Genomic DNA, 72,089 nt, shown 5'->3' on the forward strand with positions numbered 1-72,089 from the left:
GCACAAGGAAGCAACGTCGGAAGGACACAGATGAGACAGGGCAGAGTTTTTGCTCTAGTGCCAGGAGACACCCAGAATGCTGAAACGGTAGTATCAGGTACACTCTCAATTTGCTCTCAAGTTGCATACGTCTTGATTGATTCGGGCTCTACACATTCATTTGTATCTGTTAAATTTGCCGAGAAGTTGAACAGACCGTTAGAACCCCTTGATTATGTGCTATCTGTATCTACTCCATCTAGGGGAACTATAATTATTGCATCCATATATAGGGCGTGTGTTGTGGTGATTGAGGATGTAGAATTATTAGCTGATTTGATGCCATTAAGCATGACTCACTTCGACATCATATTGGGAATGGATTGGTTAGTAGCGCATCATGCATCCATTAATTGCATTACTAAGAGCGCTACATTGAAGACCCCAAACAAAGCCGAGGTCTTTTTCCAGGGTAAGGGAGTAGTATGCCCACCCTGCTTAATCTCATCCATGAAAGCATATAAGTTAATCCAAAAGGGGTGTCAAGGTTATTTGTGCAGCATATTAAGTGATTTGAATGCAAGTGTTGAGTTAGCCGGCATACCAGTTGTTAAGGAATTTCCCGACGTCTTTCCAAATGAGCTGCCTGGCCACCTAGTCGATAGAGAAATAGAGTTTACTGTGGACCTCGTGTCGGGAACGCAACCTATCTCCAAAACACCCTATAGGATGGCCCCTGCTGAACTTACAGAACTGAAACTACAGTTACAAGAATTGTTGGATAAGGGATTCATTAGGCCGAGCACTTCACCGTGGGGAGCACCCGTTTTATTTGTTAAGAAAAAGGATGGTACACTTCGCCTCTACATTGATTACAGAGAACTTAATAAGGTAACCATCAAGAACAAGTACCCATTGCCTAGGATGGACGATTTGCTTGATCAGTTACAAGGGGCACGAGTCTTTTCCAAGATTGACCTTAGGTCGGGCTACCATCAGCTGAAGGTTAAAGTCGAGGACATTGAGAAGACTGCTTTTCGGACAAGGTAAGGCCACTACGAATTTTTGGTAATGCCTTTCGGAGTGACCAATGCTCTTGCAGCGTTCATGGACTTGATGAACAGAGTCTTTAAGCCGTATCTAGATGAGTTCGTTGTTGTTTTTATTGACGACATACTGATCTATTCCAAGAGTACAATTGAGCACGAGAACCATCTGAGGCTTGCCCTGCAAATTTAGAGAGACAAGAAGCTGTACACCAAGTTGAGTAAGTGCGACTTTTGGCTTTCCAGCATCTCATTTTTGGGGCATGTGATTAATGAAGAGGGTATATCAGTTGATTCGAGCAAGATTGAGGCCATTGTGAATTGGCCGGCGCTGACCAACGTGTCTGAGGTTCATAGTTTTCTGGGCTTGGCAGGTTATTACAGAAAGTTTGTGAAGGACTTCTCAAGGATAGCAGTACCATTAACACAACTAACTAAGAAGGGAACTGCATATGAATGGACCAATGATAGAGAATCGGCTTTCCAAGAGTTGAAGACGAGGTTAGTTACGGCACCAGTCCTTGTACTCCCGTCAGGTAATGAGGAATTTCAGATTTTCAGTGATGCTTCACATAAGGGTTTGGGTTGTGTATTAATGCAAGGGGGCAGAGTCATAGCATATGCATCTCGTCAGTTGAAACTTCATGAAAAGAACTATCCAACCCATGATCTTGGGCTAGCAGCTGTGGTGTTTGCTTTGAAGATTTGGCGCCACTACTTGTATGGAGCCTCTTGCCAAGTTTTTACGGATCACAAGAGTTTGAAGTACTTATTCACCCAAAAGGAACTGAATTTGAGGCAGAGGAGATGGCTTGAATTATTGAAAGATTACGACATGCAGATTCAGTATCACCCAGGTAAAGCAAACTCGGTAGCCGACGCGTTGAGTAGAAAGTCAGTGGGAAATTTGGCATGCCTAGCAGTGATTTCAATGGAGCCGACTACTATTGGGGAGGTCAAGACAAGGCAAATGGAGGATGGATTCCTAAAGAAAGTAGCCGACGAGATTACCACCAAGCCGAAGTCGGGTTACACCTTTGAGAATGGAGTGCTTAAGTTTGAAGGAAGATAGTGCGTGGTCGATGTCCCAGAATTGAAAAGAAGGATTTTGCAAGACTCTCATGGATCCAGATTTGCAGTTTATCCAGGGAACACCAAGATGTAAAACAGACCTTTTGGTGGCCGAATATGAAAGGAGAGATAGCCGAGTTCGTGTCTTAGTGTTTATATTGTCAACAAGTGAAAGCGGAACATCAGAGGCCGGCAGGACTTCTCCAACCTTTGCCGATTCCTGAGTGGAAATGGGAAGACATCTCCATGGACTTCGTGACTGGGTTGCTGAAGACACAGAAAGGAATGGATTCGATTTGGGTTATAATCGACAGGTTAACTAAGTCAGTGCATTTCTTGCCGATTCGGACTTTGTTCAGTGCCGATCGACTTGCTGTGTTGTATATGAATGAGATCGTTAGACTTCATGGTGTGCCGATGTCCATTGTGTCAGACCGAGATCCAAAATTTGTTTCTAGATTTTGGCAGAGTTTACAAAGGGCTTTGGGGACCGAATTGAGGTTTAGTACAGCTTTTCATCCGCAGACCGATGGCCAAACAGAGAGAACAATTCAAACACTTGAAGATATGCTTAGACTGTGTGTATTGGACTTCAAGGGGAGGTGGGAAGTGCATTTGTCATTAGTAGAATTCACTTACAACAACAGCTACCATGCTAGCATTGGCATGGCGCTGTATGAAGCCTTGTATGGGAGAAAGTGCAAGTCGCCGATATGTTGGACCGAAGTAGGAGATAAAGCTTTGATCGGCCCAGATTTAGTTCAAAGAACAACCGAAAAGATTAAGCTTATCCAATAGAGAATCAGAACCGCTCAGAGCAGACGAAGGAGTTACGTCGACCAGAGAAGGAAGGAGTTAGAATTCGAAGTAGGGGATCATGTGTTCCTGAAAACCTCGCCGATGAAAAGAGTTTCAAGATTTGGGAAGAAGGGTAAATTGGCACCCCGTTACATTGGACCGTTTGAAATCCTTGAGAAAGTTAACCCGGTTGCCTACAGACTTGCTTTACCACCGAGATTAAGTCAAGTTCATAATGTGTTTCATATCTCGATGTTGAGAAAGTATATACGGGATCCACTACAGTGATCGATCATTTCGGGATTGTGGTTGATGAAGGCCTAAGCTATGAAGAAGAGCCGATACGCATCATCGATAGACAAGTGAGATGATTGAGAAATAAGGCAATACCGATGGTGAAGATTGAGTGGAAAGAGCATTATGGCAAGGATGCTACGTGGGAAATGGAAGAGGAAATGAAAGTCCGATACCCGGAGTTATTCTCGAACCAAGGTAACTCAAGTTTGGGGACCAAACTTCTTGAAGGGGGGTAGGATGTAATAACCCTCACGCTATCCTAACCATACTCATATGCATTCATGTGATTATGTCTTGTAAACTTGCATTTCGAGTCTTGTCCTTGTTTGTTTAAGAGTTACAGCATGTTTTGTACCCTGCTTGGTGTGAGTTTAGCCGAGGGCGTCTTTAGTCTAGAACTTCCTTGGAACCACTTTGTTTGACCTCTACCTTCGCCTTGACATACTGGCCGAGATGTCGTTATCTAGGCCGAGGTGTTCATCACCAAGGCTGAGGTGTGAATTATCTAGGCCGAGATGTTACCTTTGCACCTAAGTGATCTTGTCTCGGAGAGGTATGACCTAGACCGAGGTGTGGCATATCTTGGCCAAGGTGTGGCACAGCTTAGTCAAGCGTTGTCTTTCCTAGCCGAGGTCATTATTCCCTACTTGCCGATGTCTTGTTCTTAGTCGAGATCATTACTCGCCAGAGTGCCCATACCGTCTTGCTTGTTGAACACACTGTCATAGTTTTGTCTTGTCACTCAGCCACCTTTCTATGTAGCACCAACCAACCGCTGCCACGTGCCTCTGTAGAAGGTTAAGTCAGCCAGTAGACTTAGAAATGTATCATTTTGTTATATGTCTTTCTTGTGTGGAGAGAGAAGCTCTAGAAGAAGAAGAAGAAGTTTAGAGTGAGAGAGTGGGCTTTCGAGGTTGATTCCTAGAGATCAAACCGTTAGATTCACGTATTAAGGTTAGATTCTTGATTTACTCTTGTCATTCTTATTGATCATCTAGCTGCATTGCATGATCAAACCCATTTTGCATGTCATGCATCGATTTAAAGTTGGTTATAGAAAGAGGAAATGGTGTTCATGTGTTCTTGAAAGAAAGGTCTTGTTTGATCTGAAAGTTTGCAGTAAGTTTCATGTTTTTGTGTTTGTTCTCACTAGATCCTTGAATATGGATACCCGGGTCCATGTTTTTGAACTCATAGCATGAAATCTCAGATTTTGTAATAGAAAATCACGATCTTTGCATTCATCTCCCTCATGTTCATGTTCTTCATGTTCATCATGTTGTTCAAAAAAAGGAAACCCAGATTTTTCCCGACTTCATTCCGTTGAATGTGGCCATCGAGGTAACACCTCGGCAAGGAGGTGCGGGACCTCGGCCTAGACCTGGCAGTTGCCCAGCATGATTTCCCCGAGATGAAGAACTGTGTTTGTTTTGATTTGACTTAGTCTTGAGGGATGCCGAGATCATTTCCATTCATACGAAACTTGTTTGAAAGTGCATTCAACAGACTTTGCCATGTGTTTGTAGGGTTTGGACTTGCCTTGACCCCGACGTTTGAAGAACTAAGTGAGTGGTATTTTTAATAAAGCTATGTTATAATGCTTTGATAAAGTCTTGTTTTGCTTCGTTTTGGAAAGTATTTGTAAGCATGAATGGTTATTCCTGATCGGAAAATATATATATATATATATATCTTGTTTTGATGACATTCTTGGAAAGTCCGTACGTGCTAAGGGACTATAAGCATTTGTAGCTCAAAGTTTGGAAGTCCGTACATGCTAAGGGACTATAAGCATTTGTAGCACAAAGTTTGGAAGTCCGTACGTGCTAGGGGACTCTAAGCATTAGCAGCACAAGTCCTTAGTGTCCGGGGACTATAATGCAACGACACCATTGAATTGAGATATCTCCCTTGTCTTGCCTTGTCTTGTCTTGTTTGCCACTGACGGTATACCGAGTGGGTTTTGTTTGCCGAGATGTCATCACTTGTATTATAATGATGTTAGTAAGCATCCTTTGAAACTTGACAGATTTGGAAGATGGACTTGATTCATCCCTTGACTTGTACCAACTATGTTATGTATTGTTTGATAAAGATCTTGAATACCAGTCATGCAAACCCCTTTATTTCTTATACCATTCACTGAGTATCCAAGCTCACCCTCTCTCTATATATATATGTAGGTGATGAGCAGGAAGGCGGTGACGCCTAGGTGTGACTCGCAAGCTTGTTTTGGGTTTTTGGTTATGTCTGCCTAACTTGTATTCATGTCGGCAGTCTTGAAAATTATGCTTCTCGGCTTATAATGCTTGTAATTTACACATGTCGGCTGGAGAAGCCTTTTGATCAAGATGTAAAATGTGTTTTTGTACTTTATTGTATTTGTATCCAAGTGGTATTATTATGTAAAGTTGTATGCCATTCCATATAACTTACGCACTGCTCTTATGGACCACTTGTATTTTAAGATTATTGCTTCCGCACTTGTGAGCCCCATATATAATTATACACTGTTTGCGTGTGAATTTTGAAAGTTGGCCTTCAGTAATCTCAGATTACTGGCCATCACGGCACTAAACTACTAGGGGTGGTTTGGGGTCGTGACACATAACAAAGAAAAAAACATGAAATCCCTCACCGAAATGGTAGCGAGAGAGCAGCTTCTGAAGTGGTTGGTGGAGGAGATCAATCCGTAGAAGTAAATACCCATAATAATCATGTTAAGACCCAACCAAAACCATTTGACCATGCCCTATTACCAATGTTAACTTACCATATACTAAAAGTGAACATCAAGCAAATTTGCTCTGCTATACTAGCAACAATGAGTCATGAATGTGAGGGGGAAAAAAATGCCATATAAAATAATAAATTTTAATATTTGAAACAAGCTAATTATAGTAAAAAAATTATTTAACATATGACAGTTTTTTCCAATCAAACATGATGGCAGGCAAAGCACCTATACAAATAAATTTTTTTTTTATTTTACAAATTAATATTTCATCGAGTTATTCCAATCATTTAACTCTATCAGATTTGATTTTAAATTTAAATTTGATTTTGTAAGAAAAAAGTTTCCTTGTATGAGACCCTTTGTGCCAACCATACATCAGCTTGGCTTCCCAAAATCTCAATCTGACGACTGACACTTCCTCCAAGCGAGGGCCTAAAAAGTCTTGTTTGGGATAGATTTTTTTGATGTTTTAAAATTTCTTGATCATTTCTTAATAGCTCAATAAATAATTTTGTCCCTCAATCGTTGATTTTTGTACTTATGTGAAGTTTCCTTTGTCATGCAGACAAGAAATGCAACAGGTTTAGTTGCTCCAGCTATTGCCGTTGGTTTAGGTGCCTTAACACATACATTGGGCACCCTCATCCTTGTGATAGGAGGAAGTGGATTTGATACAGCTGCAGCTACAGCTGCAACGGCTATAGGAACTATTGTCGGTAGTTTTAGATAATCTCTTAATAGTTGTCAATATGTTTAGAAAGTTAGATACGCATAGTTTTGGATGGTTTAAACTTTTTGTACAGTTTAGAACTTAAGGATATAGTTTTCGAATGTTTGGAATGTATAGACAATTGTTGAATGTTTATAATTTATGGATATAGTTTCTTTTTGATGTTTCAAACAATATTTTGGTGGTTGATTGATGTTTTGTGATGCTTGTTTGTAATATTTGTTAGATTGTACAAAATTTGTCAAATAGAACCTGCTAAATTTAAAAATAAAAACTAAAAAACTACATTTTCTACGGCAGACATAATAAGTCGTATTATTACATATTTTATGGCGCGCAATTAGCGTCGAGATTGGTCTCACCAATTAACGGCGTGCAAAAGTAGTAGTAGAAAACGTAACAACGACACACAAAATTTGCTGTTAAATAGTTTTTAACGGCGTACTATAGCATGTCGTAGAAAAAGCAACAATGGCGCACAAAATCTACCGTTAAATAGTTTCAAACGGTGTACGAACCATGTCGTTGAAAGTAAATGACTTTTCATGATTGGTCATAATATGATGTGTGCTGCACGTCGTATAAGGGTTTTGTTGTGAATAGGCCAAACACTAAAAATAATTTCACTTTTAAAAATTACTTGTCCATTAACTATTTCAGTTTTAGATCAACAGTGATAACAAATCATATAAATATAATGCTATAAATAGAACAAAGTGATTTACTATGAAAATCTGATGAAATAGAACATTTTGAAAAATTTAATATGAAAATAGAACAAAGTGATTTAATATGAAACTCTATTGCAAAAAGATTACAATCAGTGCATTATGGAAAATATAGTGTCCTACAAAACATTTTTGGAAAAATTATAAAAGAAAATTTTCAAGGTTTTACTCTTGTAAAAAAATAAATACAAAAATTTTAATTTTATTAATTTAAATCTTAATCTTTTACGGTAGTTTATTTTTAGTCTAAATCGGTTACTTATTCTTGTTAAGTGAAACTGGCGAAAAAGTAATATTTTAGTTATTAAACTTAATAAAAAAAAGTATTTTATACATTTTATTTACACTTACATTAATTTAATAAATATTTTTTTTCAACTCTTGTGCAGCACACGTGCCCTGCTAGTATTAATAAATAAAAATTACTTTTGAAAGAGAATCAATTTCATATCCAGCATCTACCGATGGGAACATTCAAAGGAACAAAAACTGCAAATCAACTAGAATTTTAATTTGCCATCTAAAAATTATGATAGCAACCAAAGACACTAAAAAAGAAACGCAAATCCATTATATTAAATTTTGAATTTTCGTAATTTCATACCTATATCAAAAGATGGAGGGTTTGATGGGAATTGAAGCAACAAAAATTTTGCATCGCTCTCACAATAAATAAGCTAATGTCCCACTCATTTTGTGCATAATTTCATAATCTCATTGCTAAGACAATAATGGCTTCAACAAAGCTTTAATTGGCTTCTATTCTCATTCTCTCTCTTGTCCTCTTCGCTCAATCCATTTGTAACACCTCTCTCTCTCTCTCTCTCTCTCTCTCTCTCTCTCTCATTTCTAGTTTTATTATCAAAAGAGTAATATTAGACATCATGAAAAAAAAATCATGAAAAATTTTATGAAAATTCTCAACCTTTTAGATACCATGCACTGATGAAATGATTGAAATTTTTCATGAAATATTTCTAGAAATATTTTTCATGATACTTAATATTATTTCTATTATAAGAGTAAAGTTCTCACAAGTTTAAAGATCACACAATACGATTGTGAGAGCTTATGTGGTTCTGGGTTGATTTGTAATTTTTAGTTACTAGTATTTTAGGTTTCTAATGAGTTGTTACATTTTTTTTTCATTTTGGGTGTTGGAAACTATAGATGGACAGAGCAGTGATTGTGGTTTTGCCGAAAGCAGTTGCAAGACGAATGTGGACTGTGTCAAACCATGCCGTAATCTAATCCCGTGTCTCCAGTTGACTCTCTGTGTGTCTCTAATACACATGGTGGGACTCATTGTTGCTATATTGGTGCTCATTCAAGTGTATACTAAATGTAACCAAAAACCCCATATGAAATGAGAGTGTACTGCATTTTGGTTCTTTTTTGAATAATTTATGAGCAATGATAGAATCGCTAGTCAAGATTTGGTGTAATTAATTACTTGTTTGGTTTTGATTTTCAGAAAATATTTTTTAGAAAATTCTATTTTTCTTTTATTCTTTGAAATTTTTTTTCTATTCAATGAAATTTTTTTAATATTTTAAGCAATTTGTTTTTAATTTTTCGACACACCTAACATAAATACACTTAAAAAGTATAATATTTGTGAAAAAATCGTTAAACAATTCATTTAATACTAAAAATACTAAAAAAACAAAAAATATGAAAACTCAATGAATTTTTCGTGTTTTTGTGTACTTATTAATTTTTTAGAATATTTTTTGACAAATATTTTTACTATTTACATACATCTCAATAAGGTGCATCTGAAAAAATATATAAATTGTTTAAAATTTTAAAAATATTCATTAAAAACAAATAAATACAAAAAAATTAATTTTTAATAAACTGAATTTAAAAAACTAAAATAAATTATGGTGATTATTATTATGATTTCTTTTTGGGAAAGTTTACAATGTGCACCTTCTAAAAGAGCATATGATATGCACTTATTGTATGGTCCATATCGTGCCACATCATAAAAAATGACCTGCTAAACCGGTCATCTAATAGGTTATATGAAAGAATCATAACTTTTTTGAAATATCATAACAATATTACAATAAATCATAACAATGTCATAATATACACTACGATATCATAACAAAGACACTATCAATCGTAACAATATGGCAACGACTCATAACAACTGTAGTTATTTTTAACAAATTATCATAACATTTGAATCGTAACATTTTTTATTATAATTCACCATGACAAATCATAACTTTTGGTAGTACAAATCATAACTTTTACTAATGAATCATAATCATAACACCTTCTTTTTTTTTTCTTTTTCTTTTTTTATCAGAGAAAATTAGAAAAACAAAAGAGGCAAACATGACTATGTCAAGATACTGATCAAACCCAATTATAATCCTCCATCGAGGTACGTGCTTCGGAATAGATTCAAGGCTTGGAAATCAAGTGGTGTGGTATGAGACATCTTGGCTTTTGCTTATTCAAGGTCAGAGATGGTCCATGATGCTCTCTTTGTTATTGCCAAGATGAAGACATGAAAATCCAAGCTTCAAACTTGACCTACAACAGTTTGTTGTACAACTTAAGGCACACTAGTATCATGTGGGATGTATATGATGAAATCAAAGCTAGTGGGACTCCTCTGAGTGAACACACCAATTCAATTCTAATAGATGGTCTATGCAGACAATCATTGCTACAAGAAGCAGTAGCCTTCCTGCAAGAGAATGAAGGGAAGCATTTTGGGCTCTGTGTTGCTTCATTCAATACTCTCATGTCAAGGTTCTGTAAAATGGGTTACGTAGATGTTGCAAAATCTTTCTTTTGTATGATGTTTAAGTATGGACTACTTCATGATGCATACAATTACAATATTCTTATTCATGGGTTATGCAAAAATTTTCAGATGCAGAGAATATAGATGGAACAATCAGTAAAACAGGGGCAAAACAGATCGCTGGAGTTGCACTTCATGGGATGGTCTTCTAGGGTGAAGAAGATCGCCGGAGTTTTGTCTGAAAGAATGAAGGTTTCGGACCAAAACAACGTGAGGCTTTGTGGGATGAGAACAAGCAGTAAAGAAAAAAGAAAAACCAGTTCAACAGGTATTCAATTTTTCTAATAAAATTATTTAATGGTTCAGATTAATTTATATATATCTAATGGTTTAAAAGTCAGGCGTATATGATGTGCACAATTTAATCACGTGCACATTCTAACAGCTCCCTTTCTTTTTATGTCAGTTTTTATTCACTCTATCCCATCATGATACGTGATTATTATTGCATGTCAGTTTTATTGCATCCCACTTCCCTGTTCCTCAGTGCCTGCTTTTGCTTCACTACAAGAAGCAATAACACTAGATAAGATTAGATCAAAACCAAAGACGTGGGGTGTAGTTTGGGTAATATGACTAGAAAAGATTTTATTAATTCCAAATCCCACCAAATCAAATTCCATTTTCAAATGCCAATTCCATCTAATCCCACTATTCCAAATATGTTACCATCACGTTTGTTTTGGTTTATTTTTTTTCCCTAAAATATTATATCATATTGTAAATTAATAACAACCACAATTCCAATAACAAAATTTCAATCAAACAAGCTCAAGAAACTCTAACCTTGTGCAAAGATTGTTGCCAGTAACTAATTAAAGTGCAAGTGTGTGTTAATTTAATAGTGAATTTGTAACGCCCTCAAAATAATAACATTAAACCCAACTAATAAGACATACATTTACATTTAAACTAACCGCATTCCTTTCATTCATTAGAATTCCATTACATAAGTATTACATGTTAACCTCATAACAAAATGCCCTACGGGCTTACAGCTTTCCAAGTTAACACTTGGTTACAACAAAGAGTTCTAACTCGTTTATACATTAAGCCCTTGGCTTGAAATTACACGTAATACATCAAAAGTAAAACGACAAAACTATGCCCGCCACTAGCCTCCCTGCTAAGTCCTTGGAGGTGGCATGCTTCCTGTACCTGAAAATGATATTCCCATATAGGGTGAGCCACAGCCCAGTAGAAATACACTAAACCAACCATGGACAATGACTAAAACATTAGCAATTGATAGTTGGTCAACACTGATACAATCACATAAATTACATATTTATGTCAACGACTTACAAGTCCCAATTACTTTTCATTTTCCCTTTTCAATAGATAAGCATGCTAGCTCTATCATCATTTCCACATATATGTATAAAAACTACATCTCATATTCAGATAAGCATAAAAGCTATATCCACAATCTCAACAGATATGTATATCAACAATATCCACAGATAAGCATACAAGCTGTATCCACATTCTACAACAGATATGTATATCAACAATATCCACAGATAAGCATACAAGCTGTATCCACATTCTACAACAGATATGTATATCAACAATATCCACAGATAAGCATACAAGCTGTATCCACACTTCACAAAGATAAGCATATGAGCTCTATCTTCACTTCTCTAGACAAGCATATGAGCTCTGTCTACGGAGTACATCCCCTATCTCCTCCAAATACCTATCCGGTTTAGAGGTACATCCCCTATCTTCCCCTAAACCGCGGAGTACATCCCCTATCTCCTCCTCTACACATAACGTATATAAACACATTGGTTCTATATACAATCACACAATACATACAATTAATGTATTCAATTAACCGTCAAGTTCCATGACACATTTCATTGATTAGTTTCAGTTTACCTAATCATCATGCATTGTCTACAACAATCACGACTATCCTCCACCGATAGCCCAAAGCAGTTATTTCTAAACAGAAAATAAACGCACAATAGATATTCAATCAACATTTCATTCCTCATTCTTCTCAATTAATTATCCCAATTAATTAAACAATGTAATTAGGTCAATTCCCATAATTAACATTTCAACCCTTAGGTTCCATTTTCATCAATGATTCAACAATCATTCCATTTTTCTATGCCAAACATGCATCTAGGTTTATTATGAATAAAACCCCAACTTTTGTAAAATTGCACAAAAGCCCCAAACTTTCACAAAATTACCAAACCAAGCCCAACATCTCAAAATACCAAAATTTAAAGACAAAACCCATAGAGAGGAGTAGGATATCCCTACCTTGAAGTTTTAGCCCAAAAGGAAATGAAGACTCCAAGATCAACTTGCTCCAAATCCAAACTTTTTCAGATTAAATTGAAGCTCTCAACGCCCTCTATCTTTTTAACAAAGGCCCTAGGCTAGATTCACACCCTAGGGAGATCAAATCTTAGAGAGAGTGTAAGTTTAGAGTGAGAGAGGCTTGGATTTAGGTTTTGCTCAAAGAAAAGGGGTGAAAAAGTGATGTTTTAGACGCTGCTGTCCGCTGATATAAAACACCCTCGCTCGAGCGAAGGATTGGTCGCTCGAGCGACCGGACACAGAAAACTCTCGCTCGAGCCAAGAAGTTCTCGATCGAGCGAAGAAAAACCCAGACCGCTCGAGCCACGAAAAGCTCGCTCGAGCCAGAAACTACAACTCTCAGGTCCAGAACCGGGGCAACACTACTCTCGCTCGAGCGACAACTCCTCGCTCGAGCGAAGGACCAAAAATCTGGGCAGCAACACTAGGCTCCCAAGCACAACCAACCTGTAACAAACCTGCCCAACACATCCCATAACTCAAAATACAAAGTAAAGAGGATGCAAACTAGGAAATAAACAACTACCAACATTCACGGACACATGTCCGGATCATTGTACAACAAGGGTAAACCCGGGATCGCTATAACCTCCCCCCCTTAAAGAATTTCGTCCCCGAAATTAAGCACAAGTTTTCAAAAAAAAAAAAAAAAAAAAAAAAAAAAAAAAAAAAAAACAGGTTTTCCTCCATTTTGAACAATGTTACAATTTAACATTCAACAATTCGACCCATTACTGGTCATCCCATCCCTTTAACAAGAGACATATCACAATATGTAAACAACATATGTATTATTAACATGCATCAACATTATGCACTAACTTTCCAATGTCAACAATATACTAAACACCTATAATGTTACATTTAACTTCCATATGAGGCAAGTTCCAAACATACTTCCAATAACCAAAACATTTTCAATGTTTCACAACTTAAGACATATATAAAAGCTCTTAAGTTCAACAAAATGTAAAATTTAAATACAAAATTACATATCAATAAACAAGTCCGGATATTTCTCTCGGACTTCCAACTCACGTTCCCAAGTGGCTTCCTCCACTCCGTGATGTTTCCACGAGACTTTCACCAAAGGAATGGTCTTGCCACGCAGGACCTGATCCCGCCTATCCAAGACCCGAACCGGTCTCTCCTCATATGAGGCATCCTCATCTACCTCTAAATCGCTCCAATCCAGCACATGTGATGGATCTGGTTCATACTTCCGAAGCATACTCACATGAAATACGTCATGCACTCCGGACAACTGCGGTGGTAAGGCTAACCGATAAGCAACCTCACCTATCCTCTCAAGGATCTCAAAAGGACCAATAAACCGAGGGGATAACTTCCCACTCTTCCCAAACCTCATCAAGCCTCGCCTAGGTGATATCTTCAGAAAGACATGATCACCTACCTCAAACGCCAAAGGCCTCCTCCTACGGTCGGCATAACTCTTTTGTCGACTCTGGGCTGTAACAAGCCTCCTACGGATAAGCTCAACTTTCTCCGTCGTCTCCCTAACCAACTCCGGACCCAACAAAGGTGCATCACCCACCTCGGCCCAACAAACTGGAGACCTACACGGTCGGCCATACAAGGCCTCAAACGGTGCCATACCGATGCTAGACTGAAAACTGTTGTTGTAGGCAAACTCCACCAATGGCAAGTGCCTCTCCCACGTCCCACTGAAGTCCAGGACACAACCCCGAAGCATATCCTCGAGGATCTGAATAGTACGCTCGGACTGCCCGTCAGTCTGAGGATGATAAGCCGTACTAAAGGTCAACTTAGTGCCCAAGGCACTCTGCAAACTCTGCCACAACCTAGCAGTAAAACGAGGATCTCTATCTGAGACGATCGTCACTGGGACCCCGTGCAATCTCACTACGTCCCGAATATACAAATCGGCAAGATGATCTACCGAATCTCTCACGCGCATAGGAATAAAGTGCGCCGACTTAGTCAACCGGTCTACAACCACCCAAATAGCATCACTACCCCGCTGAGTCCTCGGAAGACCCACAACGAAGTCCATAGTGACATGCTCCCATTTCCACTCGGCAATAGGCAAGGGTTGCAACAAACCCGCTGGCCTCTGATGCTCGGCCTTCACTTGCTGGCAAGTAAGGCACTTCGATACGAAAACAGCCACATCTCTTTTCATACCCCGCCACCAAAACTGGCGACCCAAATCCTGATACATCTTAGTACCTCCCGGATGCACCGCAAGGCGCGAATGGTGAAACTCTCGAAGTACTTCCTCTCGGCAAGACTCCGGTACAAACAAACGGTCTCGGTATCTCACACTCAGATCGGGATACACCGTCAAACCCTTCTCAACTTTCCCACTGGAGATCTTCTCTCGGAGGGATTCTACCTCAAGGTCACCTCTCTGTGCCTCTAACACTCTAATCACAAGTGTAGGCTGCGCAACAACAGAAAACAAGGCCGCAGCCTCGACAGATTCGCCCAGTAGCAAATCAAACTCGCCAAGTGCTCCCAACATCTCCCATTCCCGGATGGCTATACAAGCTACATCACTAATGGTTTTCCTACTAAGGGCATCGGCCACAACATTGGCCTTTCCCGGATGATAATGCAACTCAAAATCATAATCCTCGATGAACTCCATCCATCTCCTCTGCCTCAAATTCAAGTCTCTCTGTGTAAACAGATACTTCAAACTCTTGTGGTCCGAGAATACCTCGAACCTCTCACCATAAAGGTAGTGCCTCCAGATTTTCAAGGCAAAGATCACAGCCGCTAACTCTAGGTCATGTGTGGGGTAATTCTTCTCATGTATTTTCAACTGACGTGAGCCATAAGCTACCACTTTCCCCTCTTGCATCAACACACAACCCAAACCCTCTCGTGAGGCATCACAATAAACCGCATAACCCAACCCTCTCTCCGGAATAATCAACACCGGAGCGGTGGTCAATCTAACTTTCAGCTTTTGGAACGACTTTTCACAAGTCTCACTCCACACAAACTTGACTCCCTTCCTAGTCAGTCTAGTCAATGGTGACGCTAACCTGGAGAAATCTTTCACAAACCGACGGTAATACCCAGCTAATCCCAGAAAACTGCGGATCTCAAACACACTCTTAGGCTGTGCCCAATCTTGCACTGCCTCAACCTTGGATGTATCAACAGACACCCCTTCCCCGGATACCACGTGGCCTAAGAATTTGACTTCCCCCAGCCAGAACTCACACTTCCCAAACTTGGCATACAGCCTATGGGCTCTAAGTAACTCAAGCACCACTCTCAAGTGTGCCTCGTGCTCCTCCTCAGTAGGCGAATAGATAAGAATGTCATCCACGAAGACAACCACAAATCGGTCTAAGAACTCCCGGAAAATCCGGTTCATCAAGTCCATAAAGACTGCCGGTGCATTGGTAAGCCCGAATGGCATCACCAAAAACTCATAATGGCCATACCGCGTACGGAATGCCGTCTTAGGAATATCTTCCTCCCTGACCCTCAACTGATGGTAACCCGATCTCAAGTCTATCTTAGAAAAACAACGGGAACCCTTCAACTGATCAAACAAATCATCTATACGGGGCATAGGATACTTATTCTTAACCGTAGCCCGATTCAACTTCCGGTAGTCTATACACAGTCTCAAGGCACCATCTTTCTTTTTAACAAAGAGGGCCGGTGCTCCCCACGGCGAAACACTAGGGCGAACAAAGCCCTTATCTAGCAATTCCTGGAGCTGAACTTTCAACTCAACCAACTCTGCTGGAGCAAAACGGTAAGGTGCCATAGAAATCGGCGCCGTACCAGGCACTAAATCAATAGAGAACTCTATCTCTCGGTGAGGTGGCAAACTAACAAGATCTTCGGGAAAGACATCCGAATACTCACAAACCACCCTTGGCAACACAACCTGGGTCTCAACACACTCGCTACTCTCAAGGCTAGCAAGTAAACCACTAAGCTCACTTCGCCCTCGCGAATCATACCCCGGTGGCAAAACACTACCAACTCGGTCTCCCAAGAAATGGAACCACTCCCCGCTCAAGGTACATAACGTGACCCTCTGGCGGTAGCAATCAATAACAGCCCGGTATGACGATAGCCAGTCCATACCCAAAATAACATCAAAACCCTTCATGGGCATGACAACAAACGGAAAAGGAAGCCTATAGTCGGCGACCTCTATATCACATCCTCTAACACCCTGTTTCAGGATCAACTCACCGCCCAAAGGCGATACCACACAAATAGGAGATGCTAACTGTGCTAACTCCAATTCCAAAACAGATGCAAATGCAGCAGATACAAAAGAATGAGATGCACCCGTGTCTATCAACACACTAGCAACTGAGTTGCAAAACAGAAAAGTACCTCTCACTACTGATGGAGCCGGTACTAAATCCTGCGCGGTAACAGCATACACGCGCCCCGTAGGCCCCTGGTCTACCTGCTCACCTCTCGGAGCAAAAGACTGCTGCACAGACTGGGATGACGAAACTCCCGGATTGGCCCTCGAGGCCTGCACAGACTGAGCTGGCTGAAAACCCTGCGTCTGCCTAGAACCAGACGCTCCCGAAGTGGCACACAACTGTGGGCAAAACCTCTTCATGTGCCCAGGTTGTCCACACTGATAACAAGTCAAGAGCTGCCCCCTGCCCAAACTCTGACTCTGCGGTCTAGCTGATGAAGAAGCAGCTTTCTGACCTCCACCCTTCTGCGGGCAAACAGATACCTTGTGACCCAGCTGGCCACACTTGTAACAAGTGAATTCACCCTGACCACCTCTCCCTGAGCCTACACTCGGCACTGGGAAGGTCGATCTAGCAACACCACCCTGCGACTGCTGAGGGTTAGAACCCCTCTGCCTCCTGCCATCACTCTGACTATCTTGGCTCCTCTTGGAGCCTCTCTGCCCCTCATCCTCTTCCTGCATCATAAGCTCCATATGAGCTGCAGCATCCACCAGGTGTCTATACTCTCGGATATAGGACCCACCAACTCTCAACTTGAGGCCCCGCCTCAACTTCCGCTCAAACTCATAGCAACGGCGTTCCTCAGACGCCACCAGTTCAGGTGCAAACCTAGACAGACTGGTAAAAGTAGCCTCAAACTCGGCCACTGACAAGCCCTGCTGATTAAGCCGGCTAAACTGATCTCTCAGCTTCTCCCTAGCTACTGCAGACAAAAACCTCTCCTGAAAAGCATTCACAAATGCCTCCCAAGTCCCACCAACACGAGCCTTCTCGTACTTCCACCATTGACCCGCATCTCCCTTCAGCTGGAAGGATGCCAAGGTCACTTTCAGCGCTCCGTCCTCGATGCCAAGCATCTCAAACGTCTTCGTTGTCTGTTCGAGCCATTCATCTGCCTTAAGCGGCTCTTTAGGATCCCCGATAAACTCGTCCGGATTACACCGAAAGAACTCCCTCTTCAAGAAGGAAGGCCCTGCCTCAGCTGCCTGATTCTCAGCCCTAAGAATACCCAAAGCTCCTGCTAACTCTCTGGCCAAGGCACCCATAGCCTGCTGACCCACTGGTTCGGCCACATTGGCCTGACCAACTCCCTCCTGCACTGCCGGAATCTCACCCTGTAACGGTGCTTCCTGCCTCGCAGGTCTACCTCGCCTAGCTCCTCTTCCTCGTCCTGACATCCTAATAAAGGTAACACAGAACGTTAGCACATTCATAGGTGTGCCGAAACTAAACACTCACGTCCTAATGCATGGACAAGTGTAATTCACTCCACATAAGCACATAAACACATAAGCACTTACGAATTTCATTTCCGGATAATGATAGTCCCAAGACGTTACTAGAGTTCCGGTTAGAAACAGCATTGATCAAGTGCTTTTCCAACAAGACTTCCAGAAACTCAAGGATCCAATCAACATCCCAGAAATTAAATCCCATACCCACATAGTCACATAAGCATGTTATCACTTAAGCACAAAGCATGTGATACTACATCTAAGTCTCGATCAAGCGAGACAAACCCATTGTGATACTAATCACTTCCCACGTACCCAAAGTATTCGAACCCGGTACGCTCTGATACCAAGTTGTAACGCCCTCAAAATAATAACATTAAACCCAACTAATAAGACATACATTTACATTTAAACTAACCGCATTCCTTTCATTCATTAGAATTCCATTACATAAGTATTACATGTTAACCTCATAACAAAATGCCCTACGGGCTTACAGCTTTCCAAGTTAACACTTGGTTACAACAAAGAGTTCTAACTCGTTTATACATTAAGCCCTTGGCTTGAAATTACACGTAATACATCAAAAGTAAAACGACAAAACTATGCCCGCCACTAGCCTCCCTGCTAAGTCCTTGGAGGTGGCATGCTTCCTGTACCTGAAAATGATATTCCCATATAGGGTGAGCCACAGCCCAGTAGAAATACACTAAACCAACCATGGACAATGACTAAAACATTAGCAATTGATAGTTGGTCAACACTGATACAATCACATAAATTACATATTTATGTCAACGACTTACAAGTCCCAATTACTTTTCATTTTCCCTTTTCAATAGATAAGCATGCTAGCTCTATCATCATTTCCACAGATATGTATAAAAACTACATCTCATATTCAGATAAGCATAAAAGCTATATCCACAATCTCAACAGATATGTATATCAACAATATCCACAGATAAGCATACAAGCTGTATCCACATTCTACAACAGATATGTATATCAACAATATCCACAGATAAGCATACAAGCTGTATCCACATTCTACAACAGATATGTATATCAACAATATCCACAGATAAGCATACAAGCTGTATCCACACTTCACAAAGATAAGCATATGAGCTCTATCTTCACTTCTCTAGACAAGCATATGAGCTCTGTCTACGGAGTACATCCCCTATCTCCTCCAAATACCTATCCGGTTTAGAGGTACATCCCCTATCTTCCCCTAAATCGCGGAGTACATCCCCTATCTCCTCCTCTACACATAACGTATATAAACACATTGGTTCTATATACAATCACACAATACATACAATTAATGTATTCAATTAACCGTCAAGTTCCATGACACATTTCATTGATTAGTTTCAGTTTACCTAATCATCATGCATTGTCTACAACAATCACGACTATCCTCCACCGATAGCCCAAAGCAGTTATTTCTAAACAGAAAATAAACGCACAATAGATATTCAATCAACATTTCATTCCTCATTCTTCTCAATTAATTATCCCAATTAATTAAACAATGTAATTAGGTCAATTCCCATAATTAACATTTCAACCCTTAGGTTCCATTTTCATCAATGATTCAACAATCATTCCATTTTTCTATGCCAAACATGCATCTAGGTTTATTATGAATAAAACCCCAACTTTTGTAAAATTGCACAAAAGCCCCAAACTTTCACAAAATTACCAAACCAAGCCCAACATCTCAAAATACCAAAATTTAAAGACAAAACCCATAGAGAGGAGTAGGATATCCCTACCTTGAAGTTTTAGCCCAAAAGGAGATGAAGACTCCAAGATCAACTTGCTCCAAATCCAAACTTTTTCAGATTAAATTGAAGCTCTCAACGCCCTCTATCTTTTTAACAAAGGCCCTAGGCTAGATTCACACCCTAGGGAGATCAAATCTTAGAGAGAGTGTAAGTTTAGAGTGAGAGAGGCTCGGATTTAGGTTTTGCTCAAAGAAAAGGGGTGAAAAAGTGATGTTTTAGACGCTGCTGTCCGCTGATATAAAACACCCTCGCTCGAGCGAAGGATTGGTCGCTCGAGCGACCGGACACAGAAAACTCTCGCTCGAGCCAAGAAGTTCTCGATCGAGCGAAGAAAAACCCAGACCGCTCGAGCCACGAAAAGCTCGCTCGAGCCAGAAACTACAACTCTCAGGTCCAGAACCGGGGCAACACTACTCTCGCTCGAGCGACAACTCCTCGCTCGAGCGAAGGACCAAAAATCTGGGCAGCAACACTAGGCTCCCAAGCACAACCAACCTGTAACAAACCTGCCCAACACATCCCATAACTCAAAATACAAAGTAAAGAGGATGCAAACTAGGAAATAAACAACTACCAACATTCACGGACACATGTCCGGATCATTGTACAACAAGGGTAAACCCGGGATCGCTATAGAATTTAAAAAAAAAAATCACAAAATTATACTTTTTATATGTATTTATGTTAACTCTGTCTAAAAATTTTAAAAATGACTTAAAATATTTAAAAAATTTAGTAAAAATAAAAAAATACAAAAAATAATAAAATAAAATTTTCTGAAAAATATTTTTGGAAAACCGAAACGACGCGGCGCATACATTCACTTATTGACTTTTGTTCCACAGTCAAATCAACCAAATTCTGACACATGGTTGTTAATCCTTTTCCACTTGGCTGATTATTTATTTGTACAAGTAATTACTTCTTTTTCTAATTATTATTATTTTAAACAAAAGGAAAAGAAATCATTTTCTATTTAATTCGATCACACGTTCCTCGCTAGCTATAAATTCTCTGAAGCTCTAATCTCGGCACCAGCTTGACATACATACACACATATATACATATATTATCCACTACTATACATTCACAAACATAAATAATTGCATATATATAGATTTTGAGATAAGAGGAGGGAGGGTGCAAGAGAGAGAGAGAGAGAGAGGCGTTGGAAAATAGAGATATTTCCGGCGAATAGCTCGCCAGAAACAGTGAAACGTTGGGGGATTTTCCAATGAAGATGAAACGGAGAGGCGAGAACAGCGCAAAGCTCGGTGGTAATGGCGAAGAGGAGAGAGCTAGCCGAGTTGACTAGGGCCAAAACATGAAGCAGGGATTCTAGAGGCGATTGGTGAAATACTAGAGCTTGCCTGAGTACTTGAAGGACAATGAGTTCATATTGGACTATTACTGGTGTAAATAGCCGTTGAAGGAGACGTTGTTCAGCGTCTTCACTTGGCACAACGAAACCCTAAACATCTGGACGCGAGTCATTCGTTGTTGTTCGAATTGAATCGACTCAATCTCATGAATGAATTGTAAATCAAAATTGAAATCAGTTTCTTTTTGAGTTTGAGTTTGAGTTTGAGTTTGAATTTGAATTTGAATTTTCGCAGGCACTTGGGGGGGTTTATTATATTTGTTGGGTTGACCGTGTTGAGCTCGTTGGAGAAGACCAATATCGAAAGCATGATCATGAGTTTCTTTAGGTATTGTAATGTTTTAATGTTTTATTTCGTCCATTGAAAAACCATTTCTTAAGCTTGTGTTGGGACATACACCTGACCTACGCTTCAAACACTGTGGATAATGATGATGATGGTCATTGAAAAATCTAGAAATCCCCCCTAGATATTGATTTGTGATTATGTAACAATTTTAAGCAGTATATAACAATCCCAATCAAACAATCAAGACAAATAACACAACGATTTTAACGTTAAAAAACCACAATTGGACACCTCCAATTGTGATTAAAAAATCACGGGCAACAGCCACAAAACAATCCACTAAGAAGATTTAAAGGAATTACACAGGTATACTCTCAATTACCTAGCGAATCCACGCCTAATTGAACCAACCTCTATGTGCCTCTTCCAACCCGTCTTCACCTCAGAATTGTCTTTACGATGAGCCACCCCGGAATCCACTAAAGCTTCAGGCTCGAATTCTTCAGAATCCACCGAAGAACAACTCTCTCTTTCGTAGAACAAACAAACCCTTTGATGTATACTCTTTAAAACATGAGTTGAATACTCAATCAAAACATCAAAGAAAACTCATAAAGTATCCCCAGATATAAACCTTAGAACCCAAAAAGAAGATCTGGAGTAGTAATCCTAAAATCTGACCCAACACGCGAATTTATAGAATCTGTCCCGCGATCTCCGCTCGAGCGCCCAACAGCCCGCTCGAGCGACTTCAGCAAAATGCGCGTGATATAACAGAGGTCCGCTCGAGCGCTAGAGAACCTGCTCAAGTGCGAAATCACACCTTCCAGTATTTTTACAGACCTGACAAACTTCTGAAACCCAGCATTCTCCGCTCGAGCGGGGTCATGTCCGCTCGAGTAGACAGGCAACTTGGAATGCATTTTTGCATTTTGCTTCGAGGGCGCTGCCCCTCGACCCCGCCGTGGCACTGCCCCAGACCCGCCAAGGGGCGCTGGCCCCTAGACCCCCGCGAGCTGACCAGGCAGCTCGATCCCGTCATAATCAGCGAAGTGGCAATCTTGAAAGCATTAGCATCACAAACTTCTCGAAAAGGCTTGATTCGCATTGGATTCGCATCTAAACACTCATAGCCTCACTGAAATAAAAGTGCGAAAATAAATACAACTGAAAGGAGTTTTGTCAAACGAGGTTGCCAAGAATAAAACCTAATAGTCATGACAATGAAGACAGGTGCCAATGCCTCAGATTCTTTTTTCTCGGTGAGTTTTCTTTCCTCCCTCCGTCCCTCCCTCCCCTCTTCCACACAATAAGACATGAAACGGGAAAATACATGGCAGTGTTTGCGCATAAATCAATAGATGTCAATTTAATTTTTTTTTCTCAAGATTATCAAATATTAATTTATTAATAAAATTAAATTACAACTTAAAGAGTTCGCCTTTCTATCAACTCGACTGCCTAACCTTTCGCTTAGTGGCAAAACATGAAAAATGGATAAACAGTCTGCATTCTCTTCCAAATCTGACTCGATGTGATTTAGCATTACGTGCAAATCAGAGTAGGTTGAGTTCTTGGAGTGAATAGCAACACTCACAAATATAAGACCACTCCATTGATTTAAGTCCCATTTGTTTTCCTCTATCACAGTCAATTTCACAATCTATTTCGGACTGTGAATGATGAACTGTGAAATGTCTCATGTTTGTTTTGGTTTTGGAGTTTCGGATTCCTAGTCTCCTTCGGACTACGATAGGCCTTGACGAGGGTACTGTTAGTTTGGGGGAGGAGGTGGTATTAGAAAATAGTCCGTTCGGCTTAGGGTGTTACAGGTCGTCCGCTCGGTCAACCAATAAACTATAATTTTTTTTGTTATTTTTTTTTTAATTTTTATTTTTTTACATGTAGGACAATTTTTTTTTTGAATATTAATGTTTAGATACCGTTTGGTAAAGTTTACATTTTTTGGTTTATGTTTATGAAAAAATTATAAACTAGTTTTTGTTTATTTTTGAAAAAATATATATATATTTACTCCCTCCGTCCCAAAATATGAGCCCATTATTCCATTTTTCATTGTCCCAAAATATTAGTCCCTCTTCAAAAATCAAGTACAAAAATAATATAAATTTCCTAATTTGTCATTCTTTTAAATTCATAAATAATATAAAAAGTATAATTATGACATTGATATTCCCAAAAAAAATGTACTATCAATGGGTAATTTTGGAAAATCAACTTTTTAAAAATGAATTAATTGTACTACCAAAAAAAGTTGAATTCCCCAAAAGAGACCATTATTTTGGGATGGGGGGAGTAAAAAAAATTAAAAACAAAAACTCAAAAACATGTTTGTTAATTTCAATGCATAAAATGTTTATTTTTCTTTTTTAATTATTTATGACAATGAAAATCATGCAAATAAAAAAATTATAATAAATATCAAAAATAATAATGTTATACATAAATACAAACCACAATTATATGCAGAGCAAATTGTTGACGATGGAGAGAGAGAGAGAGAGAGAGCTGTGCTTTTTTACCGTTGCGGAAGACGATTATTACGTGTTGAATATGTGGTACAAAAATGTGTCTCCCTAGTTTTGAACACTAAACCATCTCTTGAATCAATCTTCTTTTTTTTTTTTTTTTACTTTGTTTTTTTTCCTTCTATGTATTATACGTTGGATATTTGGATGTTTGGGTAGTTACTATTTTAGTAAGCTATTTTAGTTTTTGACTATTTTAGGAGTCTAAAATTTTTGTCTTTGGAAAGATAGTTGGATTTTTTTGTAATTGGATGTGATGTTTGTGAGAAAAAATTGAAATGATTATGGGTTTGATGTGCCATTTTGTCGTAACAATTAAAAAACACATTAAATCCTCACAAAATGATAGCGAGAGAACTGCTTTTGAAGTGGTCGGTAGAGGAGATCGATTCAAATCGCTGAGAGATGAGAATTTACAAAATGACAGATAGAGTTAAGAAGTATGAGAAATTATTTTCTACTACGAACAAGGCACATAACAAAGAAAAAAAACATGAAATCCCTCACCAAAATGGTAGTGAGAGAGCAGCTTCTGAAGTGGTTGGTGGAGGAGATCATTCCGTAGAAGTAAATACCCATAATAATCAAGTTAAGACCAAACCAAAGCCAGTTGACCATGCCCTATTACCAATGTTAACTTACCATATACTAAAAGTGAACATCAAGCATATTTGCTCTGCTATACTAGCAACAGCAAGTCATGAATGTGAGGGGGAAAAAAATGCCATATAAATTAATAAATTTTAATATTTGAAACAAGATAATTATAGTAAAAAATTATTTAATATATGACATTTTTTTCCTATCAAACATGATGGCAGGCAAAGCACCTATACAAATAAATTTATTTTTTATTTTACAATATGCCATTGAGTTATTCCAATAATTTAACTCTATCAGATTTGATTTTAAATTTAAATTTGATTTTGTAAGAATAAAGTTTCCTTGTATGAGACCCTTTGTGCCAGCCATACATCAGCTTGGCTTCCCAAAATCTTAGTCTGACGGCTGACACTTCCTCAAAGCAAGGGTCTAAAAAGTCTCGTTTGGGATAGATTTTGTTGATGTTTTAAAATTTCTTGATCATTTCTTAATACCTCAAGAAATATTTTTGTCCCTAAGTCATTACTTTTTGTACTTATCTGAAGTTTCCTTTGTCATGCAGATAAGAAATGCAACAGGTTTAGTTGCTCCAGCTATTGCCGTTGGTTTAGGTGCCTTAACACATACATTGGGCACCCTCGTCCCTGTGATAGGAGCAAGTGGATTTGCTACAGCTGCAGCTGCAACTGCTATAAGAACTATTGTCGATAGTTTTAGATAATCTCTTAATAGTTGTTGATATGTTTAGAAAGTTAGATATGCATAGTTTTGGATGGTTTAAACTTTTTGTATAGTTTAGAACTTAAAGATAGAGTTTTCGAATGTTTGGAATGTATAGACAATTATTGAATGTTTATAATTTGTGGATATATTTTCTTTCTGATGTTCCAAACAATATTTTGGTGGTTGATTAATGTTTTGTGATGCTTGTTTGTAATATTAGTTAGATTGTACAAAATTGGTCAAATAGAACCTACTGTATTTAAAAATAAAAAATAAAAAACTGCATATTCTATGGCAGGCATAATAAGTCGTTGAATTACATATTTTACGGTGCGCAATCAGGGTCGATATTGGTCTCACCAATTCACCGAATGCAAAAGTACTTGTAGAAAAGGAAACAACGACACACAAAATCAGCCGTTAAATAGTTTTTAATGACGTACTATAGCATGTCGTAGAAAAAGTAACAATGGCACACGAAATCTGCCATTAAATAGTTTCTAACGGCGTACGAAGCATGTCGTTGAAAGTAAATGACTTTCCATGATTGGTCATAATATGATGTGCGCTGCACATTGTAGAAGGGTTTTTACGGCATGCATTACACGCCGTAAAAACCTTTTTTTGTTGTGAATAGGCCAATCACTAAAAATAATTTCACTTTTAAAAATTATTTCAATTTTAGATCAACGGTGATAACAAATCATATAAATATAATGCTATAAATAGAACAAAGTCATTTAATATGAAAATCTAATGCAAAAAGATTACAATCAGTGCATTATGGAAAATATAGTGTCCTACAAAACATTTTGAAAAAATTATAAAAGAAAATTTTCAAGGTTTGACTGTTGTAAAAAAATAAATACTAAAATTTTAATTTTATTAATTTAAATCTTAATCTTTTATAGTAGTTTATTTTCAGTCTAAATCAGTTACATATTCTTGTCAAGTAAAACTGACGAAAAAGTAATATTTTAGTTATTAAACTGAATAAAAAAAAAGTATTTTATACATTTTATTTACACTTACATTAATTTAATAAATATTTTTTTTCAACTCTTGTGTAGCACACGTGCCTTGCTAGTATTAATAAATAAAAATTACTTTTGAAAGAGAATCAATTTCACATCCACCATCTACCGATGGGAACATTCAAAGGAGCAAAAACTGCAAATCAACTAGAATTTTGATTTGCCATCTCAAAATTATGATAGCAACCAAAGACACTAAAAAAGAAATGCAAATTCATTATATTAAATATTGAATTTTCATAATTTCATACCTATATCAAAAGATGGAGGATTTTATGGGATTTGAAGCAGCACAAATTTTGCATTGTTCTCACTATTAATAAGCTAATGTCCCAAACATTTTGTGCATAATTTCATAATCTCATTGTTAAGACAATAATGGCTTCAACAAAGCTTTAATTGGCTTCTATTCTCATTCTCTCTCTTGTCCACTTCGCTCAATCCATTTGTAACACCTCTCTTCCTCTCTCTCTCTCTCTCTCTCTCTCTCTCTCTCTCTCATTCTCTCATTTCTAGTTTTATTATCAAAAGAGTAATATTAGACATCATGAAAAAAAAAAATCATGAAAATTCTCCACCTTTTAGATACCATGCACTAATCAAATGATTGAAATTTTTCATGAAATATTTCTAGAAATATTTTTCATGATACTTAATATTATTTCTATTAAAAGAGTAAAGTTCTCACAAGTTTAAAGATCACACAATACGATTGTGAGAGCTTATGTGGTTCTGGGTTGATTTGTAATTTTTAGTTACTAGTATTTTAGGTTTCTAATGAGTTGTTACAATTTTTTTTTCATTTTTGGGGGTAGGAAACTACAGATGGACAGAGCAGTGACTGTGGTTTAGCCGAAAGCAGTTGCAAGACGAATGTGGACTGTGTCAAACCATGCCGTAATCAAATTCCGTGTCTCCAGTTGAATCTCTGTGTGTCTCTAATACACTTGGTGGGACTCATTGTTGCTGTATTAGTGCTCATTCAAGTGTACACAAAATGTAACCAAAAACCCCATATGAAATGAGAGTGTACTGCATTTTGGTTCTTTTTTAAATAATTTATGAGCAATGGTAGAATCGCTAGTCAAGATTTGGTGTGATTAATTACTTTCTTGTTTGGTTTTGATTTTCAGAAAATATTTTTTAGAAAATTCTATTTTTTTTTATTCTCCGTATTTTTTTTCTTTTTAATGAAATTTTTTTAATATTTTAAGCAATTTTTTTTTTTAATTTTTTGACACACCTAACATAAATACACTTGAAAATTATAATATTTGTGAAAAAATCTTTAAAAAATCCATTTAATACTAAAAATACAAAAAAAACAAAAAATATGAAAACTCAATACATTTTTCGTATTTTTGTGTATTTATAAATTTTTTAGAATATTTTTTGACAAATACTTTTACTATTTACATACATCTCAGTAAGGTGCATCTAAAAAAGTAAAAAAATTGTTTAAAATTTTAAAAATATTCCTTAAAAACAAATAAATACAAAAAAAAAATTAATTTTTAATAAACTGGATTTAAAAAACTAAAATCAAATATAGTGATTGTTAGGTTTTTATTCTTGGCAATCCCGTTTGACAAAACTCCTTTGAATTGTAATTTTATTCGCATTTTTATTTCAGTGAGGCTATGAGTTGTTAGAGGTGAATCCAACCCGAATCGTGCTTTGCCGAGAAGTTTGTATTCAAAATTGCATGTCCGCCCATGTTCGCTCGAGCTAAGGAATGCTCGCTCGAGCGAAGTTCGCTCGAGCCAAGGAGTTCTCGCTCGAGCTAAGAATTGCGTCCATACAAAAACTTGAAAGAGTGGTGTGCTCGCTCGAGCCAAGGATTCGTCGCTCGAGCCAAGGCACTAGTAGAAATCACGAAAGTTAAGCTCCTCGCTCGAGTGAGAAAAACTTCGCTTGAGCGAGCTTCAAAATCCAGATTTCATAAGGAGTTAGTTTTCTTCCAAATCTAGGATTACTTTTGGTTTTCTATAAATGCTTGGTTTTCTTCCAAAGCTAAGGGTACTTCTCCAAATCTTCTTTTCGGATCTTAAGGTTTATATCTGGAGATATTTTGTTAGGTTTTCTTTGATGTTTTTATTGAGTATTCAACTCATGGTTTAAAAGAGAGTACATCAAAGGTTTTGTTTGTTATACAAAAGAGAGAGTTGTTCTTCGGTGGATTCTGAAGAATTCGAGCCTGAATGTCACGACCCCAAACCGCCCCTAGTAGGATGGTGCTGTGATGGCCAGTAATCCGAGATTACCAAAGGCCAACTTTCAAAATTCACACACACTCAGAGTATTACATATGGGGCTAACATGTGCGGAAGCAATAATTTACAATACAAGTGGTCCATAAGAGCAGTGCATAGATCAAATGAAATGACATACATCTTTATCATGGTCTTACATCTTGGATATAACATAAGCAAAATACATGTTACATCTTGATCAAAGGCCTCTCAAGTCAACATATACAAAACACATGAACTACAAATCAAGAAACATAATCTTCCAGGTTGCCGACATCCTCACTGCCGACATAACATACATACAAAACACACATCTCAGCGTAGCCAACTTCTTGCTTGTTACCTACATATATACATAGGGAGGGTGAGCTTGGATACTCAGTGAATGGTACAAGTAATAAAGGTTTTAAATGAATGATAACCGAGATCTTTGCAAAATATACATTTCATAACTTGTACAAAACATGAGATGAATCTAGTTTATCAATCTTGATCTTACAAAACATACTTACTTACTTTGGATGTTAATAACATCTACATAATATAAGGGATGACATTCCGGACTTACAAAACCCACGCGGTAAATCGTTAGTGGCAAAACAAGGGAATAATTGACGCAGAATCGATTAGACAAACCACCCGCACAAGGCTGTCGGTGGGGCCATCCGTTCGTAGACCGTCGATGGCAGAGATCTCTCATACTTAGTACTGCGAAAGTTTAGAGTCCTCCAGCACAAGGGACTTTAGTACTGCGAAAGTTTAGAGTCCTCCAGCATAAGGGACTTTCCGACAATGTCATCAAAATAAAACTTACTTGATACATAAAAATAGGGGTAATCATTCATGCTTGATCAAATGCTTTTATCAAAACGAAACAAGGCTTTATCAAATCTTTATAACATAACTTTATTAAAAATACCACTCACATAGCTCTTCGGACGTCGGGATCAAGGCAAAGGTCCAAGTCCTACAAACACATGGCAAAGTTTACTGAACGTACTTCTCAAAACAAGTCTTACATGCATGCAAATGATCTCGGGAAAAACATGCTAGAAGTCAAAACACTGTTTTACATGTCAGGAGGACATGCTGGGTACCAACTAGGTCTTTGCCGAGGTCCCACACCTCCTGGCCGAGGTGTGGTTACCTAGGCTTCGACGTGCGGCTGCATGCCGAGGTGCGCACAAGACAAACTAAAGGTGTAAGTGATCATGCAAGGTAGGCCAAGGTGAGATACGATGCTTGGCCTAGGTGTGAGGTCTAGGTAAAGAGTGATCTCCGCGACTACACTTAGGGAAGTGAGGTCTGGAGATCTGGGTTTCCACCCGTGAAGAACAAGAGCATGAAGAACATGAAGAACATGAATGCTAAAATCATAACTTCTTTATTACAAAATCTGGGATTTCATGCTATGAGTTTGAAAACATGGACCTGGGTACCCATGCTTGAAGATCATATGGAAACAAACATAAAAACATAGATCTTGGCATGAGCTTTCGGATCAAAACATGACTTTTCTTGAAGAACACATGAATACTATTTTCTCTTTCTAAAACCGAACTTCAAAGCAATGCATGGCTTACAAATCATATTCAATCATGCAATGCAATAACATGAACATAAGGAACAACACGAGCAGATCAAGAATCTAACCTTAGAACACAGATCTAACGGTTCGATCTCTAGGGATCAAGCTTGGAAATCCACTCTCCCTCAAGAATTCCTCTTCCTCTCCTAGAGCTTCTCTCTCCTCTTTAAAAACAAGGATATAGCAAATGATAGGTTTCTCTCTCTGCCGGCTGATTTAACACTCAGCTCGGACACGTGGTAATGGCTGGTTGGTTTTCCTAAAAAAGGTGATAGATTCACAAGACATGTGTAAGACAAAGCGTATCTAACAAGCTACCCGGCAAGGCACTCCGGCAAGTGATGACATCGGCTAAGGACAAAGCTTCAGCAACTAAGGTGACAATGACTTCGGCTAGGAAGGACAACACTTGACTAAGTTGTGCCACACCTTGGCCTAGATGTGCCACACCTCGGTCTAGGTCATACAACACCAGGACAAGATCACTTAGGTGCAAAGATAACATCTCGGCCTAGATAATACACATCTCGGCCTTGGTGATGAACACCTCGGCCTAGATAATGACATCTCGGCCAATATGTCAAGGCGAAGGTGGAGGTCAAACAAAGTGGTTCCAAGATAATTCCAGACTGAAGATGACCTCGGCTTGGAATGATCTAGGCTTAACATAACTTAGGCATAAGACACCAAGGAAGGAACGAGGCATGCACACAACACTTAGACAAATCACATGAGCACAAAACAAGGCAAGATTCATGAATGCAAACTTAACAAGACCACATGATGTGAATGCACATGAACATGACTAAGCCATAAATGTGGGTTGTTACATTGAAGCTTCGGTGGATTCTGTAGTGGCTCATTGTAAAGACAATTCTGAGGTGAAGACGGGGTTGGAAGAGGCACATAGAGGTTGGTTCAATTAGGCGTGAATTCACTAGGTAATTGAGAGTATACCTGTGTAACTCCATTAAATCTTCTTAGTGGATTGTTTTTGTGGCTGTTGCCCATGGTTTTTTATTCATAGTTGGAGGTGTCCAATTGTGGTTTTTCCATGTAAAATCGTTGTGTCGATTTGTCTTGACTGTTTGATTGGGATTGTTGTTTATTGCTTAAAATTGATGCATAATCACAAATCAACATCTAGCAGATTTCTAGATTTTTCAATGATTATTATTATGATTTCTTTTTATGTCAGTTTTTATTCACTCTATCCCATCATGATACGTGATTATTACTGCATGTCAGTTTTATTGCATCCCACTTCCCTGTTACTCAGTGCCTGCTTTTGCTTCACTTCAAGAAGCAATAACAGTAGATAAGATTAGATCAGAACCAATGATGTGGGGTGTAGTTTGGGTAATATGACTAGAAAAGATTTTATTAATTTCAAATCCCACCAAATCAAATTCCATTTTCAAATGCCAATTTCATCTAATCCCACTATTCCAAATATGTTACCATCACGTTTGTTTTGGTTTATTTTTTTTCCCTAAAATAGTATATCATATTGCAAATAAATAACAACCACAATTCCAATAACAAAATTTCAATCAAACAAACTCAAGAAACTCTAACCTTGTGGAAAGATTGTTGCCAGTAACTAATGAAAGTGCAAGTGTGTGTTAATTTAATAGTGAATTTAGTGAATTTAAAAAAAATCACAAAATTATACTTTTTATATGTATTTATGTTAACTGTGTCTAAAATTTTTAAAAATGACTTAAAATATTTAAAAAAATTAGTAAAAATGAAAAAAATACAAAAAATAATAAAATAAAATTTTCTGAAAAATATTTTTGGAAAACCGAAACGACGCGTCGCATACATTCACTTATTGACTTTTGTTCCACAGTCAAATCAACCAAATTCTGACACGTGGCCATTCATCCTTTTCCACTTGGTTGATTATTTATTTCTACTAGTAATTACTTCTTTTTCTAATTATTATTATTTTAAGCGAAAAAAAAAAAATCATTTTCTATTTAATTCGATCACACGTTCCTCGCTAGCTATAAATTCTCTGAAGCTCCAATCTCGGCACCATCTTGACATACATATACACATATATACATATATTATCTACTACTATACATTCACAAACATAAATAATTGCATATATATAGATTTTGAGATAAGAGGAGGGAGCGAGCGAGCGAGAGAGAGAGAGAGAGAGAGAGAGAGAGAGAGTGAGAGAGAGAGGCGTCAGAAAATAGAGATATTTCCGGCGAATAGCTCACCGGAAACAAAGAAATGTTGGGGGATTTTTCGGTGAAGATGAAACGGAGAGGCGAGAACAGCGCAAAGCTTGGTGGTAATGGCGAAGAGGAGAGAGCTGGCCGAGTTGACTCGGGCCAAAACATGAAGCAGGGATTCGAGAGGCGATTGGTGAAATACCAAAGCTTGCCTGAGTACTTGAAGGACAATGAGTTCGTATTGGACTATTATCGGTGTAAATGGCCGTTGAAGGAGACGCTGTTCAGCGTCTTCGCTTGGAACAACGAAACCCTAAACATCTGGACGTGAGTCATTCGTTGTTGTTCGAATTGAATCGACTCAATCTCATGAATGAATTGTAAATCGAAATTGAAATCAGTTTCTTTTTGAGTTTGAGTTTGAATTGGAGTTTGAGTTTGAGTTTGAATTTGAATTTGAATTTGACCATGAATTTTCGCAGGCACTTGGGGGGGTTTATTATATTTGTTGCGTTGACCGTGTTGAGCTCGTTGGAGAAGACCAATATCGAAAGCATGATCATGAGTTTCTTCAGGTATTGTAATTTTTTAATGTTCTATTCCGTCCACTGAAAAATCATTTCTTAAGCTTGTGTTGGGACATACACCAAACCTACGCTTCAAACACCCTGGGTAACGATGATGATGGTGATGACAATGAAGACAGACGCCAATGGCTCAGATTCTTTTTTCTCGGTGAGTTTTCTTCCCTCCCTCCATCCATCCCTCCCCTCTTTTACACAATAAGACATGAAACGGGAAAATATATGGCAGTGTTTGGGCATAAATCAATACATGTTAATTTATTTATTTTTTCTCAAGATTATTGTAACGTCCCCAAAATAATACAATAAAGATAACTCATATGCGGAATAAATATGAGAAACAACATACTTTCATATGTTAGAGTTCACAGTTTAACAACCAGTTAAATACCATGTAGACTTACATCTTTCCAAGTCATTGCTTGGTTACACAAATTGAGTCTCGCTCATTACATCTTAAGCCCTCGGCTTTACAAATAACAAACATACACACATAAAGCATAAATAAGAAGCTCTTGCTTCCCGAAAGTCTATCCATGCTATTGCCTTGGAGGAAACATCTCACCTGCAACTGAAAATGATATTCCCGTATAGGGTGAGCCAACAGCCCAGTAGAAATAATCTAACACAATTTATGAGGTTTAGCAAAGGTATAAATACCACGTACATAAACAACACCGATATGGAAGCATCCATAAGGTCTGCATACCCATATACCACTAAGACCAATCTTAATCCATTTTCCCTCAATTCATTTCCAGTTCATATATATACTACTAAGTTCATGAGTTAAATTCATTATCTTTCAACAACCAAAATGAGACTGCAACTCATTGGTTTTTCATTTATGCAAAACACACATAAGCACTTCAAACTTGCCCTTTCATAGATATTTCGTCCGCGGGAATCGGCACCCACGTATATTTTCTCAAATATGCCATTTTACGAATATTTCGTCCGAAGGACACGACACCCATTTATATTTTCTCAAATATGCCATTTTACGGATATTTCGTCCGAAGGACTCAGCACCCATTTTTATATAAAATTTCACTTCTTTCATTCAGGACACTCCGATCAACTTTCTTTAAATGGAGTACATCCCCTTTCTCCTCCCAAACAAATATACATATGCAATGTAATTATAAACATAATCATATATGGAGTACATCCCCTATCTCCTCCCAATAAACATACATATACACACTACAAGAAAAAACACTTTTGGCGACCACCTATTTTTTTTGGTCGCAAATAGTCCACTTTCTGCGACGAAAATTTAACTTTTGGCGACCACAATTTTTTGGTCGCGGAAAATCACCTTTTGGCGACCAAAAAAAAAAGTTGGTTGCGGAAAGTATACTATTGGCGACCGAAGGCTTTTTTGGTCGCGGAAGATCACCTTTTGGCGACCCAAAAAAAAGTTGGTCACGGAAAGTATACCCTTTGGCGACCAAAAAAAAAAGTTGGTCGCGGAAAGTATACTATTGGCGACCAAAGGCTTTTTTTGTCGCTGAAGATTACCCTTTGGCGACCAAAAAAAAAAGTTGGTCGCGGAAAGTATGCTATTGGCGACCAAAGGCTTTTTTGGTCGCGGAAGATCACCTTTTGGCGACCAAAAAAAAAAGTTGGTCGCGAAAAGTCTACTATTGGCGACCAGAGGCTTTTTTTGTCGCGGAAGATTACCCTTTGGCGACCAAAAAAAAAATTGGTCGGGGAAAGTTATGGCGGGATAAATTTAAAAAAAAAATGATACTACAGTAATTACATGCTATTTTTCTATTTAGGCATTAAAAGTTTTATAAAATAATATATAACCAAATTTTTATGGGTTATATATTTTTTTTGTCAAATATGAACAAGAAGTATGTTATTGGTAGAGTGGCAGAGTTGATTGGGTGCATGGTGACTCCTTGGTCAGGAGTTCAAGTCCCAGGGAGCACAAAAAAATTATTTTTTTTGGGTCAAGGCGCTGACTTTTGGCGACCAACTTATCTTTGGTCGCTAAAAGTTTACTTTTGGCTAATATGAATTGGACTTTTCGCGACCAGAAAAGTTGGTCGCGAATGGTCACTTTTAGCGACCAAAGGCTTTTTTGGTCGCAGAAAACCATCTGTGACGAGGCTTTAGCGACCAACTCGCGACCAACATATTTTGGTCGCGAAAAGGTTTTAGCGACCAAATATGGTACTTTTCGCGACCAAACATGTTCGTCACGGAAAGTGTTTTTTCTAGTAGTGACAATGTATTTATAGCACGGTCATATTCAATGACAACCAAGCAATAAATTAGCATTAAATCGCCTAATCCTCATGCAATTTCTACAACAATCATGACTATCCTCCACCGATTGCCCAATACATTTATCTCTAGACATATATTAAATCTGAAGATAAATAATTATTTAAAACTTCCAAAGGTGTGAGATAATGCATATCCAATTTCACCACCTATATAAATAACCATCCAATTTAACATATTCAATGTTAATTTCAATTATTTATACCAAATAATCATTTTATCAATTTAGGGAAAAAATTTCTTTTTTTCCAATATTGACCCAAACACCCAAAATCAACTATTTTGGTGCACCAAGATCTTATATTCAAACCACATACTCATTTACCTCATATTTATAAAAAAAAAAAACCCATTTTTTTCATTTCACACCCAAATCTTAAATTTGTCCAGACCACAACCTGTAACGCCCTCAAAATTAACCCATTATATATATATATATATATCATTAACATGTATTATTTAAAGAAAACACTTTAATAATTCATTATAATAACCATCAGAGTCTTACTAAACAAAGCATTACATGTAACATCAAGTAAATGCCCTACCGGCTTACATCTTTCCAAGCCAACACTTGGACACAAAAATATGAGTTCTAACTCATATATAAATAAAGCCCTAGGCTTGAGTGTTTACATGTACTAACAATAAAAAAAAAACAAATAACTCAAAGTAGTCTTCAAAATCCAAGTCCTTCCAAGCTAAGTCCTTGGAGGTAGCTTATCCCCTGAACCTGAAAATGATGTTCCCATGAAGGGTGAGCCACAACCCAGTAGAAATATACTAAACCAAATATAAGCAATGAATAAAGCAATAGCATTCAACAGATGGTTAACCAAAATAATCAATTACTTCATTTTACAGTCTCATGACACTATTGTCTAAGACACGTTTTACTTTCCAACTCTATCAATATGGCTCAGAACCTGGCCAAACTTACAACAGTGAATTATATAAATCATATTCACATTCTTCCAATGTCAACAAACAAATGAGACTCAAGCTCAAATCAAAACACTTCATACTTCCCGATTGATACACATTTTAGTTCTGTATCAATAAAACACTTCTATATAAATAAGCACACATAAAAGTGATGCTAATGGAGTCCATCCCCTATCTCCTCCCAAACAAAATCCAGTTTAGAGGTCAATCCCCTATCTTCCCCTAAACCGTGGAGTACATCCCCTATCTCCTCCCACACAAAACAATGTATGCAAACATATAACATATACAACACACAATCAATACACATAATGTCTGTATTAATTCAGCAGTCAAAATGAATGACTCAACCAATGTGATTAGTTTCAGTTATCCCTAATCCACATGCAGTGTCTACAACAAGCACGACTATCCTCCACCGATAGCCCAAAACAGTTATTTCTACACTGAAAATAACTATGTCAACAATTCAATGGACAAATGATTCAAATTATCCAACTACGCCATTTAATCAATGAATTCCCCAATTCCATGAATTTAACCCTCTTTTTTCAATTCCATGAACTAATTATACAAATTAATTTAATAATACAACTAGGGTTTTTCCCAAAATTACCAAAGTATCCCCAACATATCAAAATACCAAAACTTAGAACAAAGCTTATAGAATGGAGTAGGAAATCCCTACCTCGAAGAAATAGCCCCAAAAGAGAAGGTGGAGATGAAGACCCAAACTTCAAAGTGCTCCAAACAACCAACAATTCAGATTAAAACGAAGCCCTCGACTCACACACTCTTTTTAATGAAGGATCTAGGGTAGAAACACACCCTAAGTAGATCAATCCTAAGAGAGAAGGTGTGTATAGGGAGAGAAAACTCGTAACTAGGGTTTTGGAATATGAAAGTGTATGAAAAACAGATCTGAAACACGCTGTTGCCTATTTAAACCTGACAGGCTCGCTCGAGCGAATACTTGGTCGCTCGATCGACCAGACACAGAAAATCTACGCTCGAGCCAAGGAAGCCTTGCTCGAGCCAACAACCCAAAAGCTCGCTCTAGCGAAGAAATCTCGCTCGAGCGAAGAACTCAAACCCTCAGGTCTGTAACCAGACGCACGCTCGAGCGAAGGAACTATCGCTCGAGCGAAGAACGAACTAACTCGCTTGAGCGAAGAAAGGCTCGCTCGAGCCAAGAATGCAAAGCTACAGGTCCAAATCAGACGCAAACTCTCGCTCGAGCTACCAAACCCCGGTTCGAGCGAAGAACCAAAAACAATAGCTCCCTCGAGCGACAAACTCCTCGCTCGAGCGAAGATCCAAAATTCTGGACAACAACACTTGGTTTCTAAACCCAACCAACCTGAAACAAACCTGCCCAACACATCCTATAAGTCCAAATGAGAAAAAAGGGACAACAACAAAAATTATACAATGACAGAATCTACGGAACCTAAGTCCGGATACAATAATCAAATGGGACAAGACCGGGGTCGCTATAACCTCCCCCCCTTCAAAGAATTTCGTCCCTGAAATTAAGCATAAGTTTTTGAAAACAGATTCTCTCTTTCTTTTTTTTAAACATGGCAATTCAATAGTAAACATCTTGACCCAAAACTGGTCATTTCATCTCTTATCAAGAAGCATCTCACATTAAATATATAAAATAACATATATCTCAACCTGTATCATTATAATGCATTATTCCTTTCAATGTTAACAATTCCCATATCATATTCAATCGCATGATATATACAACCCGTTCAACAATGTACTCAACAGATGCAATATTACACTAAACTTCTATAATGAAGCAAGTTTCAAGATACACCCATTTACCAATACAAACTCAATGTTTTACAACTTAAGACATATATAAAGCTCTTAAGTTCAACAATATTACAAAATCTAAATTACAAGATTACAAATCGATAAACATGTCCGGGTATTTTTCACGAACTTCCAACTCACGTTCCCAAGTGGCTTCCTCCACTCCGTGATGTTTCCACAAAACTTTCACCAAAGGGATGGTTTTGCCTCGCAAAACTTGATCCCGCCTATCCAATACCCGAACCGGTCTCTCCTCATACGAGACATCCTCATCAACCACTAAATCGGTCCAATCCAACACATGTGATGGATCCGGCTCATACTTTCGAAGCATACTCATATGAAACACGTCATGTACTCCGGACAACTGTGGTGGCAAAGCTAAACGATAGGCAGCCTCGCCAATCCTCTCAAGGATCTCAAACGGACCAATGAACCGAGGGGACAACTTCCCGCTCTTCCCAAACCTCATCAAACCCCGCCTAGGTGATATCTTCAGAAAGACATGATCACCCAACTCAAACACCAAAGGTCTCCTCCTACGGTCTGCATAAGATTTCTGACGACTCTGTGCTGTAACAAGCCTCTTACGGATAAGCTCAACTTTCTCCGTCGTTTCCCTCACCAACTCCGGACCCAACAGAGGTGCATCACCCACCTCGGCCCAACAAACAGGAGATCTACACGGTCGGCCATACAAGGCCTCAAATGGTGCCATACCGATACTAGACTGGAAACTGTTGTTGTAGGCAAACTCCACCAACGGCAAGTGCCTCTCCCACGACCCACTAAAGTCTAGAACACAACCCCGAAGCATATCCTCAAGGATCTGAATAGTACGCTCGGACTGCCCGTCAGTCTGGGGATGATAAGCCGTGCTAAAGGTCAACTTAGTGCCTAAGGCACTCTGCAAACTCTGCCACAACCTGGCCGTAAAACGAGGATCTCTATCTGAGACGATCGTCACTAGAACCCCGTGTAACCTCACTATGTCCCGAATGTACAAGTCGACAAGATGATCTACCGAATCTCTCACGCGCATAGGAATGAAGTGCGCCGACTTAGTCAACCGGTCCACAACTACCCAAATAGCGTCACTACCCCGCTGAGTCCTCGGAAGACCCACAACGAAGTCCATAGTGACGTGTTCCCACTTCCATTCGGCAATAGGCAAGGGTTGCAACAAACCCGCTGGCCTCTGATGTTCGGCCTTCACTTGCTGACAAGTAAGGCACTTAGATACGAAAGCTGCCACATCTCTCTTTATACCCCGCCACCAAAACTGGCGACCCAAATCCCGATACATCTTAGTGCCTCCCGGATGCACCGCAAGGCGTGAATGATGAAACTCTAGGAGTACCTCCTCTCGACAAGACTCCGGCACAAACAGACGGTCTCGGCATCTCACACTGAGGTCGGGATACACCGTCAAACCTTTCTCAACCTTTCCACTGGAAATCTTCTCACGGAGGGATTCTACCTCAAGGTCACCCCCTGAGCCTCTAACACTCGAGTCACAAGTGTAGGCTGTGCAACAACAGAAAACAAGGCCGCAGCCTCAACAGATTCGCCCAGAAGGAAATTAAATTCCCCAAGTGCACCCAGCATCTCCCATTCTCGGATGGCTATACTAGCTATGTCACCAACAGGTTTCCTGCTAAGGGCATCGGCCACCACATTGGCCTTTCCCGGATGATAATACAACTCAAAGTCATAATCCTCTATGAACTCCATCCACCTCCTCTGCCTCAAGTTCAAGTCTTTCTGTGTAAACAAATATTTCAGACTCTTATGATCCGAGAATACCTCGAATCTCTCACCGTAAAGATAATGCCTCCAAATCTTCAAGGCAAAAATCACAGCTGCTAACTCTAGATCATGCGTAGGGTAATTCTGCTCGTGAATTTTCAACTGATGTGAGCCATAGGCAACTACTTTCCCTTCTTGCATTAACACACAACCCAGACCCTCTCGTGAGGCGTCACAATAGACTGCATAACCCAACCCTCTCTCTAGAATAATCAATACTGGAGCGGTGGTTAGTCTAACTTTCAACTCCTGAAACGACTTTTCACAAGTCTCACTCCATACAAATTTGACTCCCTTTCGAGTCAATCTAGTCAAAGGCAAAGCTAATCTGGAGAAATCTTTCACAAACCGACGATAATACCCAGCTAACCCCAGAAAACTGCGGATCTCAAACACACTGTTAGGCTGTGCCCAATCTTGCACCGCCTCAGTCTTGGATGTATCAACAGACACTCCTTCCCCAGAAACTACATGGCCTAAGAACTTGACCTCTTCTAACCAGAACTCACACTTCCCAAACTTAGCATAAAGCTTATGGGCTCTAAGTAACTCAAGCACCACTCTCAAGTGTTCCTTGTGCTTCTCCTCAGAAGGTGAATAGATAAGGATGTCGTCCACAAAGACGACTACAAAACGATCTAAAAATTCCCGGAATATCCGGTTCATCAAATCCATAAAAACTGCCGGTGCATTGGCGAGCCCAAATGGCATCACCAGAAACTCATAGTGGCCATACCGCGTACGGAATGCCGTCTTCGGAATATCCTCCTCCCTGACTCTTAACTGATGATAACCCGATCTCAAGTCTATCTTCGAGAAACAACGGGAACCCTTCAACTGATCGAACAGATCATCTATACGAGGCATAGGGTACTTATTCTTAACCGTAGCCCGATTTAACTTCCGATAATCTATACAAAGTCTCAAAGCACCACCTTTCTTTTTAACAAAGAGAGCCGGTGCTCCCCACGGTGAAACACTAGGACGTATAAAGCCCTTATCTAGCAACTCCTGGAGCTGAATCTTCAACTCAACTAACTCGGCTGGGGCAAAACGATAAGGTGACATAGAAATCGGCGCCGTGCCGGGCACTAGGTCAATAGAGAATTCAATCTCTCGATGTGGTGGCAAACCAACAAGATCCTCGGGAAAGACGTCCGAATACTCACGAACCACCCTTGGAAACACAATCTGAGTCTCATCATCCTCACTAATCGAAAGGTTAGCAAGTAGACCACTAAGCTCACTTCGTCCTCGCGGAACATACCCCGGTGGCAACACATTACCAACCCGGTCCCCCAGAAAATGAAAATACTCTCCGCTCACAGTACAACAAGTGACCCTCTGGCGGTAGCAATCAATAACTGCCCGGTATGACGATAACCAGTCCATACCCAAAATAACATCGAAACCCCTCATAGGCATAACTACAAAGGAAAATGGGATTCTATGATAATCAACCTCTATATCACAACCCCTAACACCTTGTTTCAAGATCAATTCACCCCCAAGAGGTGACACTACACAAATAGGAGATGCTAACTGTGCTAACTCCAACTCCAAAACAGATGCAAATGCAGCAGACACAAAGGAATGAGATGCACCCGTATCAATCAAAACATTAGCAACCGAGTTGCAAAACAAGAAAGTACCTCTCACAACTGATGGTGCCGGCACAAGATCCTGCGCGGTAACAGCATACACGCGCCCAGACGACCTCTGATCAACCTGCTCAACCCTAGGAGCATAAGATTGTTGTACCGACTGGGACGATGAAGCCCCCTGATTGGCCCTCGAGGCCTGACCCGACTGAGCTGGCTGCTGACCCTGATTCTGCCTCAAACCAGATGCACCAGGTGTGCCACCCAACTGCGGGCAATACCTCTTCATATGCCCTGGCTGACCACACTGATAACAGGAGAGTGGCTAGCCTCTACCCTGACTCTGGCTCTGAGATCGAGCCGAAGAAGATGCTGCTCTCTGAACTCCTCCCCTCTGAGGACAAACTGGAGACTTGTGGCCCAGCTGGCCACACTTAAAACAGGTAATGTCTCCCTGACTGCCTTTCCCCGAACTAGCACTCGGCACAGGAAAAGTCGATCTAGAAAAGCTACCCTGAGACTGCTGAGGATTAAAACCCTTCTGTCTCCTACCATCACTCTGACCATCCTGACTCCTCTTGAAGCCCTTCTGTCCTTCCTCCTCCTCCTACATCATAATTTCCATGTGGGCTGCAGCATCAACCATACGCCCATAATCCCGAATTATAGTTCCCCCAACTCTCAGCTTGAGGTCACGCCTCAACTTCTTCTCAAACTCAATACAGCGGTGTTCCTCAGACGCCACCAACTCAGGTGCAAACCTGGACAAGCTAGTAAATGCAGCCTCAAACTCGGCCACTGAAGAACTCGACTGCTTAAGCTGGCAGAACTGGTCTCTCAGCTTCTCCCTAACTGCTGGAGATAAGAACTTTTCCTGGAAAGCATTCACAAAAGCTTCCCATGTACCTCCTATACGACCCTTAGTAAACTTCCACCACTGACCCGCATCCCCCTTCAACTGGAAAGATGCCAAGGTCACTTTCAACCCCTCGTCTTCGATGCCAAGCATCTCAAACGTCTTCGTTGTCTGTTCGAGCCATTCATCGGCCTTAAGCGGCTCTTTAGGATCACCCACAAATTCATCCGGATTAGACCGGAAGAACTCCCTCTTCAGAAAGGAAGGTCCTGCATCTGCAGCAACATCCCGAGCTTGATTCTCAGCTCTTAAAATGCCTACTGACTCCCTGAATGCCCCTGCTATCTCTCGGGCTAGAGCGCCCATAGCCTGCTGGCCTACTGGCTCGGCCACATTGGCCTGGCCAATTCACTCCTGAACTGTCGGAATCTCCTCTGGCACAGGCACCTCCTGCCTACCCGGCCTACCACGCCTACCGCGTCCTCGTCCTCGTCCTGACATCCTAATGAAGGAAACAAAGACGTTAGCACATTAATAAATGTGCCGAAGCTAAACACTCGCGTCCTAATGCATGGGACAACAATAATTCATTCCACGTAAGCACATAATCACATAAGCACCTACGAATTTCATTCCCGGATAATGATAGTCCCAATGCGTTACTATAGTTCCGGTTGGAAGCAGCAGTGATCAAGTGCTTTTCCAACAAGACTACTAGAAACTCAAAGGTCCAATCAACATCCTAGAAACTACATTCCATACCCACATAATCACATAAACATGTTATCACATAAGCATATAACATTACACTAAGTCTCTATCAAACGAGACGAACCCAATGTGATACTAATCACTTCCCACGTACCCAACGTATTCAAACCCGGTACGCTCTGATACCAAGTTGTAACGCCCTCAAAATTAACCCATTATATATATATATATATATCATTAACATGCATTATTTAAAGAAAACACTTTAATAATTCATTATAATAACCATCAGAGTCTTACTAAACAAAGCATTACATGTAACATCAAGTAAATGCCCTACCGGCTTACATCTTTCCAAGCCAACACTTGGACACAAAAATATGAGTTCTAACTCATATATAAATAAAGCCCTAGGCTTGAGTGTTTACATGTACTAACAATAAAAAAAAACAAATAACTCAAAGTAGTCTTCAAAATCCAAGTCCTTCCAAGCTAAGTCCTTGGAGGTAGCTTATCCCCTGAACCTGAAAATGATGTTCCCATGAAGGGTGAGCCACAGCCCAGTAGAAATATACTAAACCAAATATAAGCAATGAATAAAGCAATAGCATTCAACAGATGGTTAACCAAAATAATCAATTACTTCATTTTACAGTCTCATGACACTATTGTCTAAAACACGTTTTACTTTCCAACTCTATCAATATGGCTCAGAACCTGGCCAAACTTACAACAGTGAATTATATAAATCATATTCACATTCTTCCAATGTCAACAAACAAATGAGACTCAAGCTCAAATCAAAACACTTCATACTTCCAGATTGATACACATTTTAGTGCTGTATCAATAAAACACTTCTATATAAATAAGCACACATAAAAGTGATGCTAATGGAGTCCATCCCCTATCTCCTCCCAAACAAAATCCGGTTTAGAGGTCCATCCCCTGTCTTCCCCTAAACCGTGGAGTACATCCCCTATCTCCTCCCACACAAAACAATGTATGCAAACATATAACATATACAACACACAATCAATACACATAATGTCTGTATTAATTCAGCAGTCAAAATGAATGACTCAACCAATGTGATTAGTTTCAGTTATCCCTAATCCACATGCAGTGTCTACAACAAGCACGACTATCCTCCACCGATAGCCCAAAACAGTTATTTCTACACTGAAAATAACTATGTCAACAATTCAATGGACAAATGATTCAAATTATCCAACTACGCCATTTAATCAATGAATTCCCCAATTCCATGAATTTAACCCTCTTTTTCCAATTCCATGAACTAATTATACAAATTAATTTAATAATACAACTAGGGTTTTTCCCAAAATTACCAAAGTATCCCCAACATATCAAAATACCAAAACTTAGAACAAAGCTTATAGAATGGAGTAGGAAATCCCTACCTCGAAGAAATAGCCCCAAAAGAGAAGGTGGAGATGAAGACCCAAACTTCAAAGTGCTCCAAACAACCAACAATTCAGATTAAAACGAAGCCCTCGACTCACACACTCTATTTAATGAAGGATCTAGGGTAGAAACACACCCTAAGTAGATCAATCCTAAGAGAGAAGGTGTGTATAGGGAGAGAAAACTCGTAACTAGGGTTTTGGAATATGAAAGTGTATGAAAAACAGATCTGAAACACGCTGCTGCCTATTTAAACCTGACAGGCTCGCTCGAGCGAATACTTGGTCGCTCGATCGACCAGACACAGAAAATCTACGCTCAAGCCAAGGAAGCCTTGCTCGAGCCAACAACCCAAAAGCTCGCTCTAGCGAAGAAATCTCGCTCGAGCGAAGAACTCAAACCCTCAGGTCTGTAATCAGACGCACGCTCGAGCGAAGGAACTATCGCTCGAGCGAAGAACGAACTAACTCGCTCGAGCGAAGAAAGGCTCGCTCGAGCCAAGAATACAAAGCTACAGGTCCAAATCAGACGCAAACTCTCGCTCGAGCTACCAAACCCCGGTTCGAGCGAAGAACCAAAAACAATAGCTCGCTCGAGCGACAAACTCCTCGCTCGAGCGAAGATCCAAAATTCTGGACAGCAACACTTTGTTTCTAAACCCAACCAACCTGAAACAAACCTGCCCAACACATCCTATAAGTCCAAATGAGAAAAAAGGGACAACAACAACAATTATACAATGACAGAATCTACGGAACCTAAGTCCGGATACAATAATCAAATGGGACAAGACCGGGGTCGCTATAACCTCCCCCCCTTCAAAGAATTTCGTCCCTGAAATTAAGCATAAGTTTTTGAAAACAGATTCTCTCTTTCTTTTTTTTAAACATGGCAATTCAATAGTAAACATCTTGACCCAAAACTGGTCATTTCATCTCTTATCAAGAAGCATCTCACATTAAATATATAAAATAACATATATCTCAACCTGTATCATTATAATGCATTATTCCTTTCAATGTTAACAATTCCCATATCATATTCAATCGCATGATATATACAACCCGTTCAACAATGTACTCAACAGATGCAATATTACACTAAACTTCTATAATGAAGCAAGTTTCAAGATACACCCATTTACCAATACAAACTCAATGTTTTACAACTTAAGACATATATAAAGCTCTTAAGTTCAGCAATATTACAAAATCTAAATTACAACATTACAAATCGATAAACATGTCCGGGTATTTTTCACGAACTTCCAACTCACGTTCCCAAGTGGCTTCCTCCACTCCGTGATGTTTCCACAAAACTTTCACCAAAGGGATGGTTTTGCCTCGCAAAACTTGATCCCGCCTATCCAATACCCGAACCGGTCTCTCCTCATACGAGACATCCTCATCAACCACTAAATCGGTCCAATCCAACACATGTGATGGATTCGGCTCATACTTTCGAAGCATACTCACATGAAACACGTCATGTACTCCGGACAACTGTGGTGGCAAAGCTAAACGATAGGCAGCCTCGCCAATCCTCTCAAGGATCTCAAACGGACCAATGAACCGAGGGGACAACTTCCCGCTCTTCCCAAACCTCATCAAACCCCGCCTAGGTGATATCTTCAGAAAGACATGATCACCCAACTCAAACACCAAAGGTCTCCTCCTACGGTCTGCATAAGATTTCTGACGACTCTGTGCTGTAACAAGCCTCTTACGGATAAGCTCAACTTTCTCCGTCGTTTCCCTCACCAACTCCGGACCCAACAGAGGTGCATCACCCACCTCGGCCCAACAAACAGGAGATCTACACGGTCGGCCATACAAGGCCTCAAATGGTGCCATACCGATACTAGACTGGAAACTGTTGTTGTAGGCAAACTCCACCAACGGCAAGTGCCTCTCCCACGACCCACTAAAGTCTAGAACACAACCCCGAAGCATATCCTCAAGGATCTGAATAGTACGCTCGGACTGTCCGTCAGTCTGAGGATGATAAGCCGTGCTAAAGGTCAACTTAGTGCCTAAGGCACTCTGCAAACTCTGCCACAACCTGGCCGTAAAACGAGGATCTCTATCTGAGACGATCGTCACTGGAACCCCGTGTAACCTCACTATGTCCCGAATGTACAAGTCGACAAGATGATCTACCGAATCTCTCACGCGCATAGGAATGAAGTGCGCCGACTTAGTCAACCGGTCCACAACTACCCAAATAGCGTCACTACCCCGCTGAGTCCTCGGAAGACCCACAACGAAGTCCATAGTGACGTGTTCCCACTTCCATTCGGCAATAGGCAAGGGTTGCAACAAACCCGCTGGCCTCTGATGTTCGGCCTTCACTTGCTGACAAGTAAGGCACTTAGATACGAAAGCTGCCACATCTCTCTTCATACCCCGCCACCAAAACTGGCGACCCAAATCCCGATACATCTTAGTGCCTCCCGGATGCACCGCAAGGCGTGAATGATGAAACTCTAGGAGTACCTCCTCTCGACAAGACTCCGGCACAAACAGACGGTCTCGGCATCTCACACTGAGGTCGGGATACACCGTCAAACCTTTCTCAACCTTTCCACTGGAAATCTTCTCACGGAGGGATTCTACCTCAAGGTCACCCCCCTGAGCCTCTAACACTCGAGTCACAAGTGTAGGCTGTGCAACAACAGAAAACAAGGCCGCAGCCTCAACAGATTCGCCCAGAAGGAAATTAAACTCCCCAAGTGCACCCAGCATCTCCCATTCTCGGATGGCTATACTAGCTATGTCACCAACAGGTTTCCTGCTAAGGGCATCGGCCACCACATTGGCCTTTCCCGGATGATAATACAACTCAAAGTCATAATCCTCTATGAACTCCATCCACCTCCTCTGCCTCAAGTTCAAGTCTTTCTGTGTAAACAAATATTTCAGACTCTTATGATCCGAGAATACCTCGAATCTCTCACCGTAAAGATAATGCCTCCAAATCTTCAAGGCAAAAATCACAGCTGCTAACTCTAGATCATGCGTAGGGTAATTCTGCTCGTGAATTTTCAACTGACGTGAGCCATAGGCAACTACTTTCCCTTCTTGCATTAACACACAACCCAGACCCTCTCGTGAGGCGTCACAATAGACTGCATAACCCAACCCTCTCTCTAGAATAATCAATACTGGAGCGGTGGTTAGTCTAACTTTCAACTCCTGAAACGACTTTTCACAAGTCTCACTCCATACAAATTTGACTCCCTTTCGAGTCAATCTAGTCAAAGGCAAAGCTAATCTGGAGAAATCTTTCACAAACCGACGATAATACCCAGCTAACCCCAGAAAACTGCGGATCTCAAACACACTGTTAGGCTGTGCCCAATCTTGCACCGCCTCAGTCTTGGATGTATCAACAGACACTCCTTCCCCAGAAACTACATGGCCTAAGAACTTGACCTCTTCTAACCAGAACTCACACTTCCCAAACTTAGCATAAAGCTTATGGGCTCTAAGTAACTCAAGCACCACTCTCAAGTGTTCCTTGTGCTTCTCCTCAGAAGGTGAATAGATAAGGATGTCGTCCACAAAGACGACTACAAAACGATCTAAAAATTCCCGGAATATCCGGTTCATCAAATCCATAAAAACTGCCGGTGCATTGGCGAGCCCAAATGGCATCACCAGAAACTCATAGTGGCCATACCGCGTACGGAATGCCGTCTTCGGAATATCCTCCTCCCTGACTCTTAACTGATGATAACCCGATCTCAAGTCTATCTTCGAGAAACAACGGGAACCCTTCAACTGATCGAACAGATCATCTATACGAGGCATAGGGTACTTATTCTTAACCGTAGCCCGATTTAACTTCCGATAATCTATACAAAGTCTCAAAGCACCACCTTTCTTTTTAACAAAGAGAGCCGGTGCTCCCCACGGTGAAACACTAGGACGTATAAAGCCCTTATCTAGCAACTCCTGGAGCTGAATCTTCAACTCAACTAACTCGGCTGGGGCAAAACGATAAGGTGACATAGAAATCGGCGCCGTGCCGGGCACTAGGTCAATAGAGAATTCAATCTCTCGATGTGGTGGCAAACCAACAAGATCCTCGGGAAAGACGTCCGAATACTCACGAACCACCCTTGGAAACACAATCTGAGTCTCATCATCCTCACTAATCGAAAGGTTAGCAAGTAGACCACTAAGCTCACTTCGTCCTCGCGGAACATACCCCGGTGGCAACACATTACCAACCCGGTCCCCCAGAAAATGAAAATACTCTCCGCTCACAGTACAACAAGTGACCCTCTGGCGGTAGCAATCAATAACTGCCCGGTATGACGATAACCAGTCCATACCCAAAATAACATCGAAACCCCTCATAGGCATAACTACAAAGGAAAATGGGATTCTATGATAATCAACCTCTATATCACAACCCCTAACACCTTGTTTCAAGATCAATTCACCCCCAAGAGGTGACACTACACAAATAGGAGATGCTAACTGTGCTAACTCCAACTCCAAAACAGATGCAAATGCAGCAGACACAAAGGAATGAGATGCACCCGTATCAATCAAAACATTAGCAACCGAGTTGCAAAACAAGAAAGTACCTCTCACAACTGATGGTGCCGGCACAAGATCCTGCGCGGTAACAGCATACACGCGCCCAGACGACCTCTGATCAACCTGCTCAACCCTAGGAGCATAAGATTGTTGTACCGACTGGGACGATGAAGCCCCCTGATTGGCCCTCGAGGCCTGACCCGACTGAGCTGGCTGCTGACCCTGATTCTGCCTCAAACCAGATGCACCAGGTGTGCCACCCAACTGCGGGCAATACCTCTTCATATGCCCTGGCTGACCACACTGATAACAGGAGAGTGGCTAGCCTCTACCCTGACTCTGGCTCTGAGATCGAGCCGAAGAAGATGCTGCTCTCTGAACTCCTCCCCTCTGAGGACAAACTGGAGACTTGTGGCCCAGCTGGCCACACTTAAAACAGGTAATGTCTCCCTGACTGCCTTTCCCCGAACTAGCACTCGGCACAGGAAAAGTCGATCTAGAAAAGCTACCCTGAGACTGCTGAGGATTAAAACCCTTCTGTCTCCTACCATCACTCTGACCATCCTGACTCCTCTTGAAGCCCTTCTGTCCTTCCTCCTCCTCCTGCATCATAATTTCCATGTGGGCTGCAGCATCAACCATACGCCCATAATCCCGAATTATAGTTCCCCCAACTCTCAGCTTGAGGTCACGCCTCAACTTCTTCTCAAACTCAATACAGCGGTGTTCCTCAGACGCCACCAACTCAGGTGCAAACCTGGACAAGCTAGTAAATGCAGCCTCAAACTCGGCCACTGAAGAACTCGACTGCTTAAGCTGGCAGAACTGGTCTCTCAGCTTCTCCCTAACTGCTGGAGATAAGAACTTTTCCTGGAAAGCATTCACAAAAGCTTCCCATGTACCTCCTATACGACCCTTAGTAAACTTCCACCACTGACCCGCATCCCCCTTCAACTGGAAAGATGCCAAGGTCACTTTCAACCCCTCGTCTTCGATGCCAAGCATCTCAAACGTCTTCGTTGTCTGTTCGAGCCATTCATCGGCCTTAAGCGGCTCTTTAGGATCACCCACAAATTCATCCGGATTAGACCGGAAGAACTCCCTCTTCAGAAAGGAAGGTCCTGCATCTGCAGCAACATCCCGAGCTTGATTCTCAGCTCTTAAAATGCCTACTGACTCCCTGAATGCCCCTGCTATCTCTCGGGCTAGAGCGCCCATAGCCTGCTGGCCTACTGGCTCGGCCACATTGGCCTGGCCAATTCACTCCTGAACTGTCGGAATCTCCTCTGGCACAGGCACCTCCTGCCTACCCGGCCTACCACGCCTACCGCGTCCTCGTCCTCGTCCTGACATCCTAATGAAGGAAACAAAGACGTTAGCACATTAATAAATGTGCCGAAGCTAAACACTCGCGTCCTAATGCATGGGACAACAATAATTCATTCCACGTAAGCACATAATCACATAAGCACCTACGAATTTCATTCCCGGATAATGATAGTCCCAATGCGTTACTATAGTTCCGGTTGGAAGCAGCAGTGATCAAGTGCCTTTCCAACAAGACTACTAGAAACTCAAAGGTCCAATCAACATCCTAGAAACTACATTCCATACCCACATAATCACATAAACATGTTATCACATAAGCATATAACATTACACTAAGTCTCTATCAAACGAGACGAACCCAATGTGATACTAATCACTTCCCACGTACCCAAAGTATTCAAACCCGGTACGCTCTGATACCAAGTTGTAACGCCCTCAAAATTAACCCATTATATATATATATATATATATATATATATCATTAACATGCATTATTTAAAGAAAACACTTTAATAATTCATTATAATAACCATCAGAGTCTTACTAAACAAAGCATTACATGTAACATCAAGTAAATGCCCTACCGGCTTACATCTTTCCAAGCCAACACTTGGACACAAAAATATGAGTTCTAACTCATATATAAATAAAGCCCTAGGCTTGAGTGTTTACATGTACTAACAATAAAAAAAAACAAATAACTCAAAGTAGTCTTCAAAATCCAAGTCCTTCCAAGCTAAGTCCTTGGAGGTAGCTTATCCCCTGAACCTGAAAATGATGTTCCCATGAAGGGTGAGCCACAGCCCAGTAGAAATATACTAAACCAAATATAAGCAATGAATAAAGCAATAGCATTCAACAGATGGTTAACCAAAATAATCAATTACTTCATTTTACAGTCTCATGACACTATTGTCTAAGACACGTTTTACTTTCCAACTCTATCAATATGGCTCAGAACCTGGCCAAACTTACAACAGTGAATTATATAAATCATATTCACATTCTTCCAATGTCAACAAACAAATGAGACTCAAGCTCAAATCAAAACACTTCATACTTCCAGATTGATACACATTTTAGTGCTGTATCAATAAAACACTTCTATATAAATAAGCACACATAAAAGTGATGCTAATGGAGTCCATCCCCTATCTCCTCCCAAACAAAATCCGGTTTAGAGGTCCATCCCCTATCTTCCCCTAAACCGTGGAGTACATCCCCTATCTCCTCCCACACAAAACAATGTATGCAAACATATAACATATACAACACACAATCAATACACATAATGTCTGTATTAATTCAGCAGTCAAAATGAATGACTCAACCAATGTGATTAGTTTCAGTTATCCCTAATCCACATGCAGTGTCTACAACAAGCACGACTATCCTCCACCGATAGCCCAAAACAGTTATTTCTACACTGAAAATAACTATGTCAACAATTCAATGGACAAATGATTCAAATTATCCAACTACGCCATTTAATCAATGAATTCCCCAATTCCATGAATTTAACCCTCTTTTTCCAATTCCATGAACTAATTATACAAATTAATTTAATAATACAACTAGGGTTTTTCCCAAAATTACCAAAGTATCCCCAACATATCAAAATACCAAAACTTAGAACAAAGCTTATAGAATGGAGTAGGAAATCCCTACCTCGAAGAAATAGCCCCAAAAGAGAAGGTGGAGATGAAGACCCAAACTTCAAAGTGCTCCAAACAACCAACAATTCAGATTAAAACGAAGCCCTCGACTCACACACTCTTTTTAATGAAGGATCTAGGGTAGAAACACACCCTAAGTAGATCAATCCTAAGAGAGAGGGTGTGTATAGGGAGAGAAAACTCGTAACTAGGGTTTTGGAATATGAAAGTGTATGAAAAACAGATCTGAAACACGCTGCTGCCTATTTAAACCTGACAGGCTCGCTCGAGCGAATACTTGGTCGCTCGATCGACCAGACACAGAAAATCTACGCTCAAGCCAAGGAAGCCTTGCTCGAGCCAACAACCCAAAAGCTCGCTCTAGCGAAGAAATCTCGCTCGAGCGAAGAACTCAAACCCTCAGGTCTGTAATCAGACGCACGCTCGAGCGAAGGAACTATCGCTCGAGCGAAGAACGAACTAACTCGCTCGAGCGAAGAAAGGCTCGCTCGAGCCAAGAATACAAAGCTACAGGTCCAAATCAAACGCAAACTCTCGCTCGAGCTACCAAACCCCGGTTCGAGCGAAGAACCAAAAACAATAGCTCGCTCGAGCGACAAACTCCTCGCTCGAGCGAAGATCCAAAATTCTGGACAGCAACACTTTGTTTCTAAACCCAACCAACCTGAAACAAACCTGCCCAACACATCCTATAAGTCCAAATGAGAAAAAAGGGACAACAACAACAATTATACAATGACAGAATCTACGGAACCTAAGTCCGGATACAATAATCAAATGGGACAAGACCGGGGTCGCTATACAACCAAATCTCATCATCTATATACAATAGCAAATAACTAAGTTAAAAGCCATATTAGAGTGTAGAAAATCCTACCTCAATTTTGACGAGGAAACACGCAAAAATTCAAATTTTCGATTTTTGTTGGATTTTGATCTCCACCAATCAAAATGTTGCTTGCACTAAACTCTTTACTATGGCCTCAAGAACATGGGTCTAAAACCTGAACAAGTGGAATTACAGCCAAATGTGCAGCAACATATAAATCCAGCTTCCCAATTACAATTCCAATACCATGCAGTCCAAGATCATCGAGACCCAATACTAGTGAACCAAAATTTGACCTTGTGTGCACCATCTTTTATCACTTTGGGATGACCAAAGCTTTGTTCAATCACCACAGTCCGACCCTGGGGGCCCATGGTTACTTTAACAGTATTAGCAAGCTCTTCAATACCCTGTAGCATCAAGTCCGAGCCACCACGCCGAATGTGATGTCTTTGGCTGCATAATCTCTGATCCAACTCAATCTACTACCAATCTGTTGAGTGGTGTTCCTGGCAATATGAGCTTTGCAGGCAAGGTTTGTTGCGAAGCGGTACATGACTATGTTGCAGAAATTTCTAGCAGGTGCATATATTCGTGGAATGTATTCTCGTACTATACAAAGAGAGTCAACTGGCTGTGGTGCTACTATTTCAGGAAATAGTTTTCCTCTTCCTCATCTAACTCATTTTCAAATATCTCCTCCACTAGTAGTTCAAAATCATCAACACAGTGAAGCAACACATCACCATCAGAGTCGACATCCATATTCTCTTCCCGAAGTAGTGCAAGTTTTAAGTAGTGATTAAAAAACCCTTTGTTCCTTCTAACACGTGCAAACTCTGCAGTAGCGACGCAGTGTTCACACAGAGCTTTTAGACAGCATAAACGATGGAATTTTGAACTCTTACGGCACTTGTAAGTCCAGCTGTTTCCAAACTCAACAAATGACTCATCTTTCGCCACACACTTAACATGATAAGCTTCTAGACGATCCCGATGAACCCAGTGCTGAACTAGGCTATCCAGATTCCAGAATCCAGCTCAACCCACGAGATCTCTGGTTCCTCAATTTCTCTAGTCTGTCCAGCAACTTTCGATCTCAAGCTGGCCAAAACTTCTGTTGCCGCAGTTTCAAACAGGGGAAGATAATCGGCGGGGGAGTTGCGAAGCAGTTCGTCGAGATTGTCGTATTTGCAGAGATCAGCAAGATCGACTTGGAGGACATCTTCACTTCTCTCTCCCCCTCTCTTTCTCTCTCTCTCTAAGTCACACTGCGCACGGACTTCTCTCTCTCGAACATAATAATTCTCCACCCACACATATGGACCCCTCCACCTAATTGAACACCCAGAGAGGGAGATATATTGTATTTTAAAAAAAAAACATCTTCCACCCACCAAACACCCTTTAACCGCATACCCTTTAACACCCACTCTGCACTCTCTCATTATAATCTCTTTATTATCCATTTATTTATTTATTAAACACTTTCGAACCGAAAGTGAGCAAGCCCCCTTAAAATAAAACTTCCACTACATTTTTATTTTATCTTATTTAATTTTGTTTTATTGGGTCTTTACAATTATCAAATACTAATTTATTAATAAAATTAAATTATGACTTAAAGAGGTTGCCTTTCTATCAACTCGACTGCCTAACCTTTCGCTTAGTGACAAAACATGAAAAATGGATAAACAGTCCACATTCTCTTCCGAATCTGACTCAATGTGATTTAGTAGTACGTGCAAATCAGAGTAGGTTGAATTGTTGGAGTGAATAGCAAGACTCACAAATATAAGACCACTCCATTAATTTAAGGCCCATTTGTTTTCCTCTATCACAGTCCATTTCACAATCTATTTCGGACTGTGAATGATGAACAGTGAAATGTCTCATATTTGTTTTGGTTTTGGAGTTTTGGATTCGTAGTCTCCTTCAGACTACGATAGGCCTTGACGAGGGTATTGTTAGTTTGGGAGAGGAGGTGGAATTAGAAAATGGTCCATTCGGCTTAGGGTGTTACTGGTCGTCTGCCCGGTCAACCAATAAACTGTAATTTTTTTTGTTATTTTTTTTTTAATTTTTTACATGTTGGACATTTTTTTTTTAATATTAATGTTTAGATACCGTTTGGTAAAGTTTACGTGTTTTTTGTATATGTTTATGAAAAAATTATAAACTAGTTTTTGTTTATTTTTGAAAAAATAAAAACAAAATATTTACTCCCTCCGTCCCAAAATATGAGTCCATTATTCCATTTTTCATTGTCCCAAAATATTAGTCCCTCTTCAAAAATCAAGTACAAAAATAATATAAATTTCCTAATTTGTCATTCTTTTAAATTCATAAATAATATAAAAAATACAGTTATGACATTGATATTCCCAAAAAAATGTACTATAAATGGGTAATTTTGGAAAATCAACTTTTTTTAAAGTGCAATAATTGTACTACAAAAAAAAAGTTGGATTCCCCAAAAGAGACCATTATTTTGGGACAGAGGGAGTAAAAAAAATTAAAAACAAAAACTCAAAAACATGTTTGTTAATTTCAATGCATAAAATGTTTATTTTGTGTATTTAATTATTTATGACAATGAAAACCATGCAAATAATAAAATTATAATAAATATCCAAAATAAAAATGTTATACATAAATACAAACCACAATTATATGTAGAGCAAACTGTTGACGATGGAGAGAGAGAGAGCTGTGCTTTTTTATCGTTGCGGAAGGCGATATTATGCGTTGAATATGTGGTACCAAAATGTGTCTCCCTAGTTTTGAACACTAAGCCATCTCTTGAGTCAATCTTCTTCTTTCTTTTTTTTCTTTCTTTTTTTTCGCTTCTGTGTATTACGCGTTGGATATGTGGATGTTTGGGTAGTTACTATTTTAGTAAGCTATTTTAGTTTTTGACTATTTTAGGAGGCTAAAATTTTTGTGTTTGGAAAGATAGTTGGATTTTTTTTGTAATTGGATATGATGTTTGTGAGAAAAAAAATGAAACGATTATGGGTTTGATGTGACATTTTGTCGAAACAATTAAAAAAACATTAAATCCTCACAAAATGATAGCGAGAGAACTGCTTTTGAAGTGGTCGGTGGAGGAGATCGATTCGAATCGCTAAGAGATGAGAATCTAGTAAATGACAGATAGAGTTAAGAAGTACGAGACATTATTTTCTACTACGAACAAGGCATATAACAAAGAAAAAAACATGAAATCCCTCACCGAAATGGTAGCGAGAGAGCAGCTTCTGAAGTGGTTGGTGGAGGAGATCAATCCGTAGAAGTAAATACCCATAATAATCATGTTAAGACCCAACCAAAGCCATTTGACCATGCCCTATTACTAATGTTAACTTACCATATACTAAAAGTGAACATCAAGCAAATTTGCTCTGCTATACTAGCAATAGCAAGTCATGAATGTGAGGGGGCAAAAAATGCCATATAAATTAATAAATTTTAATATTTGAAACAAGCTAATTATATTAAAAAATTATTTAATATATGACAATCAAACATGATGGCAGGCAAAGCACCTATACAAATAAATTTATTTTTTATTTTACGATATTACATTGAGTTATTCCAATCATTTAACTCTATCAGATTTGATTTTAAATTTAAATTTGATTTTGTAAGAAAAAAGTTTCCATGTATGAGACACTTTGTGCCAGCCATATATCAGCTTGGCCTCCCAAAATCTCAATCTGACGGCTGACACTTCCTCCAAGCAAGGGCCTAAAAAGTCTCGTTTGTGATAGATTTTGTTGATGTTTTAAAATTTCTTGATTATTTCTTAATAACTCAAGAAATATTTTTGTCCCTGAGTCGTTGGTTTTTGTACTTATGTGAAGTTTCCTTTGTCATGCAGATAAGAAATGCAACAGGTTTAGTTGCTCCAGCTATTGCCGTTGGTTTAGGTGCCTTAACACATACATTGGGCACCCTCGTCTCTGTGATAGGAGCAAGTGGATTTGCTACAGCTGCAGCTGCAACTGTTATAGGAACTATTGTCGGTAGTTTTAGATAATCTCTTAATAGTTGTCGATATGTTTAGAAAGTTAGATATGCATAGTTGTGGATGGTTTAAACTTTTTGTATAGTTTAGAACTTAAGGATATAGTTTTCGAATGTTTGGAATGTATAGACAATTGTTGAATGTTTATAATTTATGGATATAGTTTCTTTTTGATGTTTCAAACAATATTTTGGTGGTTGATTGATGTTTTGTGATGCTTGTTTGTAATATTTGTTAGATTGTACAAAATTGGTCAAATAGAACCTGCTGAATTTAAAAATAAAAAATAAAAAACTGTATTTTCTACGGCTGGCATAATAAGTCGTATTATTACATATTTTACGGCGCGCAATTAGCATCGATATTGGTCTCACCAATTAACGGCGTGCAAAAGTAGTAGTAGAAAACGTAACAACGACACACAAAATATGCTGTTAAATAGTTTTTAACGGCGTATTATAGCATGTCATTGAAAAAGCAACAATGGCGCACAAAATCTACCGTTAAATAGTTTCTAAAGGCGTACGAAGCATGTCGTTGAAAGTAAATGACTTTCCGTGATTGGTCATAATATGACGTGCACTGCACGTCGTAGATTGGTTTTTACGGCGTGCATTACGCGCCGTAAAAACCCTTTTTTGTTGTGAATAGGCAAAACACTAAAAATAATTTCACTTTTGAAAATTACTTGTCTATTAGCTATTTCAATTTTAGATCAACGGTGATAACAAATCATATAAATATAATGCTATAAATAGAACAAAGTGATTTAATATGAAAATCTGATGAAATAGAACATTTTGAAAAATTTAATATGAAAATAGAACAAAGTGATTTAATACGAAAATCTAATTAATATGAAAATAGAACAAAATGATTTAATATGAAAATCTAATGCAAAAAGATTACAATCAGTGCATTATGGAAAATATAGTGTCCTACAAAACATTTTGGAAAAATTATAAAAGAAAATTTTCAAGGCTTGACTCTTGTAAAAAAATAAATACTAAAATTTTAATTTTATTAATTTAAATCTTAATCTTTTACAGTAGTTTATTTTCAGTCTAAATCGGTTACATATTCTTGTTAAGTAAAACTAACGGAAAAGTAATATTTTAGTTATTAAACTTAATAAAAAAAAAGTATTTTGTACATTTTATTTACACTTACATTAATTTAACAAAAAAAACTTTTCAACTCTTGTGCAGCACACGTGGCCTGCTAGTATTAATAAATAAAAATTACTTTTAAAAGAGAATCAGTTTCACATCCACCATCCACTGATGGAAACATTCAAAGGAGAAAAAACTGCAAATCAACTAGAATTTTGATTTGCCATCTCAAAATTATGATAGCAACAAAAGACACTAAAAAAGAAATGCAAATCCATTATATTAAATTTTGAATTTTCATAATTTCATACCTATATCAAAAGATGGAGGGTTTTATGGGAATTGAAGCAGCAAAAATTTTGCATTGCTCTCACTATAAATAAGCTAATGTCCCAATCATTTTGTGCATAATTTCATAATCTCCTTGCTAAGACAATAATGGCTTCAACAAAGCTTTAATTGGCTTCTATTCTCATTCTCTCTCTTGTCGTCCTCGCTCAATCCATTTGTAACACCTCTCTCTCCCTCTCCCTCTCTCTCTCTCTCTCTCTCTCTCTCTCTCTCATTTTCTCTCATTTCTTGTTTTATTATCAAAAGAGTAATATTAGACATCAGGAAAAAAAAATCGTGAAAAATTTTATGAAAATTCTCCACCTTTTAGATAACATGCACTGATCAAATGATTGAAATTTTTCATGACATATTTCTAGAAATATTTTTCATGATACTTAATATTATTTCTATTAAAAGAGTAAAGTTCTCACAAGTTTAAAGATCACACAATACGATTGTGAGAGCTTATGTGGTTCTGGGTTGATTTGTAATTTTTAGTTACTAGTATTTTTGGTTTCTAATGAGTTGTTACAATTTTTTTTTTTTTCATTTTTGGGTGTTGGAAACTATAGATGGACAGAGCAGTGATTGTGGTTTTGCCGAAAGCAGTTGCAAGACGAATGTGGACTGTGTCAAACCATGCCGTAATCAAATTCGGTGTCTCCAGTTGAATCTCTGTGTGTCTCTAATACACTTGGTGGGACTCATTGTTGCTGTATTGGTGCTCATTCAAGTGTACACAAAATGTAACCAAACACCCCATATGAAATGAGAGTGTACTGCATTTTGGTTCTTTTTTAAATAATTTATGAGCAATGGTAGAATCGCTAGTCAAGATTTGGTGTGATTAATTACTTTCTTGTTTGGTTTTGATTTTCAAAAAATATTTTTTAGAAAATTCTATTTTTTTTATTCTCCGTATTTTTTTTTCTTTTTAATGAAATTTTTTTTAATATTTTAAGCAATTTTTTTTTTCAAATTTTTCGACACACCTAACATAAATATACTTGAAAATTATAATATTTGTGAAAAAATCTTTAAAAAATTCATTTAATACTAAAAATACAAAAAAACAAAAAATATGAAAACTCAATACATTTTTCGTATTTTTGTGTATTTATTAATTTTTTAAAATATTTTTTGACAAATATTTTTACTATTTTCATATATCTAAGTAAGGTGCATCTAAAAAAGTAAAAAAATTGTTTAAAATTTAAAAAATATTCATTAAAAACAAATAAATACAAAAAAAATTAATTTTTAATAAACTAAATTTAAAAAACTAAAATAAAATATAGTGATTATTATTATGATTTCTTTTTATGTCAGTTTTTATTCACTCTATCCCATCATGATACGTGATTATTATTGCATGTCGGTTTTATTGCATCCCACTTCCCTGTTCCTTAGTGCCTGCTTTTGCTTCAGTACAAGAAGCAATAAGACTAGATAAGATTAGATCAAAACCAAACATGTGGGGTGTAGTTTGGGTAATAAGACTAGAAAAAAATTTATTAATTCCAAATCCCACCAAGTCAAATTCCATTTTCAAATGCCAATTCCATCTAATCCCAGTATTCCAAATATGTTACCATCACGTTTGTTTTGGTTTATTTTTTTTCCCTAAAATATTATATCATATTGCAAATTAATAACAATCACAATTCCAATAACAAAACTTCAATCAGACAAACCCAAGAAACTCTAACCTTGAGCGAAGATTGTTGCGAGTAACTAATGAAAGTGCAAGTGTGTGTTAATTTAATAGTGAATTTAGTGAATTTAAAAAAAAAATCACAAAATTATACTGTCTATATGTATTTATGTTAACTGTGTCTAAAAATTTAAAAAATGACTTAAAATATTTAAAAAATTTAGTAAAAATAAAAATAAAATACGAAAAATAATAAAATAAAATTTTCTGAAAAATATTTTTGGAAAACTGAAACGACGTGTCGCATACATTCACTTATTGACTTTTGTTCCATAGTCAAATCAACCAAATTTTGACACATGGCCATTCATCATTTTCCACTTGGCTGATTATTTATTTCTACTAGTAATTACTTCTTTTTCTAATTATTATTATTTTAAACAAAAAGAAAAAATATCATTTTCTATTTAATTCGATCACACGTTCCTTGCTAGCTATAAATTCTCTGAAGCTCCAATCTCGGCATCAGCTTGACATACATACACACATATATACATATATTATCTACTACTATACATTCACAAACATAAATAATTGCATATATATAGATTTTAAGATAAGAGGAGGGAGGGAGCGAGCGAGCAAGAGAGAGAGAGAGAGAGAGAGAGGCGTCGAAAAATAGAGATATTTCCGACGAATAGCTCGCCGGAAACAGAGAAACGTTGGCGGATTTTCCGGTGAAGACGAAACGGAGAGGCGAGAACAGCGCAAAGCTTGGTGGTAATAGTGCAGAGGAGAGAGCTGGTTGAGTTGACTCGGGCCAAAACATGAAGCAGAGATTCTAGAGGCGATTGGTGAAATACCAAAGCTTGCCTGAGTACTTGAAGGACAATGAGTTCGTATTGGACTATTGCCGGTGTAAATGGCCGTTGAATGAGATGCTGTTCAGCGTCTTCGCTTGGCACAACAAAACCCTAAACATCTGGACATGAGTCATTCGTTGTTGTTCGAATTGAATCGACTCAATCTCATGAATGAATTGTAAATCGAAATTGAAATCAGTTTTTTTTGAGTTTGCATTTGAATTTGAGTTTGAGTTTGAGTTTGAATTTGAATTTGAATATGAATTTTCGCAGGCACTTGGGGGGGTTTATTATATTTGTTGCGTTGACCGTGTTGAGCTCGTTGGAGAAGACCAATATCGAAAGCATGATCATGAGTTTCTTCAGGTATTGTAATTTTTTAATGTTCTATTTCGTCCATTGAAAAATCATTTCTTAAGCTTGTGTTGGGACATACACCAGACCTACGCTTCAAACACCGTGGATAATGATGATGATGGTCATGACAACGAAGACACACGCCAATGCCTCAGATTCTTTTTTCTCGGTGAGTTTTCTTTCCTCCCTCCATCCCTCCCTTCTCTCTTCCTCACAATAAGACATGAAACGGGAAAATATATGGCAGTTTTTGCGCATAAATCAATAGATGTTAATTTAATTTTTTTTTCAAGATTATCGAATATTAATTTATTAATAAATTTAAATTACAACTTAAAGAGGTCGCCTTTCTAACAACTCGACTGCCTAACCTTTTGATAGCGATCCTGGTTCTTCCTTCTTTGATTGTTGTATCCGGACTTAGGTTCCGTGGAGTTGGTTGTTGTTTATGTCTTGTTGTCATTCTTTAATTCCATATATTTGAGTTTTAGGATGCATTGGGCGTGTTTCGAACAGGTTGGTTGAGCTTTAGTCACATTCCTTGTTCCCAAATTTTTGGTGGTCCGCTCGAGCGGGTCCCTTTGCGCTCGAGCGGAGTTTACACACTTTCAACATTTTGTGCCTCTGCAAAACTTCTGAAGGTACGTTTTTCACGCTCGAGCGGGTCGCGCTCAAGCGGGTTTCTTGGTGCTCGAGTGGGTGTTCAATGTCAGTAAAAATTCTGGAAGAGGGTAATCTACGCTCAAGCGGGTTTCCCTTTGCGCTCGAGCGGGTGGGTTTCCCTTTGCGCTCGAGCGGGTGCTTTTTGATTTTGTGTCTTGGCGCTCGAGCGGGTCTAGTTTTTTTTTTTTGTTTGACGCTCGAGCATCTTATTCTCCGCTCGAGCGGGATAGCCGTATATCAGATGGCAACTGGGTGATTTTGAATCACTTTTCACCTTTCCTTTCTCTCTCTTACTTTTCTAAACCCCCTTTTGAGAGTTCCTCTGTCTAGAATATACCTTCTCTCTAGGGATTGATCTAGCTTGAGTGATCTACTCCCTTAGTGTCTTTGCAAAGAGTGTAGAGCTTGGCTTGGGCTTCCTATCAATCTGAAAATCTTGGGTTTTGGAGCAATTCGAGATTTCTTCATCATCTCCTTTGAGTTTCATCTCTTGAGGTAGGGATTCCTACTAATCTTTATGAGCTTTAACATAGATGTTGAGCTTTTTGTATAAATGGTTTGATTTGGGAAGTTAGGGTTTGAGATATGTTATATTGGAAAGAGGGGTTTTGTTCTTTTGATTCAATCATTTGTGTTTTGGGTCTAAAAAGGAGGTTATTGATGTTGTTGATAATATTTGGACCTTTGGGTCAATATTGAGAAAAAGGGGGAAAATGCCATGTTTGGGTATATTTGGGTCATTAGTGTAATTAATGACATTTATTATGGAAATAATGTAATTGGCTCATTATGAGATAGAATGGTGGAGTTGGACTTATTAATCACTCACCTTGGAAATTGTTGACAAATTATCTGTTGATATAATTATTATCTGTTTAGAAATAATTGCTTTGGGCTATCGGTGGAGGATAGTTTTGATTGTTGTAGACATTGCATGATGATTAGGTGAATTGAAACTAATCAATTGAATATGTCATTGAATATGACGGTTGAAATAATACATCAAATTTATGTATTGATTGGTTATGTATATGATTTATGCTTATATACATTGTGTTGTGTGGGAGGAGATAGGGGATGTACTGTAATAACCATGTCCCTTATTATGCTAATTGGTCCTTAATACAAATGTGATTATGTGTTCTAATATGATTTTGTGTGCCATTATGTGAAAATATGTGGTTTTGAATTTCTATCAGTTCACCGTAGGAACATCCGTTTAATTGTCTGCTCTGGAAATTAAATTGAAGGCCTTATCGACCACAGAATCCGGAATTGATTGCGCCATTGTGATTGGCATAATTTTTAGAGCCTACGGTAAAATTTAATTGAAAAATTGATTCAGACTAGATTAAGTTGATTAAATTGGCGAATTAGTGCCCAATTATTTCTTATTATTAAATTGTGGCTAGTGGGAATTTATGTAAAAAGGCACTATACACTCAATTTCCTCCTTTTATCTTCATTTGGGCTGATCAACTCTCTAGAAAGAGAGAAGGCCGGCTTTTAGAGAGAGAAAGGGAGAGACTTGTGCAATTTTTGGCTCAAGCTTGGGGATTTGAAGATTTAACTCAAGAATTGACTAGAGCTTGGGTGTTTGAAGCTCTTAGGTGAGTGAATTGGTGAATATTAGTTGTGAATTTGTGAATTTAAATTGGAATAATGGTCAAGAACATGAATTTGATTAAGCATGATGTAACTGAATTGGTTTTGTTGAATTGAGAGCCAATATGTGCATGCATGTAAGAAATTGTTTTGAATTTGCATGTTTGAGCTTGAAATACATGGCTCATGTAGAGTTTTGGTTAAAGCTCATGTTATGATCACCATTTGTATCATCTAAGTTGAGAATGAGGGTAATACATCACATGCATGTACAATTTATGAGGATAAGAGCTTTGAATACATGAATGTGTTATGATGAAAATGAGTTTGGTGTAATTTGAGCCATGCATATGATTATTTTATGAAATTGAGCTCCATTACGTTGTAATTTAGTGTTTGTACCATGTTAGTACATGAATATGTGAAGTTTGAGCTGAGATTATGAGTTTGGAACCTTTGGAGGTCGTTTTGAGCTCAAGAACACATTCTGGAAAACCCAGAAAATTTGACGTCTGCTCGAGCGGGAGAACCGCCGCTCGAGCGTGAATTTCGAGCTCCCAGTATTTTCTGCAGACATGGTGTCTGCTCGAGCGGGGAAGTTCATGCTCGAGCGGGGAGCCATGTAGAGAGACCTTCCGCTCGAGCGCCAGAGTGCACGATCGAGCGTAAATTCGACCTAACCAGTACTTTTACAGACCTCATGGGTCCGCTCGAGCGGAGAAGTCCACGCTCGAGCGGGGACCCTGTTTCCTGAAATTTTGAAAATGCATTCTGTGTTTCGTTTTTTGTTCCCTTTCACTTCTAAGTACTCTTAGGCATACATTGAGCATTGTAAATGAGTTAGAAGAATAAGAATTAAGCCTAAGGAGGAAAATGTGAATTAAGAACGGATTGAATGGGTTGTGACCCATATGTGTTATGTGATGTGTAGGGTCAAGCTCCAGGGCAAATCAATCAGCCGATCACTGTGAGTAATATCTGAAATACGTTGTTATCCAATTGCTTACTTTTATGTAAGTTTTGTAAAGTTCATTAATTTGAATGGTGGACACAGTTTGATATGAAAGTTTGAAAAGGCCTAAAGGCCAGTTTGATACGAAAGTTTGAAAAGGCCTAAAGGCCAGTTTGATACGAAAGTTTGAAAAGGCCTAAAGGCCAGTTTGATACGAAAGTTTGAAAAGACCTAAAGGCCAGTTTGATACGAAAGTTTGAAAAGGCCAAGAGGCCAGTTTGATACGAAAGTTTGAAAAGGCCAAGAGGCCAGTTTGATATGAAAGTTTGAAAAGGCCAGAGGCCGTTTTGACAAGAATGAATGATTGGGCCGAAGGCCGTTTTGACATGAAAGAATGGGCCGAAGGCCGTTTTGACATGAATGAATGGGCCAAAGGTCGTTTTGACATGAATGAATGGGCCAAAGGCCATTTCGACATGAATGAATGGGCCGAAGGCCGTTTTGATATGAATGGATGGGCCAAAGGCCAGTTTGTCATCTGAATGGGATAAAGGCCGTTTTGACACAAATGGAAGATAAATGGGCCGAAGGCCAGTATGTTTGGAACCACAGTCACTTGACTTAAATTGTGTATATATATATGTTAAATAGAAATATGAATTGGGCCCAAGGCCGTTTAAAGCATGTTGCTCTACATACCGTTTGTATAACTCTTTTATTTGATATTATTCACTGGGCTATCGCTCACGCTCATTCATGTGTTTGTAGGTGAGCCAAGAGAAGTCCAAACCCAGCCCCGCTGAAGTCTGTATGGAACAACTAAGGTTTTGAAGAGTCAGCCCTTGCGTCTCACGCACGAGACACGTCTTTGCCCTTCTGCCATTCTATGTTATTTTGTCATGTTGGCGAGGACTTTGGTGTACGTCTGTATATAGCTTTGTTTTGGCTGACTTTGCTTAAATGATCCTGTCTGTATAGAATTTTATGTTACTATACTTTTTGTCGTAAGTTATTAACATATGTATGTATGGAATGTTATGATGTGCATATAAGCATGGATCTATAGACAAAGTTTTAAAATTGCTTCCGTTTGGCTCCTTTACTCTGATGAGTTTTGTCTTATTTGGTTTGAGGCCGTAGGTAATCTCGTGATTACTGGCCGGTTATGGCCTTAACCCATAGGGGCGGGTTCGGGTCATGACATGTACTCTACGGTTTAGGGGAAGATAAAGGATGGACTCCTAAACCGGATATTCTTTGGGAGGAGATAGGGGATGAACTCCATTGATACAGCAAATCCGTGTATCTATTGAAGTGTTGATACAGCAAATATGTGTATCTATGGTGAAATATGGAAGTGTTTTATGTGATATTGATACAACGAATATGTGTATCTATTGTGAATTATGGAAGTATTGTTGATATGAGCTATAGTATCATTAAATTATTGGCCAGGTTCTGAGCCTTATTCATAAATTGAGAACTGGATAAGTAATGGGAAATGGAATGAAACATGGACATATTGGTCATGTAATTAAAAGGAATTATGAATTGATTTATGTGAGTTAAACATTTATCAAATGTTCATGTTTTAGTTATTGCTCATACTATGTTTAGCATATCTCTACTGGGCGTTGGCTCACCCTATGTGGGACATCATTTTCAGGTACAAGTGTTATGCCACCTCCAAGGACGTAGCTTGGGAGGCTTGAGGCTGTTAAAACCTTTTTGTTATTTTGTTGTATTACATGTATATCAAGCCAAGGGCTTATTTTGTGTAGAGTTAGTACTCTCCTTTTGTAACCAAGTGTTGACTTGGAAAGTTATAAGCCTATAGGGCATTTACTTTTGTTGTCAACATGTAATACCTTTTGTAAGGATACTCTGATGATTATAATATGAAATCTCTTTTCTTTGTCGTGAATGCATGTTATTATGGAATTATTTTGAGGGCGTTACAACTTGGTATTAGAGCGTACTGGGTTCGAATACTTTGGGTACGCAGGAAGTGGTTAGTACCACAATGGGTTCATATCGCTTGATAGAGACTTAGATGTAGTGTTATATGCTTATGTGATAACATGTTTATGTGACTATTTGGGTATGGGATTTAGTTTCTAGGATGTTGATTGGATCCTTGGGTTTCTGTGAGTCTTGTTGGAAACGCACTTGATCAATGTTTTTTCTAACCGGAACTCTAGTAACGCCTCGGGACTATCATTATCCAGAAATGAAATTCGTAGGTGCTTATGTGATTATGTGCTTACGTGGAATGAATTACAGTTGTCCAATGTTTTAGGACACGAGTGTTATAGTTTCGATACATTTGTGAATGTGCTAATGTTCTTCGTTACCTTTATTAGGATGTCAGGATGAGGATGAGGTGGTAGGGAGGTAGGCCTAGGAGGCAGGAGATACCTACACTGGATGAGGTTCCGGCATAGCAAGCGGGTGTTGGTCATGCCAATGTGGCTGAGCCAGTGGGTCAGCAGGCCATGGGTACCTTAGCCCGCGAGATAGCAGGAGCTACGAGGGAATCCATAGGCATTCTCAGAGCTGAGAATCCAGTTCAGGCCCAGGTTGTTGATGCAGGGCCTTTCTTTCAGAAGAGGGAGTTCTTCTAGTCTAATCCAGATGAGTTTGTTGGGGATCCTAAGGAGCCACTTAAGGCTGATGAGTGGCTGGAGCAGATGACGAAGACGTTTGAGATGCTTGGCATCGAAGACGGGCCATTGAAGGTGACCTTGGCATCTTTCCAGCTTAAGGGGGATGCGGGTCAGTGGTGGAAGTTCACGAGAGGTCGTGTTGGTGGTACATGGGAGGCTTTTGTAGATGCTTTCCAGGAGAAGTTCTTATCTCCAGCTGTCAGGGAGAAGCTGAGGGACTAGTTTTGTCAGCTCAAGCAGCTGAGTTTGTCAGTGGCCGAGTTTGAGGCCGCATTTACTAGCTTATCCAGGTTCGCACCTGAGCTTGTGGCGTCTGAGGAACGCCGTTGTATCGAGTTTGAGAGGAAGTTGAGGCATGGCCTCAAGATGAGAGTTAGGGGTTCTATGACCTAGGACTATGGGTGCCTTGTCGATGCTACAGCCCGTATGGAGATTATGATGCAGGAGGAGGAGGAGAGACAAAGGGGCTCCAAGAGGAGTCAGGATGGCCAGGGGGATGGTAGGAGGCAGAGGGGTCCTAACCCTCAACAGTCCCAGGGTGCTTTTGCTAGATCGACCTTTCCAGTGCCGAGTGCAGGCTCAGGGAGAGGTAGTTAGGAGACATCACCTGTTACAAATGTGGTCAGCTGGGCTACAAGTCTCCAGCTTGCCCACAGAGGGGAAGAGGGTAGAGAGCGGCTTCATCTTCGGCTCGACCTCAAAGCCATAGTTAGGGCAGAGGCCAGCCGCTTTCTTGCTACCAGTGTGGTCAGGCGGGGCACCTGAAGAGGTTTTTCCCGTAGTTGAGTGGCACATATGGTGCATTTGGGCCGAGGCAGAGTTTTCAGCCAGCTCAGTCAGTTCAGGCCTCGAGGGCCAATCAGGGGGCTTCATCGTCCCAGTCTGTGCAGAAGTCTTTTGCCCCAAGAGGTGAGCAGGTAGATGAGGGACCTACAGGGCGTGTGTATGCTGTTACCGTGCAGGATCTAGTACCGGCTCCATCTGTTGTGAGAGGTACCTTTTTGTTTTGCAACTCGGTTGCCAATGTGTTGATTGATACAGGTGCATCTCATTCCTTTATATCTGCTATATTTGTATCTGTTTTGGGGCTGGAGTTGGCACAGTTAGCATCTCCTATTTGTGTAGTATCACCTGTTGGGGGTGAATTAATTTTGAAACAAGGGTGTAGAGGGTGCGATATAGAGGTCGCCGACCGCCGACTTCCATTTTCATTTGTAGTTATGGCTATGTCAGGTTTGATGTTATTTTGGGTATGGACTGGCTATCGTCATACCGAGCAGTTATTGATTGTTAACGCAAGCGGGTCACAGTATGTGCCTTCAGCGGGGATTGTTTCCATTTCGTAGGGGATCGGGTTGGTAGTGTGTTGCCACTGGTGTATGATCCGCGAGGGCAGAGTGAGCTTAGTGGTCTCCTCGCTGGCTTTATGAGTGGTGAGTGTGATGAGACCCAGACTGTATTGCCGAGAGTGGTTTGTGAGTACGCGGACGTGTTTCCCGAGGATCTTGTGAGTTTGCCATCATATTTAGAGATCGAATTCTTCATTGACTTAGTGCCCGGCACGATGCTGATTTCCGTGGCACCTTATCGTTTTTCCCCAGCCGAGTTGAGTGAGTTGAAGATTCAACTCCAGGAGTTACTGGATAAGGGCTTCATTCACCCTAGTGTTTCACTGTGGGGAGCACCGACCCTCTTTGCTAAAAAGAAAGATGGTGCCTTGAGACTTTGTATCGATTACCGAAAATTAAATCGGGCTATGGTCAAGAATAAGTACCCTATGCCTCGTATTGAGGATTTGTTTGACCAGTTGAAGGGGTCCCGTTGTTTCTCTAAGGTAGATTTGAGATCGAGTTACCACCAGTTAAGGGTCAGGGAGGAGGACATTCCGAAGACGGCATTCCGTACGCGGTATGGCCACTATGAGTTCCGAGTGATGCCATTTGGGCTCACCAATGCACCGGCAGTGTTTATGGATTTGATGAACCGGATCTTCCGAAAATTCTTAGATCGTTTCGTAGTCATTTTCATGGACGACATTCTGATTTATTCAGCATCTAAGGAGGAGCACGAGGAACACTTGTGAGTGGTGCTTGAGTTGCTTCGAGCCCATAAGTTGTATGCCAAGTTTGGAAAGTGTGAGTTCTGGCTAGGAGAGGTCAAGTTCTTAGGCCATGTGGTTTCCGGGGAAGGGGTATCTGTTGATACATCCAAGATTGAGGTAGTGCAAGATTGGGCACAGCCTAAGAGTGTTTTTGAGATCCGCAGTTTTTGGGATTAGCTGGGTATTACCGCCGGTTTGTGAAAGATTTCTCCAGGCTAGCTTCACCGTTGACTAGATTGACACGGAAAGGGGTCAAATTTTTATGGAGTGAGGCTTGTGAAAAGTCATTCCAAGAGTTGAAAATTAGATTGACCACCGCTCCGATTTTGATTATCCCGGAGAGAGGGTTGGGTTATGCGGTTTATTGTGATGCCTCACAAGAGGGTTTGGGTTGTGTGTTGATGTAAGAGGGGAAAGTGGTAGCCTATGGCTCACGTCAGTTAAAGATTCATGAGAGGAATTACCCTACTCACGACCTAGAACTAGCAGCAGTAATTTTTGCCTTCAAGATTTGGAGGCACTGCCTTTATGGTGAGAGATTCGAGGTGTTCTCGGATCATAAGAGTTTGAAGTACCTGTTTACACAAAGAGACTTGAATTTGAGGCAGAGGAGGTGGATGGAGTTCATTGAGGACTATGACTTCGAGTTACACTATCACCCGGGAAAGGCCAATGTTGTGACCGATGCCCTTAGTAGAAAATCCATTAGTGATGTAGCTTGTATAGCCATCCGGGAGTGGGAGATGTTGGGTGCACTTGGCGAGTTTGATTTGCTTTTGGGCGAATCTGTTGAGGCTGCGGCCTTGTTTTCTGTTATTGCGCAGCCTACACTTGTGACTCGAGTGTTAGAGGCACAGGGAGGTGACCTTGAGGTAGAATCCCTCCGAGAGAAGATCTCCAGTAGAAAGGTTGAGAAGGGTTTGTCTGTGTATCCCGACCGGAGTGTGAGATACCGAGACCATTTGTTTGTGCCGGAGTCTTACCGAGAGGAGGTACTCCGAGAGTTTCACTATCAAGCCTTGCGGTGCATCCGGGAGGCACCAAGATGTATCGTTGTTTGGGTCGTCAGTTTTGGTGGTGGGGTATGAAGAAGGATGTGGTAGTCTTCGTATCGTAGTACCTTACTTGTTAGCAAGTGAAGGCTGAGCATCAGAGGCCAGCGGGTTTGTTACAACCATTGCCTATTGCCAAGTGAAAGTGGAAGCATGTCACTACGGACTTTGTTGTACGTCTTCCGAGGACTCAGCGGGGTAGTGATGCTATTTGGGTGGTTGTAGATTGGTTGACTAAGTTGGCGCACTTTATCCCTATGCACGTGAGAGATTCGGTAGATCATCTTGCCGACTTGTATATTCAGGACATAGTGAGGTTGCACGGGGTCCCAGTGTCGATCATCTCAGATAGAGATCCACGTTTTACTGCTAGGTTGTGGCAGAGTTTGCAAAGTGCCTTGGGCACTCGATTGACATTTAGCACGGCTTATCATCCTCAGACTGACGGGCTGTCCGAGCATACTATTCAGATCCTTGAGGATATTCTTCGAGGTTGTGTGCTTGACTTTAGTGGGTCGTGGGAGAGGCACTTACCCTTAGTGGAGTTTGCCTACAACAACAGTTTTCAGTCGAGTATCGGTATGGCACCGTTTGAGGCCTTGTACGGCCGACCGTGTAGGTCTCCAGTCTGTTGGGCCGAGGTGGGTGATGCCCCTTTGTTGGGCCCGGAGTTGGTGAGGGAAACGACGAAGAAAGTTGAGCTTATCCGTAGGAGGCTTGTACAGCCTAGAGTCGCCAAAAGAGTTATGCTGACCGTAGGAGGAGGCCTTTGGCATTTGAGGCGGGTGATCATGTTTTTCTAAAAATATCACCTAGGCGGGGTTTGATGAGGTTTGGGAAGAGTGGGAAGTTGTCCCCTCGGTTTATTGGTCCTTTTGAGATTTTTGAGAGGATTGGTGAGGTTGCCTATCGCTTGGCTTTGCCGCCGCAGTTGTCCGGAGTACATGACGTGTTTCATGTTAGTATGCTTCGAAAGTTCGAGCCGGATCCGTCCCATGTGTTGGATTGGACCGACTTGGAGGTTAGCAAGGATATCTCGTATGAGGAGAGACCGGTTTGGGTCTTGGATAGATGGGGGCAAGTCTTCCAAGGCAAGACCATTCCCTTGGTGAAAGTTTTGTGGAAACATCACGGGGTGGAAGAAGCCACTTGGGAACGTGAGTTGGATGTCCGTGAAAAGTATCCGGACTTGTTTTTTAATGTTCAAACATGTAATGGGAATTTTGTAATATTGATAAACTTTAAGAGCATGGAATATGTCCTAAGTTGTAAAACATTGTAAATGTTTTGGTTTATGGAAATATATTTTGGAACTTGCCTTCAAATGGAAGTTAATTCTAACATTGTATATGTTAATGAATGTTTTAGAAATGCAAATATATTGTTGGCATTGAATATGTTTTGAGATACATGTTGATAATGCATGTTGGGGACTATATGGAAGTTTGCCTCTTGAATAGAGATGGAATGACCAGTAATGGGTCAAGTTGTTGAATTTTGCATTGTAATAATGTTGGTAATTGAGAAATCATGTTTTTGAAAAACTTGTACTTAATTTCGGGGACGAAATTCCTTAAGGGAGGGAGGTTAT

At 39.6% G+C, this 72,089-nt stretch overlaps 1 long non-coding RNA gene across 1 annotated transcript; it reads right to left on the minus strand.

The window, feature by feature from the left end:
* Nucleotides 1-33,585: 33,585 nt before the first annotated feature.
* On the minus strand, nucleotides 33,586-53,923 carry LOC145801291 (uncharacterized). The gene is made up of 2 exons (XR_014342556.1): nucleotides 53,159-53,923; nucleotides 33,586-33,819 (listed from the first exon to the last, which is right to left on the minus strand). It is a non-coding gene; the product is annotated as an uncharacterized LOC145801291 (long non-coding RNA).
* Between the last annotated feature and the right edge of the window lie 18,166 nt (nucleotides 53,924-72,089).

The sequence above is a fragment of the Camellia sinensis genome, chromosome 10 (genome assembly GCF_055761805.1).
Source record: "Camellia sinensis isolate YWXY chromosome 10, ASM5576180v1, whole genome shotgun sequence".
In the NCBI taxonomy this organism is placed as follows: domain Eukaryota; kingdom Viridiplantae; phylum Streptophyta; class Magnoliopsida; order Ericales; family Theaceae; genus Camellia; species Camellia sinensis.